This window comes from Vigna umbellata, chromosome 4, assembly GCF_029865625.1.
Source record: "Vigna umbellata cultivar VRB3 chromosome 4, Vumbellata_1.0, whole genome shotgun sequence".
In the NCBI taxonomy this organism is placed as follows: Eukaryota; Viridiplantae; Streptophyta; class Magnoliopsida; order Fabales; family Fabaceae; genus Vigna; species Vigna umbellata.
Genome location: NC_142168.1, coordinates 880552 through 952640, shown reverse-complemented (window position 1 = coordinate 952640; position 72089 = coordinate 880552). Strand labels below are relative to the sequence as shown.

Sequence of the window (72089 nt, the reverse complement as noted above, 5' to 3'; positions counted from 1 at the left end):
GAACTGCTGAATAAGCTCTCTATTTATTTGTTACTGCAACACATGAATGTCTTTTTCGGGCCTTCATCTGAAATACTAGATATCTGGACTGATTTTAATGTTTACCCCCCCCCTTATAATTGCTAATAATTTTAAATATTAAAAAGTACTGCTGAAAAATAATCTAAATTCTTCTTTTAATTTTAGTGATATTATTACATGTATTAGTTAATTATACTATCATATTTTAATATGAAAATATATATCCTTTTCTTTTCCAAAAGTCTTATTATTTGTGTTACAATTGCACGATTTTTTTATGTCATCCCTCTCCTGATAATGTAAGATAATGATTTGACAATCTTGATTATTTGATATTGTTTGTACTGTTGGTTATTAATGGTTCTGCATTTCAATTGTTTGCTTTGATGTTAAGTTTTTTGCATTAAATTTGGTGGAAGTTTTCAAGTGTATTCTGAAAGTTGTTGCCTGCTTCTACGAATAACAAGTACTTATGGTCTGAAATTTGGTGAGGGAAGGGGCAAGTGTTAACTTCTGTCGTGTATGCACCTAGGCAGGATATTTTCTTCTCTGGAAATAGAATTTCCTCCGATTAGTCCGTGTTGAGGCTCCTTTCATTTTTGGTATTTTCTTTAAAAAATTGCTGTCTAGATCTTCAAAATTGTGTTTGAGCCAACTTTTACTTTAAAGGAGAGGTAAAGTCCCCCAACACTTTGGCCAGTTGCTATCTCAGATTAATCCCATTGTTTGCATTATCTTGGAGGTCATGCCCCTCATGATCTAACAGTCCAAAAAGAATACGTGCCCATTATTGACATCGATTCATTGTGGGTAGATATATTAATACTTCTAGCTGCACTTTCTCGTTCTCCCAATATTATGGATCTGTTCTTGGTTGCTGGAGATTTTCTCAGAGGGCACATACTTATCCTTGATAGGTGTAACATTGATAATTGAAATGTGCTATAGATGCAATTAGTGTCATTGTGGAAAGCTTCAATTTTTAGTGATAGTTTACCTTGTTTTATTTTATACTGGCAATATAAGCTTGGGAGTGACATGTTATGATTTGCAGATACTCAGACAGCTGTCGTTGCCAAGGAAGCCTTGGAAGGCCATTGCATATATGATGGAGGTTTTTGCAAGCTTCACATATCATATTCACGACATACTGATCTTAGTATAAAGGTAAACAGCGAACACTATCTGTAGATTGAGAATATTATATTGATTGAAAACTGAGATGAAGATGCATCGTATCAATACAAGTGTTCAGTTCTTATACAAGCAGCTAATCACATTCTTATTCATGGATATATATGGTTGAATCTACTAAACTTGATAATCTTATATTGACGTTTAGTTTTTACTTTCTGAGAATGGATGATGTTAGTATTTTTTACCATCCACTGAAAATCCTTCTATTGAACCTAGACAAATTTTACTTGGATATCATTTTCTTCCATCACCCCTTTCTCTTTGAACCTTTGAAGCCCTAATTATAAAAATGTTATACAAGGATCCTGTGTCGAAATTTTAGATTTGCTGTGCAGCGTTGGTTTTATCTTTTCGTTAACTTGATGGGTGTACTTTAGTTAGTGGTACTGAATACCAATCTTACATATCTACTTTTAATTTTAATTCCATATATTATTTGTGTTAACAGGTGAATAATGATAGGAGCAGAGACTATACTATTCCTAATACGCCTAACGCCCAACCCTCAATTTTAGGGCAACAATCTGCTCCTATGGTGGGTCCGCCTGGCCAACCGTACAATGGGTCTCAGACTGGATGGGGTACAGGTCCACCAGCAGGGGTTCAGTCTATGCCAATGCAGATGCACAATAATGTTTATATGCCACCTGGAAGCATGCCGCAACAAATGGCCCCAGGAATGCAATTTCCAAATCACAACTCATCACAACCTACAACAACATTGCCCGCATATGGATCTGATCGTGCTCAATAGCATGCATCTCTTGCATCTAAAATAGATCTACATTCGTTAACAAAGTCAGCTGGCTTCTGCAAGAGTACGAGGACTGTCATTTACATTAGGGTTCCATCTGGTGACATTGGTCTCCACTTGTTGACCGAGTTATTCTGAACCTCAAATGGGCTACTTCCCCATCTTTTCCTTTTATTATTTTCCAGATGTTGAATATTGAATATCGAAAGTCTGTAAGCAATTGGTCAAACAACTTTTGAATCTTAGTTTGAAACAATGTTTCTGTTTTAATTGATCTGTGTTTGAAAATGATATTAGAAAAGCAATCCAGCATAATTTATTTTGTAGATTACGCTATATCCCATTATATTTTACAAGCATCTTAAGCTTTCCGTTATATCCGAACTAATATATCGACCTCAATACAAACAATCCATAGGAGTGAAATGAATTTATAAAACTAAATTAAATGAAAAGGTTCTGTAATTAAGTAGAAGGCGAAATTAGCATTAGTTTTGAGAGGCTTTGCTCAAGCATTTGGAGAAGATTTTTCAAAAACGTTTCCTTCCGTTGCATGTCTTGATATACATAAGTATAATGCTGCTTGCTTTGGCTGTGCACAAAGGTCTTACAATTTACCGCTTTGATGTAAATTATGCATGTTTAAATGATTATTTGTAAGAGTAATATTTGGAGACCAAACGGAATTTCAAATCAATTAAAAGAAGACAAGGTTTATAAGGTAAAGAGAGACTATATATGATCTAAAACATACTCCAAAGGCATGGTATGACAAAATAGGTGATTATCTTTAAAATTTTAGATTTATTAAAAGTTCGAGTAAAGTTATTATGTCTGAAAAAGATATGAGCAAGAAAAATGTGTGAAAAAGAAATGAGCAAGAAACATATGAGGTCCTTATAAGTTAAAAAAGTATGCAAAAAAATATATAGAAAAAGTTGTGCATGGATAATTCCTAAAGTTAGATTTAGAGTTTTAAAAAATAAATTAGGTATTTTGGAGAGGAGATTTGTTCGCACTCTATCTAAAATAATTATAACATATATATTTTTATTTAATTTGTTTCTATATTAAGTTGTTTGTTTTCATACTACGTAGTTGAAGATTTAAGCACTATTTATCAATATTTATGCCTAAAAAATACGAGATATCATGACAATACAATATATGTACTTAATCTCCACTTCTATTCAATAAAACATAAACCATTCTTTCTAATTAAAAAATAACAATAAATGTAGAGAAAAACCATTGTATGATGGGCAAACGTGTAAAGAAACAAAGATGAGGTTGTTAATGATTTAACTATATAATTATTAAACAAAAAGCTTAAATATAGGTTCTCAAATATTATTTTTATTATTGTCAGTGTATGCAAATCGAAAATTCTTGGGTAATCTTGTAATTAAAGTGTAATTTTACATATTGGTGAGAAGCAATTTCAGAGCTCAAAAGAGAAGAACCAAAACACCATAGAAAGTATACTAAGACACGATGATTGGGCATTATCTAAAATAAAAGCTTGATAATGTTTAAAATCTGAAGTCATTGTCGGATGGCGGCACCAATTCCAATCAACAACAGATAAGGTACTCTACGCCTTGCTCTCAACTTCACACATTCCATTCCTCTTCTCTCTCACATTTGTAAGAGGAGGAAGAAGAAGAAGAAACAAGGCGCACCTTACCCTTATATTCTTATTATGGCCACACTTCAAGCGTCGCTTCTTATTCTCTGCAGAACTTCCCTCCCATTTGCCTCACACAGTCAACACCATCATCCTCTTCTCTGCAAGTTCCCTCATTCTCTCACCTCCCTCTCTCCATGCAAACTCTCTCCGCCACAATTTCTCCCGCGCCTTCCCTTTTCCCTCTCACGCAAAGTCGGTTCCCAACTCAGTTCCTCCGCCGCCGATTCTATTTTTCTTCCAAACGAAACCACTCAGAATTCCACGAGTGTCGTCGACGGCGAGGAATCCGATCCTTCAATCGGAGCGGAAAAGAGCGGGACTGCGAAAGAGGATGAGAGGTCGCCGATTGCGGCACTCTTCGAGGGAGCGAGAGAGAGCTCCAAAAAGGCTTTCGCCCAGTTCATGAACTGGCTGCCGCTATGGCAACAGGAGCGGCGTTTGGCTAGGTTAATTATTGACGCCGAGGCGAATCCCAACGATGTCGCCAAACAAACGCTCTACTTGTTGAACTTAATAAGCACAGGTTTGGATTGAATCGCATTGCACAGTGATGAAGTTGAGAGGCTGTTCTGATCAAAATTTGTGTTTTAGTTTGTGTAAAATAGATTGGCCTTAGAAGTTATAATAAATTATATAGAATTATGTCAATGAATAATATCAACTCATCTAAACAACTGCATAAGTTTTGTCCTTTCAGAAAATATAGAAGAAAATTTAAAACAACACCAATTTGGTAAAAGAAAATTCAAAATAGGGCTACATAGAGCATGGCTGAATAATGTGGTTAGCAAGTGGAATATTTTTGTTTTCAGTTTGGATGATTTCAGTTTGCGTCAAAGTTTCTCTTTTATTTATGTTTTTTACCAGTCCCGAGTCTGTTATCAAGCACTTTGAAGGAAGGGAAGGTGCTGTAGACAGTAGAGGAGTTGTAGAGTATATTCGAGCTCTTGTGGCTACTAATGCTATTGCTGAATATCTTCCAAATGAGGAATATGGGAAACCTTCCAGACTTCCTACCCTGGTATTCACTTTGTCTAATTCATTTTATTTAATGCTATTTAGCCTGTGTTGATCCGATTTTCCTTTGAGAAAGGCATACTAGGCGTTTTGTGCCAATGTGCTAGAAAATTTTGTCATGAATTAATTATATGTTATTGTTCTCTGACTATTACTGTCGTACCGTGATCTGAAACTGACACCAGTGATTTTGGATAACTCTTAAATCTTACCTATATGCAAGAATTTTAAAGCACTTTATCTCCCATGTGTATTTCTGGCTAAATGATTTTATTTGCATTTTCTCGTCAATATGTAGAATTAATAAGCTTAAAAGCAGGTTCTTCTCCTCTGTTTCTTTTATACTCATTCTGCATGGTACACTAGTTTTCTTTTATCACGAATTCCATGTTCTGCGTCTATTCCTTTTGTCTTGATGAACTGCGTTTTCATCTTCATGTAGATTTTTTAACATCTTTTATTTCATAATTTACATCTATTGGATGTATCATGCTGTAATTTATACGATTTTTTTTTAGTTGCAAGAGTTGAAACAGCGAGCATCAGGTAAATCGGATGAGCCTATTCTTAGCCCTGGAACATCTGACAGGCAGCCATTACATGTTGTTGTGGTAACAATTATTTAAAAAAAAATGTTCTTTTTGATTCATGGTTTTTAGTCATTAGCATTTTAAGTCCAATTTCTTTGTGTTTGTTTGTTTTTTGAATCTCATGAATCTGTTTCCTTCTTTAGGTGGACCCCAAAGTATCACAAAAGTCACGCTTTGTACAAGATGTTTTGTCAACTATTTTGTTTATTGTTGTTATGGGACTGGTCTGGTATGAGCTTTGAGTTCTCACTCTCGTTCTCTTCTCTATATCATACCTGGAAGTTTCATTTATTGTCATATAACTGTGTCTTTCAGGGTTATGGGTATGGTTGCACTTCAAAAATTCATAGTAAGCCTGGGTGGGATTGGGACTTCAAGTGTTGGCTCAAGTACTTCATATGCCCCAAAGGAACTAAATAAGGAAGTGATGCCAGAAAAGGTTAACATTTTAATAGTTCCTTTTATATTTCTTGAAAATTTGATGAATGGGATATCATCGCTGAATTTTGGAGGAGGGGTATTAATGAAATTGGTTAATTGATTATGAATAATAAAATATATGTACAGTCTTTTTCTAATCCAAATAGAACAATCCTTTGTCTATAGATAATTCAAGAAATGTTATTTCATTGTGCTGAAGTACATCTGATCTGATTCTATGGATCAGGCAATTACAGAGTTTCTTTCCTGCACACTACAGGAGTCACCCCCTACTGATCTTGGCACTTTAATGTTTGTGAACTCCATGTTATTAGCTTCCTGAGGAGTCAGTCTGTCATTCCTCTTACTTTTCCTGTACACGGGTCTTTTCTTTTATTTTTGTTATTATTGTGGCTTATAAAGGATAACTTCTCAATTTAATATTAGCATTTTTCCTTACTCCCAAAGCCGTTCTGACTCCTGAGAGCTGTTTTTCTTGATAAGGATGTTATTATTATTCAGTTACTCTACATATCTGAATGTGTCTTTTTCTCAGTAACTGAATTAGTTCCCGGGATTAGGGGTAACAGTTTCTCTTGCAGATTATATATATATATATATATATATATATATATATATATATATATATATATATATATAGAGAGAGAGAGAGAGAGAGAGAGAGAGAGAGAGAGAGAGAGAGAATGCCAAGTTGGCAACAAATCAGAATTTGTGTCAAACAACCCTATATAAGATTTTTTTTCCTCCTGCAGAATTTCAAAACATTCAAAGATGTGAAAGGTTGTGACGATGCTAAACAAGAACTTGAAGAAGTTGTTGAGTACCTGAAAAATCCAGCTAAATTTACTCGCCTTGGAGGAAAGTTGCCGAAGGTCTGAAGTAGTTGCATATTTGTTGAAGTTTTGCTTGACTGCACTTGGTTATATTTCTGACCTCACTTTTAAATATAATTGGCTTCTCATTTCTTGTAGGACTAGGTTTCCTTCCCAATTTATGACATGATAACATGTTTATACTATTTCCAAATGCAGTTTTTTTTGGTTTACATTTTACAGTGACAAACATGCTAGCTTTTGGTCATCACAATGTTATGGATTTTTTTATTGGTTTTCATTGCATGATATACCGATAAAGCTACTTTATCCAACAATATGTGTTTTTCCTTTTTAGTGTGCATTGGAAATTATTTGTTTCTTTTTCATCAAGTAAGCTGAAAACACTTCTTTTCTCAGGGGATTCTCTTAACAGGACCTCCTGGAACTGGAAAAACTCTTCTAGCCAAGGTCAGCTTGTTTATCATCTGCATACCTTAAGATACTTCTTTTACAAAGTTTATGAAGTTTTTGCTTTTAGAACTTGAGTTGAGCCTATTGGCCTCTTGCATGCTTTATGAATTTCCACTTTTACGTTCCTACATGAAGCTTCTGGAAGTACATATCTACTATCTGGGCTTTGGTTCTCGTCTTTCAATTTGATAGCCTTGACATTGTTACTCCATTATCTCTTTGCAGAATTTGTTCTAAGCTGTAAGTGTAAAAAAAGTTTATTTTCTATGCCTAGGTGAATTGTTTGGGAGTGCAATCATTATTAATAACTGTTTTTGTTTTGTTTCTAATCTGTCCTGCATGCAGCTGTTTATTGTGTCTACCTGATTGGTTTTTGATTAAATTATCATCCAATTTTTTATTTTGCCTAAAGCAATTTTTGCTCCCATTTTCCTTCCCATACCTGTACAGTACCAAATTTATTAAAAAAACTCGTTATACAAGTTTCCATGCTTATTATGTCTTTTTCTTACACGATGGTATGTGTAGACCCGTTAATATATGCATTTCTCTTCTTTAAGTTTACACTCTGTTTTTCTTTTCGAAAGAACTCAGCCTCTTTTTTTTTCTGACTAAAGAATGCAGGCACCTGACAACTTCATTTTCTCTTTCATTTTTCAGAGTTCGTAAATACAATTGAAAAAGCGATACTACTTTGTTATCATCTACCTCTTGAATTAATCTATTGATATTGATAATGTATTGTGATCTGATAGTGTTTGCTTTACATGGGACCTTGAAGGCTATTGCTGGAGAAGCTGGTGTTCCGTTTTTCTATCGTGCAGGATCAGAATTTGAGGAAATGTAAGTCTTCTTTCTTTATGGCTTAAATTTGTGTCTTTGGAATGCATTATATTGTCTTAATTTTTGAAACGTGATATTGTGATCCATTTTGCTTGAATTTAATAGGGATACTTCATAAATTGGTTCCTACTAGTTCTTCTTTATTGTAGAAATAGAGAGAAGCACCCTAGGAAACTGTAATTGGAAATGGATACACTACAACATAAATTAGGTTTTCGGTAGCCAACTTTGATTAGATTGAGGACATTTATTTGGTTTGACGCTCTATCATGATAAATTAACCAAAACCCATCTAGTTGCCTTTTGGCCGGGGTGCATTAGTTTTTATAAAAACCCATTTAGTCTTGATATTGAACCACCTGCGGATGTCTTGTTTTGGGCATGATGGAATGCACGTAATGAGGTTTTGAGTTAGCTTTTGAAGTTGAATTTGACCCATTCATTGCTAATAGTTACATTAAGGTAAGTTATGCTGTGTTAGTTAGTTGTTAGGGATTCTCAAATTTTGTATCACCTTTCCACTTCAGGTATGTTGGAGTTGGTGCTCGACGCGTAAGATCCTTATTTCAAGCAGCAAAAAAGAAGGTTTGTTGGCTTTGGTTAATGGACTCTTAGCTTTCTGTTATTCTGGTTTGCTAAATTATTTCTTTACATGATTTCCTTATTTGTTTCTAATTTGGAACATTCTTTACGCTCCATCCTTAATGTAGGCTCCTTGTATCATTTTCATTGATGAAATAGATGCTGTTGGTTCAACTAGGAAACAATGGGAGGGTCATACAAAGAAGACATTGCATCAACTACTTGTTGAAATGGATGGCTTTGAGCAGAATGAAGTATATTTGAAGTTTTAAACATTTGTGAGTGTTTAATTAGTTTCTCTCTGTTTTTTTCTAATTTATTTAACATCTTTATCTTGTAGGGAATAATAGTAATTGCTGCAACAAACCTGCCTGATATTCTTGATCCTGCTTTAACGAGACCTGGTAGATTTGATCGACATGTAAGTCCTATTATTTTTTCCCCTTAATAAAGAATTTATAAAGAGAAAATGTGAATAAGAAAATTCTTCTAGAACAATAGAAAATAAGCTTACCTCAGAAAAGTTCTCCAGTCCATTTGTTAACCCATTGAAGAGAAGTATCAGCTAAATTATGGGAGAAATGCTTAAGGTAGCAAGAAAAATGCAGAAAAAAAAAGGGATTATCTACTAAAAACATTGACATTTGGCTCACATAACAAACCTGCAAAACAAGAACACTTCCGAAGGATCATAGACTTCGTTCTTTAACAAAAGAATGCTAATCTGCTGTATAGGGGTCGCGTGAACCTAATTTTCTCTGGTGATATATAGTATGTTTACTATTTGTTTGGTGCTATAATTCTATAGGATAATAATGTGTTGTTTTCTCGATTTGGATTAAATGGTCTTAACATCATATCTTCTAAATCTAGAATTTTTTGGTTTCATTTTATATAAAATTATCTCAGGCTTTTTGGGGGTTGGTACCTTGAAAGCAGACAAAAAATTAAAGCTCTACCTGACCCAGTGATCTGAGGATATTATATTCTTAGGCATCTGTATTTCGACTCACTATTACCTATTCTTTCATAAAAAAATGCATAAATCGACATGTGCCCAGACAATTAACAACATTTGTCCATGGACCTTGGTACCAGTCTTAAAGGTTGGTGTTTTTCGTTGTATAAATATAAAATTATTTAATTTTTGGATAAATGGTGTTTTTGGTTTATAAAATTGGTCTTGCTCCCTATTCTTAAAATCAAGAGTTTGAGTTATCCAATTTCTAAAATACAACGAGACTAATCCCTATTACTAACTACGTTAGGATGTTTCTCTAATGGCACATGGCCTACTCAACAAATGAGTGAACCCAAATCAAATGTCTACACTTCTAACGCATGCTCCTTGACACCCTTTAGTACCCAATGGAGATCTAAAGTCATGAAACTTTACCAATATCTAGAATTCAAGGGCAATGTTCACTGTTGCACATTGTTAATTACAACAAGGTAAATCTAGGTAGAGTTTTTTCTATTAGCTCATAGAGTTTTGGGGAAAAGCATCTCAAAAAGGTGTGTTATCCTTCGACATTGTGAAACAGTGAAGAATCTTAAACATAACTTGGATATCGAGTGTCTTCTCAAGGTTTCTTTGTTGTGTTTTGAAGGTTGAAGGAAAAACGGTCTAACCAGGAAATATGTCAATACCAAAGAAATATGAGGCCTTATCCCTAATATTAGCAAATTTTGTTGAGGTTTAGATGGAGTTCTAAGTAGTGGAATTTTGTTAGTTATTGAAACGTACCAAGAAGCAAGAAGCATGCATTAGGTTTTGACACTTCCATTTGTATTTGGGGTAGCTTATCTATCCTTAGAGCATGAAATGTGTTGTTAGAACGACCATCCCATTTAAGTTACCAATGTGACTGTTTTCACTGTATTTCAGAAATTGGACTCGATCCACTGGTGTTAAAATATAGGGACCAAAACCAATTTTACAAGGACTCAAAAATATTCTTAAAATAACACATGCAACACTTTCTACACGGCATCCATGTCATACAATTGCCATCTGGTCATCGATTAGGTGCTTCAGCATGTAGAGTGACTGTTCTTATTGTGTTTCAGAAACTGTGAACTCAAATTACTAGTTTTAAAATACAGGGACCAAAATCATCATTTATCCTTAATTTTTCAAAATTATTACATTGATCTCTACCTGGACTTAACTTAAAAATTGTATCTGACTAATGTTCTGAATGATATGTAATTTTGCTATAGAATATAGGAAAACTAACCAACCCAATTCCAGATTATTGTACCAAATCCAGATTTACGTGGTCGACAAGAAATATTGGAGCTTTACCTTCAAGATAAACCATTGGCTGACGATGTAGATACTAAATCAATTGCTCGTGGAACTCCAGGATTCAATGGGGCAGGTGAATAATTTTTAAACATATATGAAATGAACCTCCTTCTATTCTGTTTCAAATTTCATTTACATGATGTGATCCATAACTATTCCTTTGAACTAGATCTTGCAAACCTTGTAAACATTGCTGCCATTAAAGCTGCTGTTGAAGGTGCAGAGAAATTGGCAGCTTCACAGTTGGAGTTTGCCAAAGATAGAATAATTATGGGCACAGAACGGAAAACAATGTCCATATCCGAAGAGTCAAAAAAGGTAAGTGTACAGTGTCTGATTTATCTCTTAAAATTCTCTATTATGGCCTATGTGATTAATGTATAGTTGTAAGTCACTACAGTTGTTAACCTTAGTGTCTTCTAAACAATGTATGGTTTAGCACTCTGTTGCTTTATTTGGCAATACGTATCTGTCCCTCTATAAGTCATAATTATATTATAATATTGTTTGCGAAAATCTAACCACTACCTGAAAGTCTCTTTAAAATTGAAAATTTCCAAGAACTCATCTTTCAGCATTCCATTTGCAGTGCAGTGAAATTATCTACAAGCTGGTGAGTTGGATATATTGATAATTTTTTTCTAAAAGTGTCTTGAATCATATTTTGACGTACTGATGACTCAAAACCTATTCTTACATCATAGGTTATGAGCATCTTTCAGTCTATTGTCTATTGCTTATTCAGTAATATTAAAGTCACCTTGTGCTTGTTTTATGCGATGCCCTTCTCTCTGTAGGGATACCAATGTGGCATGATAGAAATACAAGACTGTATTTTTATCGTCAGATTTGTTGTTGTTTTGATTTGAACATGATGTTTTTAATGCCCAAACTCCAAAATCAGCCCATGAAGTAATGATTTGTAAATTTTTATAACCTCTTGTTTAAAATTTGATTAAATATTTAGTATTTAACCATTTGTAGGTGTACAGTTATCTATTTTAATATTGCTTGTGAAACTTTCAGCTTACTGCTTATCATGAGAGTGGCCATGCAATTGTTGCTATTAACACTGAGGGTGCTCAACCAATTCACAAGGCAACAATCATGCCTCGTGGATCTGCTTTAGGAATGGTCACTCAGCTTCCCTCTGGTGACGAAACATCAATCAGCAAGAAGCAGTTACTTGCTCGCCTTGATGTTTGTATGGGAGGAAGAGTTGCAGAAGAAATTATCTTTGGTCAGGATCAAATCACAACAGGGGCAAGTAGTGATCTTCACACGGCGACTGAGCTTGCCCAATATATGGTAATTTTTTGCTTCGCGATTAATGGTCAAATGCAGTTTCAGTATCTATGGAAATAGGGTTTATTTTTTACCACAGAAACTATATAAAATTTCTGTGATGGTATACTTCTTTCTCTATAATTACTTGGAATGGTCACAGGTCACAATAGAAGGACTCGGAACTTTCCTCGGACTGAAATTCTAAACTAGAACCTATCTTTTGATTTTAAAAGGAGGGATTAATTCTGTTGTCATTTTTGTTTCTCCACAAGGTATCAAGTTGTGGGATGAGTGATGCAATAGGGCCAATTCATATAAAGGAGAGACCAAGTTCCGAAATGCAGTCCCGTATTGATGCAGAGGCAAGTGGATAGAAGCTATATCCTTTGTCATTTTGAATCTTTTGATATTGGATAGATTGTCATATTTGGGTTATTTTTTTCTTTAAGGAATTAGTAATTTATAAAAAATAAAATCTGGTTAATGGTTGGAATTTCTTGTTCTGCAGGTTGTGAATCTTCTTAGGGAAGCATATGATCGAGTGAAAGCCCTTTTGAGGAAGGTTTGTCAACTCGTTTTGTTGGTGTTTAACCTGTCATTTCTATCACTTTCAAGATAATCTATTATGCTGTTTAAAATTATTCATTTTCTTTATATTAATATTCAATATAAATTTACAGGTTCTAATACCAGGAAAATGTTATTTATTTAATAAAATGAATAAAATAGTACTGTGTCCAAACTAAGTTTTCAATCAAGGAGAGTGATCCTTTAGAAACATAATAAGGCTGAAGTCTGAGCCAAAATATACTTTTGTTAGGTTTATAATAGGTGACAGTGGTAAAAACCATTTTATGCATTTGAAACACTGTATGCACGGATGAAGATTTATAAAGTAATAAATTCTTCTTTGTATGTGCGTGACTTTTTCTACGGTGTTGATTAATCAAAGGCCAAAATTATGCCATGCATGGAATTTATTATGATCTACCTAGCATCTGAATAAGTTCTGAACCCTGTAACTTCCGACGTTTCTGCAGCATGAGAAGGCATTGCATGCTCTAGCTAATGCATTATTAGAGTATGAGACACTTAGTGCAGAAGAAATCAGGAGGGTACTGCGACCATATCAGGACGGAAAAGTGCCTAAGAAACAGGAACAAGGGGCAGCAGAGGAGGAACTCGTGTTGGTCTAAACATTCTTTCCGTTTGGTGTCTGTTAACTAAACTGACTATAAGGGGACGCTTTGTACAGAATACCTAGTCACCCAATACTCCAACAGGTATATTTTTTGATCCACTTGTTGCAGATCCACTCCATTGTGCATGCTATTCTGGCCATTCGGATAGGAAGTGATACTCCTTTGAGTATGTCTGATCTGAACCAACCAGTCCTGCTCACAATGACGAAGGAAGGAATATTGCTCTTGCTGGGAGTGTGAGCAACATTTTATGGAGAAGTATTTATAATTTGTATAAAGACATTTTGAGAATTGTGCCTACGTTTAAACATTATCTGTTGCTTTAAAATTTTATTATTTATGGAGATCCAAGTATCTGTTCACGTGGTTAAGTTGTCAATTAATGTTTTTGTAGAGTAAATTTGGCAATTCTGTATAAGCATTATTGTTCCTGAAGCATATGATCGACGTTTGATGTCTAGTCTTTATTTTGAATGGATTGGAAGTGATGAATATAAGATATGATAAGTGATGATGACCAAGAAAGGTATATCTCCTATCAAACGAACAGTGAACTCTACCTCTTGAATTATATTTGATGACTTCGCAATCTTAGTGAAGTTTGCATATTAGACAAAAGTTCATTACGTGCCTAATTAACTGCTTTCTGTATACACAAAAAATCCATTTTGTCCGGAAAAGGTTTATTGACTTGGATTTGTTGTGTGCATTTACTACAGAACAATGGAAATGTCAAGGGTCTATGCATTTCTTCAAGTTTTATATGCTCTTGCTGTTGAAGTCAAAGTTCAACACATGTCCAAAAGGAATTAGGGTGCGGGCTATCAGTCAATTTGGAGTTTTCAACCCACCATTATCTTGAGGGCATTTCACCCTGCACTTTCAAACTTTCATCTTGCATTATCTATTATATCTGTGAAAAAGAAATACTGATAAAAACTTGTTGGATTTCAAAATTCAATAAAATCTTAATCAAATTTTAAAATTCAATAAAATTTAATAAAGGATTTCGACATTCGTTTATTGTTATTAATTTTATTTTAATCATTTTTATTTTTATAATATTATACTATAATAAAAAAAATATATTTTAATAATTATTAAAATATAAAATATATTAATAGAAATCTGATTAATAATTTTTTTAAAATTGTTCTTTAATTAAAATTTAATAAATATTTAATTTAATTTAATATTTTAATATAATTTAATATATTTAAATATAGGTTTAATCCTTTAGTATATCCCTATTTATGTACGAATGTCTCAATTGGGTCCTCGTTTTTTAAAGTGTATCAAAATAGTCCTTAATTTTGAAAATTCATATCAATTGAGTCCTTTCCGTTAAGTTGGCTGGACGGCGTTAAAAAAATTCATGAGTGGATGCTGAGATGACGAACGAACGCTCGTCCACCAGAGAACGAACGCTCGTCCACCAGAGAACGAACGCTCGTCCACCAGAAAACGAACGCTCGTCGACCTCTTACTGCTGGACGATCGTTCGTTCCACACTGGACGACCGTTCGTTCGGTGGTCGACGAGCGTTCGTTCGCTGATGGACGAGCGTTCGTCCGCTGGTGGACGAGCGTCCGTTCGTCATCTCAGCATCCACTCATCAATTTTTTTAACGCCGTCCACCCAACTTAACGGAAAGGACTCAATTGATATCAATTTTCAAAATTAAGGACCATTTTGATACACTTTAAAAAACGAGGACCCAATTGAGACATTCGTACATAAATAGGGATGTACTAAAGGATTAAACCTTAAATATATTAAATCATGTTTTATATTATTGCTTTTTTTATTTTTTTATTTTTATTATATTACTATTATAATAATAAAAATTATATTTTCACAATTATTAAAATATAAATATATATTAAATAATATCAAAATTTTAAATTACATAAAATTATTATTAAACTTAAAATTTTAAAAAGAAATTGTTAAACGAATTTCAAAATCTATTAACATATCTTAACGGATTTTGAATTTCGTTTAACAAAATTATTTAAAATTTTATTTTATTTAATATATATTTGTACTTTAATAATTATTAGAATATTATTTTTATTATTATAATAGTTATATTAAAAAATATAAAAGTAATTAAAATAAAAGTAATAATTATAATATAAAATTTGTTTCAATATATTTAAATATTTAAACTATTTAAAAATATTAAATTAAATTAAATAATTATTAATTTTTAAATTAAAAAAGTTTAAAAATTTATTAAATGAATTTCAAAATCTGTTATTATATATTAATGGATTTCGAAATCTAGCTGACACTTCATCTTATTTTAAATTTGATGAAGTATTGAATTTTGGAATCAGATAAAATTTCAGTTTAAAATCTGGCAGAGATTCAATTAAATTTTAAAATTTGTTTAAGTATTTTTTTTTAGTCGGATATAATAGATATTTTAAAAAACATTGGAGATATAGGTTGAAAGTCATCCCTACCTATCACACGTGGACTGAAAGTGAAACGGGACAAACTAATCTTTTAGCCCTTTTTTAAGAAGAAATTAAAAATTAGTTTAGAAAATTAATTTTTTAGCATTATATTATTTAATAATACAAATATATAATACTATTGTTATTTAAATTATTAGTATTTATAAATTAATTATTAACTATTAATTATAATAAAACAATTTAATATATAAAATAATAATTATTCTATTTCATTTTATTAGAGACATTCATTAATCAATTAAAACTTAATAAAATATTTATATTGTATTTAATATGTACATATATAAAAAAAGTAAAAATTAATGAAAATTACGACAGTCTGTTTTGTCATCTTTAAAAAAGATTAAAGAAATTACAAAACTTGAAATTAATAAAAATCCTTTTAAATGTGAACACACTAAACTGAAAATTCATCAACAATTTATACAATGACCGTCACTTCCACCAAAGGAGAATCATGATAAACCATTAATCAGTCTAAAAGTAAAAGCGGAGGTCCTCTTAGAATGAGTTCTAGGCAGTCGGAAATATCTATTCTCTTTAGGATGGGCAAACTCTTATAAACCTATTACAATTAACTATAAAATAATTCAAAAAAAATTGAATTAAACTAAAAAATAGTTCAAAAAAACTGAACTGAACTTTTTTTAGTTCAGTTAACTGCAATACAGTTCATTAAACTATTTTGTGAAAACAGTTCAGAATTAAAACTAAATGATACTGAAAACAATTTTCAATTACAGGTAATTACAGTTCTCAATTAAAGCTAAACATACGAGTTTTCATTTCCCATAAGAGTTGCTTCTTCCGATCTCCACACAATCTTTTCTGCTTTGTATGATCTCCCATCAGCAAAGTCTCCACCTCCATCTTCAAACACTTTATCTCTCTGTTATACTTGCTTGGGAAAAACCTACACACACAGATGAAAAAGGGTGGGGGATGGGGACAAACAAATGCTTTCAGATAAAACAATAAAGATGGAATAAGACCGACACAACCATAATGTTAACCATGGAATAACAAATATAAATGTGATTATTCACATGCTTCGGGATAAAAAAGCAAGGAATCCAATCCACATTTCTATCTCGTACAGAACCAAACACTGCATGTAGCATTAGAATAGCACAAAGTTAATCTATAATTGTTAATCTGATCGACCTTTACTATTCTCAGTTGACGATGAATCGATATAAGAAGGTAAATGATCCATTCTAGAAGTCACTACATTAATTAAGAGTTTCTACCGTTTCTGACATTCACGTCACTACATTAATTAAGAGTTCAATCAAACAAAAGGCAAATTTATCTAAATGATGATAATGATATAGGGTTTGAAAAAAAAATTCAGAAATCACATCACTACATTGATGAAAGTGTTGTGATAAACTCTGCAAACAAATTTAGAGTTTATAAATATTAAAATATATTACTACTTGATAGGTAGCCATCTCTGCAAAGTAAACCTGATTAACATATATACAGACTTAAAAAACGGCATTTCAAAATTAGTTCAAAAATAAAATCATGATACAATGCATTAATTGCAGTCTCAGATATGGAGTCATCATGTAGAGAAAATAATCATACATAGAAGAAACAACAGTACAAATTTGATGAAAAATAGACAATGAGGTATTACTAAAGCCACATTGGATTTTGATTTCAATTTCCCTCAAGTAGTCAAATCCAACTTCTCTCTTTGCTCTAACTGGTTGCCCTTTCTTCTCTCCAGATTATCTCTAATGAGAAGCACTTACCATGTAGAACAATTGTGTCATACAACCCAAATTAATCAAAATTAAAATGGTGAGAATGGAGAGAATATACTAACCTTCAGAAACAACAGGGCAAGTTATTGCACCATTATTATTGGTTTTCAAATTCTGGAGAATATGCCACAAATGCTTTCCAAAAGTTTCTCTCCCTGTAAACAAAGCAAAGACAGATAAAAAGAAATTCAGATTCAGAATACAAATTCAGAAACTAAATTCAATTTCAAGACACAGAACGGAGGACAAAAACTAATTCAGATTATCCCCATTTTAACAAAAATTGAATGTGATCTGCAATATGTTTTGATAAAAGGAAAATAATGAATAGAAGTTATAAGATTGTTCTTTATATTTCATAGGGTATCAAACTTTAGCGAGAACTTTGAACTTAGTAGTGTTGTTGACATTGACAATACAATTGGGATAAAATGCAAATACAGTAACATAATACTGTGGCACTGTTTTCCAACAAAAATTGGCCCTTTTCCAAGACACTAAGTTATATTGATGATGAATGTCATGAAAAGAAAATATGCTCAATTGGTTTCCTTCCAAATAACTTCCATTTGAGGTATCAGCTTGGTAGAAAAGCTACAAAGATGGTAGATAAAATCATAGAAGATGGACTTTGGGAAAAGTAATTTGACATAGTTTCGTATCAAGAATACTCATCCCATGATTATGCTATTTCAAACGGTGGTTATGTGAGCTTTGCATCTAGAACTAGAACATTGGAGATGATTATGAAAGCATTGGAAGACTCAACAATAGATATGATTGGAGTTTATGGGCGTTCTGGTATGGGTAAGACCTTTTTAGTTAAAGAAATTGCTAAGAAAGCTAAAGAAAAGTTGTTCAAGAGAGTGATCATAGCAAATATTACAGAAAATCCTGATTTCGAAAAAAATTCAAGGACAAATTGCTGGCATGCTAGATATGACATTGGAAGAGAAAAATGAGTTTACTAGAGCAAATCGTATTCGAAAGAAGTTAAAGAAAGAAAAAAAGAACATCCTTATTATCTCTCCACGTACAAGCAATCGTTAGAAGATGTCTAACAAAATGTTTGAACAACTAAGAATACAACAGGAAAAACATTTGTACCTTAGGGTTCCAGATTTGCTTCTCTTTTCCAGTTAAAGGAGAAGTGTTCTCAGAATCTTCGACGATGGTGGTAGAACCTTCGATAGCGGCGAGCCTTCGACGACGGCGAACCTTCGACAATGGTAACCTCGACGGCAGCGAACCTTCAACAACGGTAACCTCGGCGGCAACCTTCAACAGCGGCAACCTTCAACAGCAGCAGTGAGTGAGTGGGATGAACGAGATGTAAGGTAGAAAGCAAGCCGTGATTGGGAAAACAGATATAAACCTAAACTGCAGTTAACTGCACTCAATGTAAAATAGTTCAGTATTTTTAAACTGTATTATTAATTAGTTTTTAGTTAACTGTATTATTAGTTTTTTAAGTTTAAAAAAGTATAGATTAACTATAGTTTAAGTATTTTAAGTTAATTCTGCCCAGCCCTAATTCTCACCAGGGAAATCTTGGAAAGTTTTATAATCTGAAATTCACTTTTTCGAAGGACAAAATGATCATTTGAAAATTTGACAGGCGCATGAAGAAATTGTGGAGATGCACGAAGTAAATGCCTATTTTTGGTTTATTTCGTCCCAACAAGTTGCAATCCGCGGATCGATCCATAACCCTTTTTTGGAACTTTCTTTCGGCACCTCCATATTTTCTCCCTTATCTTCAAAATTTTCTAGATTCCTAAAATAATTCTAAACGGTAATTGGTGTATTTTTTGAAAGACCCGGTAAAAAATGTGGTCATATGAAAATAAGATAGGACCCTGACTTGTCTTATTGTTTGATAATTGATGTTTAATGTTTAGGTGTTTCTTAGAATCATAATTGTTATGTTAATTATTTGATGTTATTATTAATAAAGTGTAATACATGATTGACATGTTATTAATTTGGGTGATTGTGAATGTGTAATATTATCAATGAATGTGTTGGTTTGTTGGTAAAGGTTTTGATTAAGATGGAATGGGGCAACAGGGTCTTTTTACTTTCATTAAATGGTGCAGAAATTATTTTAGGGGATGTAGAAAGTAAAGGTATACAAAATAAAATAAAATTTGAAAATGTAAAAGTAGATTATGTGAATAATTATAAGATTTAGTAGTTGTTGATATTTTAAAATGTGGTTGAGAGAAAACAAGAAAGGAAATCTGGATGGTTTTTAGAGATTAAGTGAGAGATCTTATTTTAACCAAAAAGATAGAGATAGATGTTAAAAGACAAAATCGTTTGAGTCCAAAAGTTCTCGTGTTTTGAAGTTTAATTAAATAACATTAAAACGAGTTGATAATACGAAAATAACTTAGGATGAAAACACAAGACTTAGAGCCTAAACCCCAAACATACACAATCTAGAACAAGAATCCCCAAACATAGAAAAACATAGGAAAACACTTAGGTCTTAGGAAATAGAAAAACATCTAGATTAAAACATCTAGACGCATGGCTAAAAGTTGTTGTGCCTAAAACGTTTAAGAGAGATTGAGTTAAATGCTTAATTCTTATAATACCTAGAATAGGTATTTAGCTTCTCTTGAAAAAAAGTTAGGTTGAGACAATGTCTCTAACAAAACACATTAAAAGACATAATTGCTAAAATATAAGAGAAAGCTTAAGCAAGCTAAATATTATCTATCTAAAAAAAAGTTAAAGAAGCATTTATTTGACTAAACGATGCCATGTGCTTAACAAGTACCTCATCTTATGATGAAGTATATATCTATGATTGGTATCTTTAAAGAAAAGGAAATTAATTGTAAAATGCTATCTAACGATAGAAAATCAGAAGCACTTTGTTATTCTAAGCAAACATTAAATGACATTAAATTCTCAACGCTCAAAAACAACAAAAGTGATAAGAAAAGACATATCTATTGCATGCATAATTTACTCTAATCTTGCAGATAAGCTATTCTACACGCATGCACGGTGCTATAGATCAAATATCAAAAAGTAAACGTAAGAGACAAATGAGATATTCACAAAATGTTCCTCACTTGAAGCAATGTCTAAAAAGATCGTACAACCTACTTCAAGAAAATAATTGAAAAAACATTACTGCTCTAACAAGTTGACTTATCCAACAATTGTTATGCAAAAAAGCAAGAGAAATCACATGTATCAAGGTTACCAACTCAATCTAACAGACATATATCCATGAAGCCTATAAATAGAAAATCTCTCAAGAAAATCAAGAGGATAACTTAAGAGGATATCTTAAGAAAGAAAAGCTTAAAACGATATATCCATCCTTAAAAGAAGAAGAGAAAGAGCTCAAGAAAAAGAATACATCTGAGTTGAAGAAAAGAGAAAGATGTACTCTCAAGCTTCATTGTCATATTGCTTACTATTGTAAGAGATAAGAGAGAAATACCTGCGAGTGTTTAAACTACTTTGTATTGTAATCAAATCCTCTTAGTGAAAGAATTAGTCTGAATTACTTGTAAGCAATTGATTGCAATTCTGAAGAGAATTACAACACTTACAATTGAATTCAATTGAGTTGAGGAATCTTGGCAAGGTTGCTAAGTATTAAGAGTGGTTTGAATACTCAAAGGAAATCTTGGCAGGATTGCTAAGTACCAGGAGTGATGTAAATACTCAAAGGAAATCGCGGCGGGGTTGCTGAGTACTAGGAGTGGTGTTAATACTCAAAGGAAATCCCGACAAGGTAGTTGAGTACCAACAGTGGTGCTAATACTCATTTGTAATCATGTGAAGATTATAATGGAACCCTATGTGGAGTAGACTAGACGTAGCTCAGTTGGAGTGAACCAGTATAAAATATTTTGTTCAATTATCTCTTCTCTTACCTAAATGATCATCTTGTGAAAAGCTACAATTGCACTTTATTTTAAAACACAAGAATTTTTCAAGCTAAACAATTTATTTCATAAAGGAAGTTCTTAACAAAATGCTACAATATCTATATCTTGAATAACACGCTAAAAGATGTTATTGTAAAATCCTATTTAGTTGAGCCCACGATTATTTAAAAAATTATTTCAAGAGCTCGATAACGTGCTATATCAAAAGAGTTGTGAATTTTTTTCCATGAACATTAGTCACCCCCCTCCCCCATAGGAAAAGAGAGACATTTTCTAAGAGGGAAGAGGAAGAGTTGCAGAAAACCTTAGTGCAAGAGAAGATTGATGATGTTTTGGAATCTTAGATAAAGCCTTAAGATTGGCCAAAGTATGGGGAAACTTTCCTTTGTTTGTTGTATGTTATGCATTCTTGGTATTCTTGCATGGAAATCCTTGTTTTGGAACATGTTTATTTGTTTTGGTACATGTTTATATGATTATGATTATGATTATCTATTGTTAGGTAAATGTTTGTGTATGCATGAGGATAAGGTTATGTAATATTTGTATTGAGTTTTCCCTATGAAAGTATGTATGGTTTTGTTGGGTTATTCATAATATATATTGATGTTAAGGGGGAACAAAGTTATAATGCTTGGGGGATTTATCATGCAAATATATGTTATAAAGATGGTATGATAATCATATGTAGAATATTGGGTTGTAATCTGCATAATGATTGGTTTTAGATGATTCAAGTGATGTAATGTATGTATTAGGGTCTTTTCATAAAGGTATGTGTGGCTTGAATGCATGCATGATGTTTTAGGTATGATGTCGTATAGGGTTAATGTATGTGTGTTTTGAACACTTGAATTATGTCCAGGATGTGTTTGATTCGGCAATAATCGATTATCACTAGTTATAATCGATTATTTGTGCATTGGTTTGAGTTTTATTTTGAGAATAATCGGTTATCCTTTCATGTGTGACGAATATGGGAATTTGATGGGCTATGACCACTAAAATAATTGATTATCTTAAGTGATAATTGATTATCACTGTGTATTTTGTGTAAATGCGAATCTCTCAGGAATAATCAATTATCACTTATGATAATCGATTATCCCAATGCATTTTTGTTAAAGATGGCAAATTTGATGAAGAATGGATGTGGACCAAGCTTGAGGAGTTGCAAAACATGGTGATAATCAAAAAATAAGATTAATGGTTGTGTTCAGAGTCAGTTTTGACTTGTGTTTGAGATTGGAGCATGAGTGGGTGTTGGGATGCGTGAGTGTGTGATTGATGAACATAAGAATGATAGATAAGTCTACTTGCTATACCTAGTGTTTTTGCCTTGTTTCCAAAGGAAGGGTTGTTTTGGTATTGAACCTTCCTTGTGTGGGGGTGATGATGTTTTCCTTGTCCTTATGTAGTAGGAAAACATGTTCCTTAGCTGGATTGAGGGACTACTCGAGCATATTTGTAGGGAGACTACATATGGTCTATATAAGCGACTATAGGCGAGTGAGGTAGGGTATATGAGTGAGACTGATTCTTTCCACTATGATGTTTATGGTATTGTGGTGCTCATGGTGATGTTCATGATGGGGTTAATCATGATGGTGGTACATGTGTTAATGATCATAATCACGATGATGCTCTAAAGAATGTTTGTGTATAGTGATGGTATCATGTGGTGTAGTTAGCATATGTGTTGATGAATGGATAGATCGATGGTCTAGTCTTAGAGTCGAGGATCGAGGAAGGATGATCGTGGATCGAGGATCAAGTAATTTATTATGATTGAATTGTTATGCTAGAGGATTAGGAACCCTATAGTTATTACTATTGTGTATAGGGTGGTTGTTTATGGTTGATATAATTTGTATGCTAATATCTTGTTATTATGATTGTTTTATCGATAACTTACCTCATACATGTTTGTGCTTGTGTGTTTGTATATGAAATTATCGGCGATAATCATATATTGTGTTATACGTGAGCAGATGGTGTTGCAGATGTTGCTGAGGCATGATAAATTCGAGAGATGATGGAGGACAGACTTGAGATTTTTATTTAAAGTTATTTTTGTTCAAATTTAAGACAATGTAATTGGAGTTATTTTATTTCCTTCGTTAGTTTCATTATTTTAAATAATGTAATTGGATAAGTGTTGAGACTTTGGCAAGTATACCAAATTGTTTCAAGTAATAAAACCGGTAAGACCGGCAAGAGACTCGTGTCACCAAACAATCGTATAATTTCCAACTAACTCAGACTAAAGAATGCTTCATAATTTGGGTTTTAGTGGAACTAAAGTAAACATGCAACATAAATGATAAAAGTGATCTTTGATACTCAAACACTTGGAAATGGGAAGATTTGAAATGATATGGAATGGTATTGTTGGGGGTATGATTTCACCTACTTCACTCTTATGTAAAGAAATCATTTCCTCTTCATTAATATGTCAATGTCAATCTACTAAATTACTCAAACCCAAGAGAGAGCCTAGACTTCTTTATTAGGCTCCAATCCCTTGGAAGACCTAACAATTATTTCCGTCTTAAGAATTGAGATTTAAGACAACCAAAGGTTCTAGTTTTATCCCTAGATACTATTTCCTTTAGGTGTTTAATCCATGTCCAGATTTACCCAACATTTTCCAATATCAAGCAAACCCTAAAATCATGTCATGAGTAGCTACTTCACAACAAGCATTAAGAAAAGTAATTAAACACTCACAATCAATGATAGAGGCATAAATTCATTCAAAACAAAGTAGTTTACATAAGATTTCAGTGGCTACATCAATCCCCCAACAACAATGAAACTAGCTCTCCATGAATGGAGAGCTAGAGCTTACAACAATGATGGAAATGGAAGAAGGAAGAAGACCCAAGGAAGAAGATGGACTGTTTCCACACTCCTAGCTCACCTCCAAGTGCTCCAAATGAGAGAAAACGCGCCTGGGTGTCAAAAGATGTCAAGCTCATCGCGCCTCTGAGTTAAATAGGGCAAATTTGTCATGTCAGCAAAGTTGGCGCTCAAGCCCCCCAAAAGGAAGGGGGCTCAGGTGCACGAAAATCATGATGCATTGGCGCTCAAGCCCCCTATAGACCAGGGGCGCCCGAGCTAGCTTCAACAGAATTCTGGTTCTTCATTTTTGTTGTTTTTCTTGCTTTCCTTGGTTTCCAGTGCCTTCATTTGATGCATAGACTTCTTCCAACTACCTTAAGCACATAAAAGCAGGGATTAGTGATCAAAATATCTCATTAGAGCTTAAGGTGCAACCACTTAACAAACTAAAAGAAAACTAGGATTTACAAGGTAAAAAGTTAAGGAAGGGTTGGCATTTTCTCTTAATTCATTACTGAATTCATGGTAAAATATGTCATTATCAATAAGTCTTTTGGAACTCGTATGCTTTGAATAAATTATGTAAGCTTAAATGTAAAGGTTTAGAAAAATACATTTTCGTGCTATGATAGAAAGTTAAAATTTCCGGTATTTGAACAATCCGTAACACCCTGAATTTCGGAGCGTTACATTTTCTATCTCCGTGTATCTTTCCTTCCTCGCTTAACCAAAATGAGGCACTTTTACAAAATAGGTGTATTTTTATACCAAAATTACCATAATAGGTTTAAAAATTTTACAACTTCTAGATAAGTCGTGTATGGTAAGAACACTTCATCAAGAAAAGTCATGATTCATGATGTTTGGGTAAGAATCCAAAAGGTACTGAAGTAATGATCATTAGACATGATTTTCAATTTAACTTTTTTTGTTCAAAGGGTGCACAAATTTTGTAAATAATCAGTTGAACTAAAGTTATGTGCAGGGAGTATGATTTTAAATTTCTTTTTCGAGGAAATAGGTGAAGTTGTGCATCAACCTAATGACCTTTAATTAGTTTTTTCAAATCAGAATTCATGCAAGTACTAACGATTTCAATTAGCATAAAAAATGTTCCCACCTCAAAGCCATAAAACTAAGCCAAGGAAAATAACATATAGTGGGTCCACTCCCATAAAACATACATATAGACTGCAAGCCCATCAATAAAGTAAGGTATGGGCTTCATAGTTTACGAAACACGTTATATTTTAGTTTCTCATAAAGATTATATGATTTTTTTCCCATGTTGTTAGTGTAAGTCTATTTGCTTAAAAGTTAGAGATAGATTAAGTTTATTGGTATTGACATATAAAGGAAGTGACTCAAGAATTGATAGAGTGGTTTCCCTGTGTTTCATGGAAAAATGTGTTATTGTGACTTTCACATTTGTTAAGGGCCATTGGGATAAGGATAAATATGATATTCTGAAGATGCTGCTAGAAAAATGGTGCAAATGACGTAAAAATATTTTGAAAGAAAGCAATCGTCAAATTTACCTACGATTTTAGGGTAATGGGATATTTATTAAAGTAGTTTACCTTGTGTCCTTTATTTGTTGCATCCTTTGTTACACATTCTATTATCATTCTTTGTTCATTGGTTTTTTATTCAATTGCAACTAAACTTGGGTGTTTGATTATATTCATCTTGAGTTATCTTTCTTCTTTATTTCTTTAGTCTCAATTGCATCTTCTTTTCTTCAATGTCCTAATTTCTTAGTTAATCAATTGTTGTTTCTTGAGGTTCATTATCCTCTCCCTTCAACCCTTTCCTTAAGAGTGTTTAGTTTATTGGTTTCATGTGTCTCTTTTTATTAATGGAGTTAATTTTGGGTATGTCTGTCATAAATGTATTTGTTGTGGTCATGTATGTATTTTTGTATTTTGATATATGTTTTGTGAGTACCTAATAAGTAAAATGTAGGTTGGTTGGTTGGTTGTTGTGTTAGTGTATAAGAAGAAAAAAAAAACACCCATGAAGAGTAAAACTTAACCACATGCAAGATTACCATTTCAATTATTGGTTGTGAAGGGGTGTTCAATATTTATTAAGAGAACTAGGGGAATTACATGTTGCGAGGGAGACCCGTCATAACTTATTCATTTACTTGTTGATGACAACTTCATGTTTTTGTAGTGAAAATTGATGTATAATGAAGTGAAAGAGATTTTCGCTTACTATGAAAAATGACATCGGTGTACTAATATGATAATAAATCTCATATGGAATACATAATGAATATAAGATTTGATAAAGTTAACTTCACTTATATGTTCACCAATATTATATCTGAGTAAATAGTTAAAAATTGGAAAGAAGTTTGTATCACTCAAATTTAATGATATTAACAATTATAATGATTCGTTACTTTATACCTAAATGTTGATATAATAATTCTAAACAAAAAAGTTTACTTATCATAAGTTTGTATGCTTAAGTACAAATGTTGTTAAGTGGAATCTATTTTTTTTACTAAGGTAAAAGTATTTTTAGAATGACTTACCATACTTCTTACAAATAAGCACAATAAAAAATAAAGATGTGAAACACTTGTGTTAAACATGTAATGAAACACAATTTTTTTATGATAGTCTTTGCTTCTTTATCTTTATGCACAATTGTTTGATTTTGTGGTATAAATATTGTGTTAGTGTATTTGGGTTTGGAAATTATTAGTATTAAGGCTTGTCAATTGAATATTATTAAGTGTTGGAACGTTATAAATCCAACGTGGGGATTAAGATTTTATCGCTGTAACTTAGAGACAAAATTAAATTGGTCATCAGGTCACTCAAAATTAATTTCTCTAAGTACAGACCTCAAATTAAAACTCTAAGCGATCAAAATGGAGTAATATATCTCAGGAATCATATATAAAAATTTCAGCTTAATCTAACGATAAATGAACCGGTGATTAAGATCTTACTAAGATAACTCGAAAAATAAAAAATAAGGAAAATATAGTCAAGAAAAAACAAAACTCACAAGTGGATAGATAACTAACATTACTAAAACCCAACATACTCATATTTTATATAATCAGAATCATGAACCTAAAATATACATCTATCATGAAGCTCCTTATACCTCTTTTCTTGAATTCTTCTTTGGGTCGAAGATAGATGAAGCTCTACTCTGCAAACTAAAAACTAAAGTTCTCTTAACTTTGGTTTCTGCATAACACTTGTTGCCTATTTATAGGCCTACATTTCCCTTTTTCTAATAATTATTATTTTAATTACCACAATTCCTTATTTAACTTATCATTTTTCTTTTATATAAGCCCATTAATCACGCTTCTACCCATAAAAATTTATTACTAATAATAATAATAATAAGAGAAAATTATTACTATTTATTAAGGTTAATATTTTGATGGATCTTATAGTAGGAAATCAAGAATGTAAGCTCCCCTCACAAAGATTATACCCATCATAACACCCATGTAATGTGTTCATGATCACCATCATTCCAATAAACTAAAACAATGGATACACAAACCCAAAACAAGAACCCACAATAGAAAGAAACTCATGTTAATTCTTCCTACCTTTAATCTAGAAAAGAGTTCTAGATCTTCTAAACCCTCGTAACAGCTTGGCTCCTAAACTTCTCCCAGACAGAAAATAATGTTATGCTCTTAAACTTCTCTTATAACTATTATAGGATTTTTTTTGTCTCTTTTTCTTGATGGCTAGAGTTCCTATACTAACATGATACAAATAAAAAGTATATATATCTCTATTCAGTTTATTTTTTCAAATTTTTATAAAAACTCATTATCTTTAGAAAATAAACTTACTTTTATCTTAATTGGTTCAGTTAAGCCTTTAAATAATATATTCTATAAAATTCTAATTAACTCACTTTTTCAATTAAATTATCCAAAGCCTTCTAATTAAATTATCAAAACCACACATGCTAAATTTTATAACCATTATAGCAATTATATAACAAAATAATATAAAAACTACAATTCCATATATATATATATATATATTTATTTTGTAACATCCCAAAAATACAGTAATAAACCATATAATAGAAATAATTACATTTAATAATATATCAGTTCAGTCTTACACTAAACAACGTACGCTTACGGCCGATCGGCCTTACATAGAGCTACAAACTTAACTGCACAAGATAAGCAATATTTGACCGAACGGTTTACAAAAAACCAACATCGAACGGTCATACAAAACGAAAGAAAAAGGTGATCGAACGACCACCTTATAAAATAACTAAACTACTAACCAAACGTCCTACTGTTCAGTCTTAACTTCTACCTCTACCAAATTCTCTTCTTCCAGCGCCTCTTCCAGCAGCGTGTCTCCTTCTGCTCACATCCACACGGATGATCACTGCAACGACAAGATGAACGTACAAGATGAGACAACACAAGGAAAACACAGGGTAAGCTTATGTAATTTAATTCAGTTACAAATCATACAATTCATACCATCAACACACAGATAAAGTTAACAATACGTTTCAAGCAAGGCCTACTACTAGACCGACCGTCCGGACTGTATGAAATCTGTGTAGCTACGACGTTCGTGCACCCGGGTGATGTAGTAACTGGAATACTCTCATCAGCTGCCACCCGAGGTTAGTCCTATCTGTCCAAAGTACCCCTAAGGACTAGGACCTCCTACTATTTCCACACATGACCTACTCTCCTCTACGTGAGGACGAGTACTCACGGAACATCAGGATGAATCGACAGCTTAGCATTACCACAGTCATACTTTACAAATTTCAAATATTCACTCATGAGTCGTTCCTCCCTGGAACGCTCGTTCATATTCCACAACAGTTTATCCATCTCATATACTCTCCATCTCTTATTATCCATCATTTTAATTTCATCTTTAACACCAATTCGACTAACAACAAAAACCGAACGTTCAGTCCCCACTCAAAACGAGGACGAACACTAGGAACGAGACCGAGAAATCTCCCGTTCCAAAATAGAATAAGACCGAAAGGGTTACTTTTAGATTTAAGAATAAATCGAGTACATTTATAAAATATATGACGAACGTTACTTACAACATGAATCAGTTAAATGAACTGACTCTCTTGAACTACAACCAACACTCAAAGAATACATCAAATACGGGGACTCTAGGTCGGAGACAATGAATGTAGATGTGCCAAGACTTTAAAGAACCATACGTAGAATAATTCATATATATATAGAGACCAAATGCCAGTTAATGACCTAGCACGGTAAAGGAGATTCTACTGAAATTGGACGAACATTGTTTTATCAAGGTTGACCACTTAGAAACGAGTACAAACGCTCGGTATAATACCGAGCTCTTTACGAGAGCTTGGGGTGGGGCCTATCACTAATTAAACTTATAATAGAAACATTAATAATAATATAATAAGATACGATAGAGAAAGTGTTTAAGAAATAACTAAATATACAAATACAAGTTTACGAGATTTTCAGTTCATCACATAACACTCAACTGCATCTACGATTGGCCGAACGCTCAAACATAGCACTATTACAAGAAGGCGCTCGTCCTCAACTAGAATTCTTCCCAAATGAAAGAATTCAATTTCAAAGAAGTTTACTAGAAACACCGAACGGTCAAGGACCGTTCAATGCCAAACGTTCAATATCATAGGGGAATTTCATATTCAGAATTCATTTACATTCAAATTCATTTCTCAGCATATAACTTCATAATTTCATACATTCATATCCTAGCACATTTCATATTACTCATACATCAGCTCATAATCATTATCATATATCAAATAATCAAATATCACAAAGTCATGTTTCATACAACTCACAGCACGTCCATGCAGCACAGTAAAAACATACGAATTAAATTGAATAAGCTTCCCTTACCTCTAGTGTGAACGATCGTCCTAGAGGCAGAAGTATGGTTTGTCTGACTAAAATCTCTTCTACCCTTACGTTCCACAACTCTTAAACCAACCAACAGCCAAAAACCAAAAGTGGATCAGACAAGATATCAGCATGCAACCGAGACTTGGTTTGCATGTACTATAGAACGAACGACTAAGGACAAAAGACTTACCAGTTTCAGAACTCAGAACTGTTCGGTTCAGAATGAAGCTTATGACACCAGGAACGCTTCTACGGTCTCTGAATGATGATCGGAGAAGAGAAAGGGTGAGTTTTCTTAGAGAGAGGATAGAGTTTCTAGTGAGAAGGAGGAGAAAATGAAAAGTTCAGAGTTTGGGAAGGAGGGTGCATGCAGAAGAGAGTGGGACGCAAGTTTCAGAAACAATCATTTTCTTCCCACGTCCAAACGAGCGTCCGCTCTCCTGCCGACACCTGCTTTCCACTATCTGATTTCAGAATTCTAATTGTTTGACACCTGACGTCCGCGCAGAGAGGTTTTGAGTGCGTTTTAATGAGGTCTGACATACATACATACATACATACATATATATATATATATATATATATATATATATATATATATATATATATATATATATAAAGAAACTCACAATTAACTCAATTATTTTATAATTAAAATTATATTTAATTTGTATATTACTAGTCACAACATACTAACACATATAAAAAATGATATATATTGAAATAATTACAACGGAATAATCTCCTAATCATATATCTCTCTTTTTTTTATATATAAAAACTATGTATCTATTTAAACCATATTTAATATCAAATTTATAAATGTATTTCCATGCAATAATCTTTAAACACTACAATACCATTAAATGCAATTATTCATTTATATATTATAACTGGATATAAATGCAATTATAATTGGATATAAGTGTGAAATTATATTATAAATAATATTACTATAACCAACTTAATCCATTTTAAAATCGTAATTCCATGTTTTTAAATAAAAATAAATACATTTTAATATATCATGAACCAACAAAATAAAACTACTCCACAAAATATTATTTATATAAATACAAATATATATATATATATATATATATATATATATATATATATATAATACCTCATTTAAGATATATAATTAATTATTGTTGCTACTTTAATTAAAACATTAAATTCATTTCTTCAACTTTAATTAAATTTTATCAAACACATACACAACAATTATTATAACTATTAGGTTTAATACGTATTTTGGTCCCTCTTTTCGTAGGGTCTGTTCAAATTGGTCCTACTTTTTTTCAAAAGTTCACTGAGATCCCACTTTTCGCAAAAACGATGCACGTTAGTCCTTTTTTAGGTTTAATACGTATTTTGGTCCCTCTTTTCGTAGGGTCTGTTCAAATTGGTCCTACTTTTTTTCAAAAGTTCCCTATTTTGATCCCTATTTTGATCCCTCTTAGTGAACTTTTCGTATTTTGGTGAGCTGTACATTTTGATCCCTCAAAAGTTCACCTCAACGAAAAATGTACAGCTCACCAAAATACGAAAAGTTCACTAAGAGGGATCAAAATAGGGATCAAAATAGGGAACTTTTGAAAAAAAGTAGGACCAATTTGAACAGACCCTACGAAAAGAGGGACCAAAATACGTATTAAACCTAAAAAAGGACTAACGTGCATCGTTTTTGCGAAAAGTGGGATCTTAGTGAACTTTTGAAAAAAAGCAGGACCAATTTGAACAGACCCTAGGAAAAGAGGGACCAAAATACGTATTAAACCTAACTATTAATACACACCACACTTGCACATAAAACAAATAATAAAATAATAAAAATTCATTACATGACCACTAATCCATAACAATGAACTCTAACCAAGTGTGTTACTTCAATGATACTTATCTTCTATTATTTTAAATTCATGATATCTCATCCACCACCTTTTTAGATAATTATTTTTTCTTGAATCTTACAATAGTAGTCCGATAACAAATAATATGATAAGCCCAACAAACAACAAATATTCTTAAGATAAGTTTCAACTCTAATACCATCATAAAATATGAACTTTAAACTTGAATTAACCTTACAAAATTGACTTGTAAAATGAGATTTACACCTATTTATATACTATAAATTCATTTTATCTTTACTCGACGTAGGATCTTCAATATCTTTATACATTAATTGTTTATAATAATATGTTAATTACTGTTTGAATATTTGTTAAATACATGAAAAAATTAGACTTTATAAATATTCATAGACTTTATAGATAAAAAAACATTAGTTATTGCGATAATATGTTATGAGAAACTTTAAATAAATCGTAAAATAGTTAAGATTGAGTTATATTCAATTTGAGTTAGTTTCATTTATTTTATTCTTATTTCATGTATTATTTATGAATATGAAAAACATCAAACACTATTCAATGACAAGTTTACTTACTCTAGAAATATATTAATAGACATTAAAAAGGTACATTAATGAGAGAGAATAAAGTAATAAATTTATAAATTATATGATGTCATAAAAAAAGAGATAAAAAAACAAATATATAATAAATTCAGACAAAACTAAAATGTATATATATTATTGCTCAAAACTATAACATGATCTCAGCATGTTTGCTAGATAAAATGATTGGTTATATTAAATTCTCTGTAGAACTTGAAAGTGAACATCCATCAATTTTTTTGTTCATACTTCATTAATATTAAACTCTTTTCTTATTATTATTCATACTTACAATTAGAGCTATCAAAATGGGTCACAACTCGCGAGCCAATTCGGCCCACCACGGGTTTGAGTCGGGTTGGATTAGAAAAAATTGTATTTTTTTATGCGGGTCAGATTTCAATCCGGCTCATTTAAACCCGGTTTATGCGGGTTGAATCCGTGGTAGGTTGGGTTGGTCCACCAACCCACCTACCTAATTTTATTTTATTAAAAATTAATTTTAATTTTATAAAAAATATTTATTATTTTGTTTTTGCTTGAAAAAATTATTTAAGTTTCTTATTTTCAAAATTAATTGAACACGGAAGTGAAATTTGGGAGTGAAATTTGTATTATAGAAAGTTTGTAATTTTTTTTATTTTAAAAAAAAATTGTAATTAAGTGAGCCAATGAGCCAACCCGTTTACCCACCAACCCATGGTGGGTCGAACCGAGTTCGAATTTTTCTGGCTCGCTAATAAATGAACCGGGTTGGGTTGACTCACTAAGTGACCAACCTGTGGTGGACCAGATCGGGTCGGGCCGGGTGACCCGTTTTGACAGCTCTACTTATAATGTTTTGATGATTTTATTTTTATTAACAACTCATAACGAATACATTAATTCAGTTTCCAAAAACATAAATTAATTTAATCAAAAAGATTGAATAAAAAATATATGACGAGAGACATAAATAAAGAGAATGAAAATGTTAAAAATACGAGTATTGTAATGAAAAGTGAAAAATAAGAATATTACAAAATAAGTTGATAGCATAATTTTTTTTTTTAAATGTTTGGAATACATGTTTAATATACTTTCACGCGCTCTCAATTATCAAAACATTTTTTTAAAATCTCCCTCTTTTATTTAATGATCTTACTTTTAATAGATTTTAATATATATATATTAAATAATATATCGTGAATACTAATAAAATTATAAAAAATGGTGGTGAGATTTTTAATACTTTCTTTTTAATCTTTACTGTAAGTTAAGTTTATTAAAAAAAAATATTCATGGGTTTTCCCTTTTACAGTTCTGATTTAGAATGAATTGAAGTCAGTATAGAAAGAGTGTGGGAAACAATTTGTACATTCAGAATGATTGATAAAATACCTAATGAAGCCAACTGGTATGTCTAGAATCGTTTTTGCAAGGGCCTAATGTGAATATGCACAAAAGGTCAACTGGTAACGGAACAAAAAATTAAATTCATCACTGAAAAAATAAATTAAAAGGATGAAGTAACTCTTGTTTTCCTTTTATAAAATATTACTTTTAAAGAAAGAATAGAGATGTATTCAATACAAGTTCCTTGTGCTATGCACATTCCTACTCTCATAATCACACTTTAAAAGCTCTTTTGTCACATATTCCCTTCACTCCTCACTCCAATTCTCATCCATCTCTCTTCCTTTCTCCTTTCTCCTTTCTCCTTTGTGTATGTGTCACGTTTTCTCTTCGTTTCATGGTTTTCAGTTTTTAATTTAATTTTTGTTCCTGACTAGGTTTGTGTTGGATTGTGACAGGAATTGAAAATGTTGTGTCTACATCAATTGAAATTTCTGGAGTTGTTTTAGCAGTATAAAACTTTGTGATCAGAAACCAAAAGGTGAAACAGGATCCAGAGGTGGACCTCATTTGTCAGGTGAGCTCCACTGGATTATGTGCTTTCTTTTATTTTATTGTTCTTTTTCAATCTGTTTAATTATTTTGTTTTCATGAAAAAAAAAGGCACTTTGTGGTAAGAGTGGAAAAAAGGGGTTCAGTTTAGGCACTTTTTCAATCTGTTTAATTCATTTTAGGCACTTTGTTGGCCCTAAAATGGAGATCCATGAATAATAAAAGACTCATAAATTTTGGGCAAAAAATAATTTTACACATTTGCACATTCATCTCGTGTATTATTTTTCACTACCATATTAAAAAAAAAAAAAAAAATATTAAGTTGGTTTCTCCTGTTGCAGAATGGGTTGGTGTTCTACCTACCTTTATTTTAATTTTCTTTTAAAATTTATTATATATAATAAAAAATATTTAATTAAAATAATTATTTTATATATTAAATCACTTTTTTTTATCTATATTTATCTATAAAAAGTATTGTTTTTTGTAATTGACTGTTTTTGATGTAGACATTTTAATATCAATTTTATCTTTATTAATATAAATTATTTTACCATTCAAATTTTGTATTCACTTTTTTATAATTATTTTTAAGAATATATTTTTCAAATTTTAATAATATTTTTATTTTATTAATAACTAATTTTTTATTATCATAATATAAAAGGAGAATGATATAAAAGTAGACGTACGTGTTTTTATTAATAATTAATAATTAAATTTATTTTATAAGTATTTATGATTTAAATTATAATATTATTTCAATTGATATAATAATTAATTTTTTAAATTATTTTAATTTTAATTTTTAGTAAAAAGTATAGGTTATCATGTCGGACAAGACTAACAAAATCGAGTGAATGGATTAAAACTATACTAACCTAATCTGTTTTAATGGGTTAACAAGCTGGTGTACTCACTTTACAATCTATTTTTATTAATTTGATCAGGTTTGTTTAGGTATGTGTTTCTTCTTTTGTTATTACTTTTTTTAAAGACTTTATTATATATGTTGATATAACTTTTAGATATACACAAGTACATATACCTCACATTTTTTCACTAGTTTTAATCTTTCATTTTGATTCAGATACATATTTCCATAAAATGGAAAGAACAATTCTGCTTAATTTTGTAATTTTGTCATTATGGTGAATTGAACATGAGAAATTATATTTTATTTTGTTTGTCTAGAAACAGAGAGTGTGAAGGGATGAATAGAGGGAGTAACTTTGTTCCAAATGGTATGGTGTCTAGTGAGACACCATTTGTTGCAAAAGTGCTTGATCCGAAGAGATGGTCAAAAGCCGAAGGTAGAACTAGAGACCTGCTTACACATATTCAGCCCAACCATATATCAGAAACATGTCGAAATGCTGTAGTATCTTACCTACGATCCCTCATCATGAACTCTGTCCCTTGCCAGGTAACAACCAACTCTTAATTCTTTCACTTTCACTGTCACATTTTTTCCCTCTGCTTATAATTCATATCAATTAATTAATCACACTTTAACCTTTTTACGTTGCTCTAATCTTCCCTGTTTCTAATTATGTTTTCATATTCACCTTATAGATTCTTATGTTAAATGTAAATTATTGATTCAAATACCGTTTTTGTTGTATTAACATCATCTAAATTTCTCCTTAACGTGGCTTGTTAGAAACAGAAAATAATTTATTGAAATATTTGAGTGTGCTTAAATTTAAAAAAAAAAATCTAAATGTTTTACAAAACTTTGATGGTACTAAATACTTAGTCATATAAGTGAAAAAGACTTAATTGTTTAGCTGTTTCTAGAAAAGAGTAGATTTGAAACATATTTTCATTGCATAATTGATAAACAAACCATTGTATTCTTTTTATGAAGGATTCTCTCTCACTAAATTCAGAATTAAGAGTTACTTGAATTCATGTATTTTAATGTTTGTGACTCATTAAAAATAAAAGTTATTTATTAATATACTTTTGTTATTTTATTGATGATTATTCCACCAAATTATAGGTCTACATCACAAAGAAAAGTCTAAGTACATAAAATATTTAAAAAAAATTCATGCTTTGGTAATATAACAACAAACTTAAATGAATTCTTACATATAATGGTGAGTATTGTGGATGTTTATTGCAAATAGTAAGATATCATATATGAAAAGTATGTCTATATAAAACTCTTTAATTGAAGTGTCTAGCGTAGATAACTAAGATGACTATGATTGAAAGAGTTATGTGTATGTTTTGGGAACTAAAGTTGCTAAAAAAAGGAAAAGATATAAGAGAACTAAGATAGGAAAAGAAAAGTGGAAGGTATTTGTAAGGAGGTTGAATATGTTGGGTACAAACAAAGTCCGGATAAAATATGAAATACACATAGGTTTATATATACATAAGATACATTCCTCACTAAGAGACTTTTTGGAGTGGTACCAAAAGCAAATCCGTGAGTGATTCAGATCTATAGTGAGAGGAGAAAAATACAAAAATCTTATGTGTATATAAACCTAATATCATTTCTTATTTTATCCTATGTTGTACTTTGTTTGTACCTATGGTGGGTGAAGTGAGAACATTCCTACTCATAAAGAAATCTTATGTGCTTTTAAGGTTGTCTGTGCCTAATGCTCGCGTAAAATGTTTTTCCTCTGGTACCGCTGCCACAGGTATTTCCATTTGGTTCCGTACCCTTGAAGACCTATATACCTGATGGGGACATTGATCTAACAGCGTTCTGTGATAATCACCATTCAGAAGACCGTCTGATCCAAGATATACAGCGTATTTTAGAGAGAGAAGAGAAGAATCAGGACGCGCAATTTCAAGTCAAAGAGGTTAAGTATATCGGGGCCAAGGTACGTGCTTCTTCATTTTTACGTATATTATCTCCATGCTAAATTCATGCACATCAATGCAATACTACAAGAGAAAAGGTACCGTCTAATAATTCTTTTATCAGCGTTCTTAGCTTCTGTATTTCTTATTGTTGTTTAATGGCAGGTGAAGATTATCAAGTGTTTAGTCGAAAACTTTGTAGTTGACATATCTTTCAACCAGATTGGTGGTTTGGGAACACTTTGTTTTATTGAGGAGGTGATTCGTTCTGACCGAAGTTCTCATCATTATTATTTTACTTTCAAACTTTTTGCAGAGATCTCTGACAAGTAAGTTTGTGTTCCAGGTAGACAATTTAATAAATCAGAATCACTTACTGAAGCGGAGTATTATATTGATAAAATCTTGGTGTTTCTATGAGAGCCGCATCCTGGGATCTTACCATGGACTTCTTTCAACCTATGCATTGGAAACTTTAGTCATATATGTATTTCATGTTTACAATAGTACATTTGCTGGACCACTTGAGGTGACAAACTTGTTTGCTTTGGGTAATTTCTATTTTGGTTGTCATAAAAAGAAAAAAAAAATTATGCTATTGGATTATGTATCGTTGTAGGTACTCTATCGATTTTTGGATTTCTTCAGCAAATTTGACTGGAGTAAGTATTGTCTCAGCTTGCGAGGTCCGGTGCCTATAAGTTCACTCCCTAATATGAAAGGTAAGTGAAAAAAAAAAATTCTTCTCTGTAATATTTGTGTTAATGTTGTATGCATTATGGCTGATTACCCAACATGTCCTATTTTAAAATTATGATAGCTGAACCACCACGTAAGGATTGCCAAAGGTTGTTGCTGAACCACCAATTTCTTGATGCTTGTGAATCCATGTACGGCATTCTGTGTAGCAGCAAAGAATTAAAAGAGAAACCATTTGTTTCTAAATACATTAGTATTGTAGATCCTTTGCTTCCTAACAACAACATAGGAGGAAGCATTAGAAAAGGTAATTGTACTTCTTAACCCTGTCTCAGACATTGTTTTTTTCTCAAGATATGTTTCTAGTGCAGTTGAAATATAGAATGTGCATCTAGAAAGGGTAAAGAAAAATGAATGTTTGTGTACCTTAAATATAGAAGGTGAATGATTTTTATGTGTATAATATATTCTTGAAATAATGTTCTCCTTCTAAATGTGGTATTTTGGCTGATAAATATATGGTTTCTCATAAATGAGACTTTGATAAGAGGAAATACATATCTATCTTAGCACATACTTTTAGATTATGATGCACAACATTTCACTGCATCGAAGTTATGGAAATTTTCAGATGCCCTTTTTAATGTTACAACTAAGAGTATTTTGAATGATTTTCTTTTTCATTTGCCTTTCTTCTATTTAAACAAGTCTCTTATATGATTGTTTGGCTATCTATAATATACTTTGCAGGAAACTTCTCTAGGATAAAAAGTGCAATTGCTTTAGGTGCAAAGCGAATCCAGAGGTTACTGGCTTGCCCAGAAGACAATGTAATAGCAGAATTTGATTTGTTTTTTAAGAATACATGGGAGAGAAACGGTAAAGGTTACTGGATCGATGCACTCACTTATAACCGTTACATAAGGAACGGACATGTTACAACTACTGGTGAACATTATGGTATTTACAAAAATCTTTCTAATCTTTCAGAAGAATCGAAGCAAATGCTAGGACCCTCTGATGAACTTGCTGCTTCTCAAACTTTGAGATCAAAGCATGGCGGCGTTTTCACTGGTACACTGGCCTTTGATATGAAGCATACAAATACCATCAAGAATGCACTTGCTAATAGAGACAAAAGTGCTATATGTTCATCATATGAAGTTCGTGACACGCCTTACTTTCCCGGGTTTTATTCTAGTTCAGAATTTGGTCCTTTGTATAGTGAAGCTTCAACTCATCATTGCAACAGGGCCAGAGTTTCATCTGAAAATTATCAACCTTTTGGGCAGATTTCGTACGATTGGAGAAATGAATATGAAGATGACCCAGAATATTCTTCAAGTGGTTATTATTGCAAATTTGGGTTGGACGTCAATGATGAAACTGTCTGTCCGGTTGATGGGGCAATGCTGATGCAACAGGAAAAGTTTGGTTTTCCTTATTTCAATGAATACCTGCAAGCACCAGTGAATGTGAATCCGTGTGTACCTTTCCCACTACCCCACGTTTTAGCTTCTGGATACATGCATGAAAACTCATTTGGGATGTTTCGAGAAGATGCCTCTTCTTCTGAGTACTTTCCAGGCTACAATATGCCTCATTATCACAACACAGCTCCGTTTCCATTTGCAAGACCATTCTATGAGGGAGAGTTTACTGAACCATTTGATTATAGCCCACCAGTACCTCATCCAGATCATCAAAGACAAATGGATATTAACAAAGGTTCCAGCTCTGGTAATTCATCTTGGCAGACATGCGCTTCAAGCTACACGCCAAAAGTTTATGAGAACACTAGTACTGAAGCTATCAATTCAGATTTTAAAGCTCTTCAATTAGGTAAGAAACTGCTAAAGACTGCGCCTAACTCATCAATTCCTAATCTTGTTGGCCCTTCTAGTCCGAGTCAGAGAACCGTTGATGACCAACGTTTTCAACCGGTTGCAGATGGTTCCTCTGGACCATCATTTCAAGTTCCTTCCATGTTCCCATTCTACAATCTTCCTACCGGGACTGAAACTACTTTTGCAGCCAGAAACAATGTGGGGATGATGCATGCTGGTTTAGGCAATCTTTATCCGCCAGAGTCGAATGCCAGTCATGATACAGCAGCTACTTCAGGGTACTTTGTGAATGAAGGTTATGATATACTGGATAGTGATTTTTTAAGCTATTGGTGGAATCTGCAATATGGAAGGTTTTGCAAGAATCAAATATCAAAGGTACCTTTTCCTCCCTTTGCTACAGTGCCAATGCATTTAAGGGCACAATTTGCGGGGCACATGAAACCTCAGCGAGGTATCATGAACATGGAGCATCTTCAAACCCCGGTTCCTGTGATTCCATATGGAGATGTTTCTCCCTTATATGGGAATATTAATGAACGTGTTGGTTTTTGGCTTCCAAGAACTAGTGATGGGACTGGGACTTACTTTCCAAAGACAAATTTTTCAAGTTATTACGAGGTTAATATACTCACTACCCTTTCTGTTCTCAATGTACTATAGGTTGTGTTGTGTCTTGATGATAGCGGGAAATGTTGCTTGTTAGTTTTTCTATTAAAATATTTTATAGAGCATAATATGGTTTTCATGTTTGAAGTCTCAGCCAAGGTTTTGCAAGAAAAATCGTCTTCCGTTAAGTCCATACATCCAAAATCCCAAATATGAAAAGAAGGATAACCGTAGTGAAAGGGATAAGAATTTGCATTTGAATTCAAAGGAAAGGTTTCCCAGCTATGGTCAGTTGCATGGAAAATTTGAGAAGCCAGGTAGGTGATTCTTTCATCCATCACCGATGTCTGGTACATTTTGCTGTTACCACCTTTTCCTCATCAACATTTTCTATATTATTGATACGATAAAAAATATAGGTAATGATTAATATAGGTAGCTTGTGTTTGGTTGTCTTGGACCATTTCACAGGTTCAAGTGAATCATCCCATCGAGGTGAAAGCTCAGAAAGAGGTTCTAGTGAGGCAGAAAAACCCGGAACAGATTCTAAAAGCACTTCTAGACATGAGCCCTCATCATCAAATCGCCTCTGGTAATGCTTTTATTGCTTTACTTTATGTGCTTATATGTTTGAGACCCCCTTTGCTAAATGGTAGATAAAATGGAATTAAATTTTAGTCTTGAATGGCAATAGAAGATATACTATATGGATTTTCATTGATGTCATTTTGTTTCCTTTCATAGGCATTACTATATAGAAAACGGTTGGCTACTAAATTCAAACTTGTATAACTAACTAATCCCCAGTAACTCAGTTGGATATGTGCTTGATCAGCTCAATCAAATAAATAATTTTGCCTCATTTTTAGGCAGTTATCTTAAGTTTGAAGCTTTGCCAATCTGTATACGTATCTTGCATTCCATGTCCATTCACTTAATATAGTGACATGTTAGTTGCTGATAAGATGTAACATGTCCCAACAGTAATAATGTCTAACAAGCTTTTGAAATGATTTACATTATATATACACACAAGGGAGGATGGAACAAAATAATATACCATATGAGCATAGGTTATAGCCAGCAAATGTTGGTTAGGATCACGAGAATGTGGATTCTGATAGATTCATCAATTATAGATGTAGATGTTTTATCTTACCATCTTATCAGAATTTTTTGTGTGATCAATTCAACAGGTTTCGACAAGAGGGAAAACCGATCAATAAACGGAGATGATGTTCTCTTTACAGGTGTGTGCGGAATCAAGTTGCTGAGAAGAAAGTGATTTATCACATATTACCATCTTCTTTGTCTGGGAGTCTTTTTTAGTACTACTAAAATTGCTATATATACATTTTATTCCTTGTGAGATGGTTATGAAAATTACTAAATAGACAATTTAGTCCTGCCTTGAAAATGTTATCATGAATGACTTGTTGTATAAAGACTAGTAGTTATTACTTATTGAAACGTTTTTATAAGCTAGTAATATACATTAGTAGTTATTTTACAAACCAACTACTTAAAAAGAAAACAACAGTCATCCCACTTCTCCAAAACCATCGTGGGAAGTAACTATGTGCACGGCAAAATTACCCCTTTGATGATCATCTATGCCTTAACCAAAATTTAAAGGCCTTATTTAGTAAGCGGTTTTCCTCCATTTTGCCAAACGTGACAAAAAGATTAGTACTTCCGACGGGTCACGCAAAGAGTACAAAGCCTTAGTTTCTCTTGGAACTGAAGACACTATGATTGGATAACCTTGCTCTCTACTCTGTATGACCTGCACAAATTTCACAAGAAATCTGTAACTTTCAACTCTGCATATTGTGCAAGAAAAATATTCTGCTAGAGGTAATAGTTCCTTTTAATCACTTCAACATGACACGAATCATTTCCTTGACATTAGTCCTGCTATGGCAAATATAAATTTCTCTTATCTGTTACGTTGTAATGCATCTGATTGTACTAAGTAAAGCTCAAGAGTGTTGCAGAAAAAGACAGTGAAGTAGAGTAAGCCATACCTTAAAAGCATCTTCATCAGTTCTGTCATCGCCAATATACACAGGAAGGATATCATTGCAACTGCTTAATCCTAATGTGTCAAGAAAATATTCTACAGCATTTCCTTTGTTCCACTTTATAGAAGGCCTTATTTCCATAACCTACAAATAAACAGTATTCAGTGCGGAAGAGAAAACCAGTAGAATTGAATGATTCGTAAAGAGTTAGAGTTAAAAATGCATATATAATCTGAATACCTTTTTACCCTCTGTCAAGCAAAATTGTGGATGCTTTTCAAGCACAGACTTCACTTTCTCTTCCAACAGACCATAATCCTGGATTTAAACATATTTAGCAAAAAACAAAAATATTGTTAATCATTGAGGAAGAGAGAAATGTTAAGAAAAAAATATTAGAAATTAAAGGTTACCTTTTCTTGGACCTGCCGGAAGTGTACAGAGACGCAGAATCCGTTGTCCTCAACCATTGCTCCTTTTATTTCCTCTACTTCATCTCTTAGTATTCTTAATATCTGTTAGCACAAACAATCAAAATCAAACATTTAGTTTTGTAGTCTAAGGGTTCGATTTGATTCTTCAACTTGCATAACATTTTCCAGAAACCTGGGCAAAACCATGAAATAGTCCTATATGATTTTGTAATTGTACTGACCTCTCGAATTGCTGGCAAATACTTCTTGGCAGGTTGAAAAGGAACTTCAGTGCACTACAAAATGAAAATACTTACGTTAACTAACTATTTAAGAGAGACATTATGTAAGAAAACACAAAGTATTGGTACTGTAACATATTTTTAAGTTTTTTGTTAACAGAAAATGATATAACATTTCACAAATGTTTAATTCTGAAAAGACTCAAAATCTATGAGGACAGAGTTGCTCACGCTCTTGTTAATGGCAATTTCAATATGTTCCCCTGCAGAGGATGTAATTGGCATTGATGGTGCCATTATGTCCATCCCATGGCTTCCAGCATAATACAAATTATTCAACTTCACGAAATCTTGTACCTAAACCATAAAATAAGGAAAATTAAGACCTATAATTAGAACTGGGGCATCAAATTGAATAATTGATCAACTAACCTTATCTCTACTTCTTCCACTAATTATTGCTGTTGGAAAATAAGAAGCAACTTCATGTACTGTAGCACGCATCTGTCATTTACATTATACACCTCATTCAATCAATTAAAATTTCTACAATTGGGTTTAATACATGAAATGGTTATATAATGTGGTTAATTACCTCTTCAGACATGAAAGCTCGATCTGGATCATTTACAATTGGGGATAAGGTACCGTCGTAATCCAGAAAAAGGATGATCCTTTTCCCTGTGGCATTTTTCATCAACCTTTCAAATGAGTTCAATGCTGAAGGGTGTCTTACCTAGTCAAACAAACAACTACCATAAGCAATGCATCAATAGACACAAACATCTCCATCAACTTTAGTACTCTAGTGTACATGCATATGTTGTTTTGTTCTGTTTGTCCTGAGAATTTCTTGTACATGTTTCTGTGTAAATGGTGTGTTGGGAGGGAACAAGAAAATAAGATCTTAAGAAAATAATTTTCATTTTTTAATTATAAAAATATTCTTATTTTAATGTTAAAAGGGAAGTAACTAAAGTCATTTCATGCTTTACTGGGTTCGTACTTACCATCCATGAATCATAGCCAGACAAAATGTAGTTGGAATTGGCTTGGGAATGATCAATCAAATTCAGTGTGGTCCTTTGAATTAATGAATTTTCATGAACATCAATTGGGACGTCCTTTGCTTTGAAAATTGGTTGTGGTATCCATTTAGTACTATGTGATTGTGATGTTTGAAATCCCATAATCTCTTTTAACTGCATCAACTTCCTCTTGATAATCTAATATATACCACAAAATAAAATAAGAAATAACTGGTTAGATTTCTTCCTAAACAACATAGTGTCAACAAAAGAAAAACTATGAAGGCATGTCTTAGATTTACCTTGAAAGTGACAAGGAGAAGAAATATATAATTCATATTTAGTTGAGATCAACACTAATTATTACTTCCAACTCTTACACAAGCTAATTTCCTGAAAAAAAAAAATAGCAAAGATATAAATTCAAATCATAACATTAATTTTATCAATCATTAAACAAACAGATGAATAAACAACATAAATACTTCAATATAATATGTCAATGATCAAGCATAAACATAAATAAATATTTTAATCATATTTTTTTTCCCACTTGTGGTCCTTTATTAATCTTAGAACAACAAAAATCTAAATAATCTATATTTGCTTATGGGCTCCAAGCCCAACTAATAATTCCTGCTGGCAAGGAAAAAGTTGGTAAAAATAAAGCTTAACTATCTGTGGGTCCCACTGTGAGAGGGAAATGATGATTGTGATCTACATGTAACAACAAACCATAACTATTAGTCTATTTCTTTCAACATTGTCCTAAATTTTATCCTAAATTTTTTAAAAGGTGGTGGTTGGTAGTAAAATAACAAAAGAAAGAAAAAAATATTTTTTTTATAATTAAAATATTATACTTAACAGATATCTTTTTGTTGGGCGAATAGGAAAGCAGATTTTTTTCATATATATTTGATTTGCATTTATTGTTACACTTGTTATTTGAAAATACATATTTTTGTTGCACTAAAAATGAATTTTTAGTATTTTAAAAAGCTATGGATATTTTATTTTCAAACAGTATCTAAAACTACCAAAAATTTTAATAAGTATTTAATATCTTATATCTTAGTTGATGAGAAATCAAACTTCAGTTAATAATTTATAAATATATAGAACAGCTTTTGCAATGTTCTCCCAGAAGAGAAAAAATAAATATGTTTAAATTTCTACACTTTTAACCAAACCAAAATTAAATAAATGACAGGTTCTAAGCAACGCACAAAAATACACACTTCTATTCTTTAATCTTTACAGTGTGTGCCTTTTTTAAAAGTTACTATATCTATAATCAATTACATATAAAATAATCACACAGATTTAATTTATAAAATAATCACACAGATTTAATTTAATAAACTCGTAATAATTTATAAAATTATTTTTCATTTATCATGTCAAATTACTGTTCACAGTGTTTTGATCAAGATTAAAATAATTTGATTTATAAAAAAAAGATTCTGAACACATCTAAGCATATTCAATTTTGACTAAAAGTCCATATACTTGAAATATAACTTGTAAAAGAAAAAACATAACAAAGGTATAATAATTATGCTCTAGTAAAATGGTTCACATTCTTCATGGAATCAACTAACATGATTGTCCAACAAAATCATGACATGCACTGGTCTCATAGACAAGATTAGTTATTGTATTTGGTTGCTAATATTTCTATCCTGTCAGAAAAAACTTCAAACTAAAACATAGATTTTATATAATCAAGTAGGTTGAGCCAGTGGACACAAGAAATTGAAGAAGAATTGATCAAAGTCATGGATTACTAATTATTTCAAGAAGTGCTTAAAATAGTTTTGATCTAGAAAGTCATTTTCAGCAATCAAGTTCCACAGCAACTTCAATAAGCAAAAAAGTATTGTGTCCATTTTCAATCATTCTGGAGAAACCATCAGCTAACAAATGCTTTCAGTGGGCCAAGCAACTAAAGAATAAAGTAGTTGCACAACATGGAGGTCATTTTCTGTATGTAAATTTTTTTATCTCTGGTTTAGACAGAAATGCATGAAAACAACACAAAAAAAACAAAAGGGCAATACATTATTGAAATACAAGATTTGACAAGTTGTCTTCATACAAAGACAAAGTTTGAAAGACTTCCATGGGTAGGGTAGGATATTAGTCTATTCTGACTCAGATGACAGTGACACAAGCTAAAAAAAGTTAGGAATTTAGGCCTACATCATCGGAGTAACTGATCTATGTGTTGGTTAATGTTTTGGTTCCACTCAACTACCCTTATCTCCTTCTAACTGAACCACTTCCTTTATTCCTACCTTCACTAATCCAATCAAGCTCTAATATAACACACACATACAACAATTTATATCAATAATCTCTCAGACACTGTCACATGACAAACCAGTAGCTAGGCACATCATCTATTGCTAGTGGTTTCATAACGAGAGATTAACAGTAAGAAGATAAACTCTATGAGAGGGACTTGTTAAACAACTTCAATAAAATATAATATGCAAGAGAATACATAAGGCAATGCTTGCTGGGGGGAGTGAAATTACAACAAGTATATGTTTGTTCTTCAAGTGCACTAAATAAGGTGAAATAAATTCTTGAACAAAAATGCTCCTTCAGATCATTGCAGATCATATAGGAGTGTAAAATGGTTTCCATTGAAAGAATATATAAGCTTTACCTGCCATTGAATGAACAAATCTTTAGCTTCATTGGGAATTGACAAATAGTTTAGACAAAAATTGGAAAATGACTTTTACTTTCCTTAGAAATAATTAAAACAATAAATTTTATCTATAGCTATATGGTTAAATCAGATAGAGTGTTTGATATTGAATTAAATGTCCATTCATAGAGTGTCTTTTGACAACATTTCATACCCACAGATTATTTTGTTTGTGATATATATATTTCTTTTCTATCAGACATGACTTTGTCCCTCAAATCTCAGAATAAACAAAAACATATTGGTTATCAAAACAGTTTGAACTCTGTTTTATCCTCTATCGAAAAGTGACAAACAAGGTTGGTGAATCTCTTATTAAATGACATTAACCACATATTTCTGAACAGTCTTTTCTACCAATGAAAAGGAAATATAAGAAGCCAACATAACACTAAGAAAGAAAAGTGTAAACAAGTGTGATATACATCAACATTACACGTGTAACAACAAGAAAACACATACTTTTTTTATCTCTTAAAAAAAGAATAAAAGGATACTCTGAGAAAAATGACTCTTGACTTTTAAGGCTCAGAGTGTGAATCCAAATAAGAACTACCAAGAAGTTAATTTAATCATATACCGACAAAGAGATTTCACGTGTCGGTTAACACAACACAGAGGTTCAGAAACCAGGAAGTGTAAGTGTACCAGACATCCAAGTACGACAATCTGGTCAAATCTAAAGAAAACTATTGGTACCTAATGCTGAACACCATTACTTCTTCTCCAATAAACAAGTTTATAATCAATTAATTTAACAAATATAGTAACAAAAAAGGGACAAAATTTTAAACAGTTGGGTCAAACATATGAATTATGACAATTGTACACTTGTACCATATGTACTAGTTAATTATGCAGAAGTATATACTTTTAAGAATAAAAGAAGAATGAACTTATCTTTGACCTACAAGCTAGCTAATCAGTAAATAAATACCTTTGTGCAGTATCACAGAGGCACATCAATGAAAATTCCAAATTATAGCTATAGATGTTGTACATATAACATACAAATGTTTTTTGTACCGTGTCACTAGAAATCATATTATTCCAATAAATGCAGCAAAAGGTTGATTTTAATTCAATTGGTTTCAGCAAAAGCTTCCAACTTATATGTTTAAGGAAACATAAAAATAACTGAAGCAAAAACTCCATACTATTAATTCAAAGAGGAAATACCAATCTTTTGTACTGTAAAACTGTAAAAATAATTCATTTATTACACATCTAACTGTTGTATGGTTTCTCGATATATAAAAACATGAAAGAAGATCATTATATACAGTCCAGTATTTTTGCAATTTACATAAAACAATATATATATATATATATATATATATATATATATATATATTCAGCAATACATTACAACTGTTATCCTTTAATTAAAAGGCAAAATACAACTCAGGCATCAAAGATCTGTAGACTATTTAGTAGATTCAATGCACTTCTCCTGTTCTACAGAGGACAAAATCTAGCTCTTAAACATTTGAAGATTTTGTACAGAAATCTTGTTTTACTTTCTGTTTTCTGCTAACATGTTGATTTCACATACCCACAGACTCACACATATATTATATATTATTTATACATTGAAACAAGTTTTTCTCTTTCTTAAAATAAATGTAGTTGTCCTGGGTTAGTTGAGTGTTAAAGACTCTGACGCTTGTTGTAGCAGCTACATGCAATCGGTAATTCTACTTGTTTCTCATTTCATAGTGGAAAATGCTAGAAAAAGACTAAAATATAAAAAGAAAATTAGAAAAAAAAATACATAGAAGGATAATATTATACAGAAAAAAATAAAGAAGAAAGTAAAAAGCAGAGGAAACCATGATAAGTTGACACGACAAATAAAACTGCATGAAGGGAGAGGTTTTTGTGAGCAAATTAAAGAAGTGTCCAAAACCAGACACAGAGACAAAACATTTTCTATGGACTACTGACTTTTAACCGTTATCAAGGCACATGTCCTTTCATCCAATCTCTAGCTTACTACTCAGTTGGACCCTTTCTACTACAAAACTGAATTGCGTCGGACCGTGGGCCTAACTCAGTGCCACATGTACGGTACACAAATTGAGGCGGAAGAAAGCCCAAGAGCGCGTGGCAGCAACCTTCATGGACCCGGATGGGTTGTTTGGAGAAATACGAAAAGAGATAAGGAAAAGTCCAAAAAACTGAATTCCAACCGCTTTTTTCGTTTCTCGTGCATAAATCCCTTTTTTCTTCTTCTACTTTTTCCCATGAAACCAAAAAACCATGATTATTATTAAATGTAGTGGAAAAAAAGAAAACAATAATGAGATGGGAGCCGTGGCTAAAAGGGAATCGAAATAGAGCAAAAAAATTAACATCCGATGAAGATGAAGAATATGAGAAAAAGATACAAAGGTGAAGAATATAATCTCACCGACAGTTATTATTATTATTTTACAGAAACGACAGAGAATGGAATAGAATGGAAGCTTGGTTGAGGATACCACATAAGAAGGACATGCAATGAAGAAAATGGAAGATATTGGATGAGTAATGATATATGGAGAGGGGGACCAAGAGTAATAATGACATTATGTTGTAATCGAAGCAAAAGCAATGGTTAAAGCAATAAATATGGCGATTCACAGACAGAATGGAAAATTGCAGAGAAACATGGATGATGATGAGATGATGATGATGATATATAAATTACTTAGTGAGAAGATAGAGTCTTACCAAGATTATGCAGTGGTTACTGTGATGCAAATAGTTGCTTTGTTGTGATCTCTGAGAAGAAGATAGCTAGAAAGAAGACTTAGAATGAAGGGTGTGAAGGGGAGAGAGGAAGAGGAGAAGGAGAAGGAGAAGGTATATAAGAAGAGAGGTATTTATAGGAGGGGGTTTTGAGGACTATAGGGTTTGGTGAATGCCAAGTGCAAAGGGTGGGCCATGCAAAGGAGAGATTCCATTAACTGCTATTTTGAACTTGCATGATTTAGGGGTTCAAACATTAAACAATATGTTATGACTAATATAGTTCTAAATGGGTTGTTTTGACAAATTTAGTATTTTCTAAAACAGTCCTCTCTCAACACTTTTTTTTTTCTTAATTATGTCATACTTGTGTCTTCTAAATTTCTATTTTCCCTTTAATGTAAACAAAATCTATTTTTTTCTCTTGTTTTTTCTTTATTATTATATTTTTTTCCTTTTTTTTTACTTGCAAGCATGAAATTTAGGTGAAAATCTATTTATAAAGATAATTCAGGATTTGATTTCCCATTTGGATTTACATGCTACCAAAGATACTAGTATAACTTCAAAATAGACCTATTTGGGAGGAGTGAGATTTGTTAAGGGCTAAATAAAAACATCAAACACCTTGTTACTTAAAAATAGATCTATTTGGTCTATCATTAACTATTTATTAAAAATGTGAAATTTTAGGCTTTTAAAAAGGAAAACACTGCACAATTAGATCTAATGAAGCAAGCAAAGTTGTCTACAAACATATACAACCTAATATTATATGATATAGAAATGTTATTTTTCACAGGTGTAATAATTTGCATACACTATACTATATTATATGTCTAAGTGACACTGGACAGACATCATTGGAGTATCATAAACAGCACAAACAGAATAAAAAGATAAAGTTGGAAATATTTAGACATTATCACATGCTTTCTGATATATCACACTAATTATTGATGTGTGTGATGTTTTTCTCTTAATACAACAATAATCTTTAAACTTTTGGAGTGACTTTGGACATTTTGACATTTGAACATGTAATATGAAAATATAATAAACTTGTATAGTAAGTTTAACATATTTATGCTTATTAAACTATAAGTAAATTTGTATTATAGTCTTCATCATAAGATTATGTATTTTATATATTAATAATAAAAAATTAAGTTGAAATTAGGAATATAATATAACAGTAAAAAAATTATAATATTTTTTATTCATTCTCTAAATATATCATATTAATTTCTAATTTAAAATTAATTAGTTTTCTAGTGAAACCTGACAATATTGAGAGAAATAAATACTAATTTATAAATATATATATTCTATTTAAGATAATTTTATTGCAGTTATGCCCACATTTTTATAAATTTATATAACAAAACTGTTATATATGATTTTGTATATGTCATTAAATTTGAGGTTTTACATTTTAAGTAAGACTTTATAGGTTATAAAAATAAAAATATATTTTTTCTTAAAATTATTATGACTAAATAAAATATTAATTAATGTATGAAATTTACAAAGGTTTTTATTTGATTAAAAGATTCAAAAATATTTTAGAAATAATGTTATACAATAAAATATTAAAACTTTAAATTAAGACATTGTATAATAATTATTTCAATAAATATGGTCTTATTTTCATGTTGACGTTTGAAAATATATGAAAAGAAAAAAGTAAAACATTTACATATTCTTTTATTGTAGAAGTGAACTTGCTTTAATTAATATAGTTGAAATTTATATCAAAGTGTTATAATATAGGTTTGATGTCTCGGTAGGTCCCTATTTTGGTCCGAAATTTTAAATATTGAGTCTTTGTTTTTGTAAAATTTAAGCAATTAGAGGTCTGTCACCATCAAATTGGACAAACGGTCGTTTAAGTTTGGGTTACGTGGCATGGTCAGTGTATACATTACATTAATCAGACATGACATTAAAAACGAGTTTTGTATTAAAAATTTTGAATGCACAGAGGTGAACTCAGCTTTAGGAAAGGGCAAAGTAGAAAAAATTTAAAAATTTAAGTGCAACCCTCTTTAATTTAGAAATGCAAATGAGATGGGGAAAAAAATTGGGGATCCGTATTATTAGGGTTCGTGTGAAAAAATAGCGTTCTTTCGTTCAAAATTTTCATACAAAAACTGAATTTATATGTGACAGTAGCTCATCCTCTTCAATTATAAAAATAAAATAGACTATATTCTTATTACAGAGCAAGAGAGGAGGAGAAGATCTAAGGGTTTTTATATCTTGGCATGCATTTGGCTATGAGCTCTAGATTTAACTGATAACATAGTCCATGTAATTTAATTTGGACAATGAATGGAAAGTGACAATGTCTTCCAGATATCCATCCATGCAGAAAGGAAGGGATTTAAATTACAATGGAAAAAGAGAAGAAGAAAATGAAGAAGAACGTGAGGGACTGGGACTAATTAATATATTAAATATTTTACATCTAACTCTATTAATGTATACACTTCTTCTGAACTCTATCTGAGATGAACAGTCAAAGAGGGTGTTGAAGGAGAGAGCTCCAAATGCAATCCACATCCTCCGCTTCATGCTCTACCATATCACTCTCAAATGGTTGTCATGCAATGTGCTCCAATTTCTTTTCTGGACTCCCAAACAAACCATATGCCTTCAACAAATCAACACTAGAATTACCTTTCCAGGACGCGTCTTTTTCTTCCATCAACGATGAGAAATTGTCTTCAAAATCCAAAAAGTACTCCTCTGATTTACACCTCACACCATCTTTCAGCCATGGAAAATCAAACACCCCAAGTCCCAACTCAGATTCCCATGCATCTGAACAATAATCCTTCTCCCTAATAAAGAACGAAGAAAGAAAGAACGCGATTTTTTCCCTCACACGAACCCTAATTTTTCCCCAATCTTATTTGCATTTCTGAATTAAAGGGGGTTGCACTTAAATTTTTAAATTTTTCCCACTTTGTCCTTCCCTAAAGCTGATTTCACCTCTATGCATTCAAAAATTTTAATATAAAATTCGTTTTTAATGCCACGTGTGATTAATGTATACATTGATCATGCCACGTAACCCAAATTTAACGGTTGTTTGTCTAATTTGACAGCAGGTCTCTAATTGTTACAATTTTACAAAAACAATGACCCAATTTAGACACCAAAAAGAAATGAGACCTATTTGAGATTCCAGACCAAAAAAGGACCTACCGAGATATTAAATCTTTAGTTTTTTAATATTTAAATGCTAGAACCTAGCAAATATTTTTTATTTTTAATGTTTAAATTTTTTATTATTATGGCTTCAACGTTATTTTATTTTCATATTATTTATTTGTATATACTACTATTTTATAATTAAATTATTAAATTGTAAATCAATATCTTAACTAATTCGTGACTAATTTAAGTTTAAATGTAAATGCATCAATATTAAACTAAAAAAAGTAATTTACTTTAGTTTTTCTTTTTGTAGAATTAATAACAAAAGGTTTTATTATCAAACATCAAGATTTGGTGGTAATAGTTTATGTTGTGTGATACTTTTCATTATTAAAATACCTCAATTTTGAATTTAAGTAATTAATTAATTCTTTGTAAATGATGATGACCATTCATTCTTTCGTATACAATTCTTAGAACTTTTATCTTTACATTGACTTATATGACATTATATAAGATGACAAAACGGATTAACTTGATCCGTTTAAATTCAGTATGACATTTAAAAATAGGTTAGGTTAGTCTTGTTCTGTTTTTGGGCTATTAGATTATCAGGTTTGCATACTTTTTCTTTATCATTGAAAGTCTAATATCACATGAAAATAAATAAAAAATGATTATTTTTTATATGAAAACAGACTAATGACAAATTGCTCGGCTGTTTTCGAGCTAAAAGGGTTGTCGCTTGCACTGTTTTAGACTTTGGCTAAGTTGTATCAAACCTCAACAGAATTGTATTAGATCCTTGTCTAGTTGTATCAAACTTCGATCTAATTGTCCTAGTGTGTTAATTAATATGAACTGTCGGGTTACAAGTTTCAATTTTCTTTAATGAAGTCGGGTTAACGAGATGGCCTAACTGACCTGCTGGGCTGACCTATTGGACTGTTGAGCTTAGTGAGCTAGGTTGGTTCGAACTCCCGAATTGAAAATGTTATCTTGCTCCATTTTCTTAAGTTGAACTGGTGGGCTGGTTCGTTAGACTTAGCCATTTTTGTCATCCTTAATACTAGATTATGTACAAATAACTGGTGATGTTAATACAATAAAACAACTTCATTGAAAATAATCACAAAAACAAATTTTAAACTATTTTACAAGAATTCAATTAATCATATAATTTGTTCAATCAATTAATTACATAAAAGATACAAAATGTACATCAATAAAAAAAAATATATATATATATATATATATAATTAACAAATTCTACTTATAGTCTTGACTATCTATTAATAAAATAATTAAGAGTCATCTTTTAAAATCAAACACTCATTATCATAGAAATAAATTATTACGTCAATTAATTTATGTCTAACTAACTAAGATCAAACGTGAAAAATGTTTGTGATATTTTTGTAAATAATTTGTCAATTTTTATGTCTAATTTTTTCTCAATCAAACATAAATTTTTGTTTTTACATCTACCTTAGATGAGATATAAATTTATTTCAGACATACACATATATAAACCGTCAAAAGCATTAAACGCAACATTTTTTTTCTTTTATATTAGTAATCACTAGTACACTAAGAGGATACTGCACCGGTTACTTTTGCTTTTAGACACCGGTTCTACAACCGAGGCATATACCGGCGAGGTAAAAAGATTAAACTTTATGCCTCGGTTATAGACCGGGATAAAATGAGACAAGAATATGCCTCGGTTCTTAGATAACCGAGGCAGTAGAGTGTATTTTTTTTTTATTTTTTCGTACTGACTCTCATTCACGCATTCACGGTTCATTCATTTCTCAGTTCATTCATTTCTCAGTCATTCTCTCATGCCAAACAAATCCAAATCCAAGAATTCTCGCAAAATTTCTTCCAATTTCAGCTCCCAAAATTTCTTCCAATTTCAGCTCAAAAATTTAAAACAAAGAAGAAAACTGTAACAGGAATCAATCAGTCCATACTCAGAAGAAAACTGTAAAACAAAGAAGAAAACCCAAATCAATGTCCAAAGCCTTCTTCCCTTCCCTTTCCTTTCTCAGTTCTAATCAATCTCTTTCCCTCTCCTCTCTCAGATCCCACTCGCAGTCCAACAATCACCCCTGTCGAATTTACAAAAATAAAATTGAATGATGAGTTTTGAAACTGAAGGCAGAGAACCCAAAAACGCAGAGAACCCAAAAACGCAAAACGCAGAGAACCTAAAAACGCAAAACACAGAGAACCCAAAAACGCAGAAGCCATCGCTGCCAAAAACGAAACCCTCGCCGCGCCACCATCGCCGCACCATCAGCTCGCCCTTGTCGGTCCATCGTCGCGCCTTTGGTTTTCCATCACCTCGCCCTTCGGTTCATCCCCTACGAAGGCAAGATCCACCGCCAGCCGCCGGCCGCCACCAACGAAGCCTGAGTCGTGCCTCCAAAAGTGTCGCCAAGCCCCAAATCGAAACCCTAAATCGAAGCCGCGGACAGGGACCGTCACGCCGCGGACAGGGACCGTCACACCGCGAACAGGGACCGTCACGCCGCGGACAACCTCCCACCTCCACGAACACGGACCGTCACACCGCGGAGATCAAATCGCGTCTAAACCTGAAAAGAAACAAGGGAAGAAGAGATCTCGCCGCCACCTTGCTCTGACCTCGCCACGACCTCACCATGCCTCGCCGCCACCTCGCCATGCCTCGCCGCCACCTCACCATGCCTCGCCGCCACCTCGCAATGCCTCGCCGCCAACGTTAAGTTGCTTCTGGGTTTCGCATGGATGGATAAGTAAGGGGAAAGCGAACTTGGATGCGTGCTCTGGATGTTGGATGTTGCAAGTGAAAGGTTTATGTTGGATGCGTGCTTCTGGGTATTGCATTTCGAAAGGTTTATGCCTCGGGTCAGAGGACCGAGGTAATTGAAACGTTTATGCCTCGGTTGGGTTAGAGGACCGAGGTAGTAAAAAATTAACCAGTTTTAGGTGCGACGTGGCAGAACATCAGGTCTCGATTTTATTTTTAACCGAGTTAATTTGGTGTTTATGCTTCGGTTTTTTTACAACCGAGGCATATAAATTTGTCGAAATTGCGAAAATGCCACCGCTTCTACATATGCTTCGGTTTTCTAAAAACTGAGGCGTATTACCCGTGTTCTTATCCCTATTTTGTACTAGTGAATTATTCCTGAACTATTTTTAGGTTGTTACAAATTTCATTTCACTTCTAATTCATAAAAAAGAAATTACATAAATTCTCTTTAATCACACAAAAAATATCTAACAAAGATATATGACAAAATAAACTATTAATACCTCTATAAATAATCGTATTAAATATTAACATTTTATCCTATATAAAACTTAGATAAATAATGAACTTATTAATCAAGATAAAGATGAGTTAATTACAATCAAAATGACATATATACTAATGTCATGGTATGCAAGGGTTCCTTCTTAATTTTTCACAACTTCATAACTTTATTATACCATAGGTTCCTTACTTAACACACAAATTTAATAAAAGTTTAGAAATCGTTTGAAACTTGAGACCTCTAGTTTTTATATATGTATATCATTTGAAGAAATTATATTTAAATCATTACAATATTATTGATAACATTGAAATAAATTAATCCATGAAATATCAATCATATAAATCCATTAAACCAATAATATTCAACATCATCGTCACATCATATATCATATTTTATTATTTAATTATATTGCTTCAAATTCAAAAATAATTCACACAACAAAAATCATTTGTGTGTATAAAAAAATGGAGGACAAAAAACTTCAGACTTAGATATTTTTAGATAAAATATGTGATGGATGCTAAATCAATATCCTTAATGAATATTCGTAGATAATGAGTACGAGTATTTAATTACTCGTTTGTTAATGGATTGAATATTGGTATTTCACCTCTGGATATCCTTTTACCTGTTCATATTTTTTTTATATATTTTTTCTTAGATCATAATTATTAGTGAGTTATATTTTAGTATTTTTTAAAATAAAGTGATCAAAATAAAGTTAACAGTGAAAGAAATATTAATTGTTTAAAATTTCATTTCATATATTTTTATTTGTTATTTAGGTATAGAAAATTGAAGTTATTTTAAAAAAGATTAATCTTTTAAAATTTATATTTTGATGTCATTCAAATTGCATTGCATTAATATTTACGTGAATGATTTTATTTTAATTGTACTTTAAAATCAATTTTTTATTTAACTTTTTATTTTCAGATTTTTTATATTTTTATTAAAATCAATTTATATATAAAAATATCCATAATACTCGCAAATATAAATAAAATTATAAATATTTTTTCACCAATACTCGATGAATAACGAGACAACTCGTACTCGTTAACATCTCTAACCAAGTTATTCTAAGTTTCACTCATTTAATGATATTCAAATGTAATCCACAATAAATACAATCAATAAGTTTTAACTTTTATGAAATCCTCAAGTTCTAAACGAATAATTTACTTAACAAAATTTAAAAATTATAACAACTTCAACTAAAACTATCAGCTTAACTTTTTCTTACTAAAACTATCAAAACTATATTCTACAACTCCTCTTTTTAAGTATTTCAAAGTCATTGAAAAACTAACATCCAATATTACAATTTTCATGAAGACTATTACAAAATCTAATTAAAAAATAATCTAACTGCTTAACACCTACCCAAACCATTGAGAGAATTCAACAAAAGCTATTCTCTCCACTTGCTTTTGGTTTTGCATCGGCTAAGCAAATTTATAATATTTCGCTAAGCGAATTACAATCCGTTGAGCAAATTAAAATTAGTTAATGAGTATATTAAAGTCTGAAGTATTGTTGGCTTTCTGGATGAAATTCTTTCAATGGAAATTTCTTCCATTGAGCTACTAAGTTAGGGAAAATTGGTCATTCTACATAATTTCCAATTAAAATCCAAACTTCAACCAATTGTTTTGTTTATCCAAAATATATTTATAACAAGTTTCAAATATTTAATCAAAAGAAGCATTGTTTTCACGTTCACATTAATCCAACCAATTTTGATCATACAAAATCAATTGCTCAATCTAATCAAACCTATGAGTAGAATGAAATTGAAAAATTTATTATTCATCCTTAACCATTTATGGTTTCTTCAACCAAGTTAAATTATCTATTTCAAGTAATTAACAATATAAACTTACAAGTCAAAAACAATTTAAGACTACTAAAAAAATCTATTACACATTACTTATTATTAAATATACAAGCATGGATCAACTCAAAATCTAAAGCTACTTAACATTTCGTCTAGTTCAATATTCAATAACTACTCATGTATACCATATTTCTTTATTTCTTCAATCTTAACCTCAATCTTAACTTCAATCTGTACGTACCATAATCAAATCTAGAAAAATTAGTTTCTTTGTCTAAAAATCTAGTTTACTCCAACCAAACTTTAACAATCTAGCTTTCCATGAATGATCTTCTCCTTTCAAAGGCCCACTTATTTACCAACTCAAGATCCCGTATAAAGTCATCATTGATGACTCAAATCTAGAGAAACTGAATCAGTATAAGCTAACAAGGTCGACGCGAGAGCCACACAAAACACAGCCGAGGAACCTGTTAGAATTATTGGTTAGTGTGTGTGTGAGTTGTGTGTATAAGTTGTATTCAATGTATTCCAACTAAGAGTGAGTTGGAAAGGAGTATGGTTAGTTAGAGTTATTTTCCTATAAATGTAAGCTTAAGGTTAGAGAGGAATTAAGTTCTCAATTAATAAACTCTTCTTCCCTCAAATCTCAACATGGTATCAGAGCAAGTTCTCTGATCCTCTACTGGTGGTCTCTACTGTCTGTCGGCCGCCGGCCGCCATGGCCGCCGACAGCCCCTCAAATTTCAGTGGGCATTTATCTTCTTCTTAAATTTGTGCCATAGTCAGCACCAGTCCAGACCCAGTGTGCCACTGCTGTCGCCGCCACTTTCCGCCGTCGTTGCTGCTATCACCGTCGTCGGCCATCGCCGGCCACCACCGGCCACCGTCACAGTTTCGACGGGTGACCTGCGGATCTGGACCGTCTCCTTGAGCGACAGCCAACCCTGCCGGACACAGGACCAGAATCCTCCGAACGCACCGCCACGAGCGCCAAATAAGTCCGCCGTCGACCACCGTCTGTCGCCGGCCACCGTCGCAGATTCGACCGGTGACCAGCGGATTTGGATCGCCTCTTCGAGCGCGACCTAACCTTGGTGGTCGCCGTCTCTGTATCCTCCGCACCAGTTGTCACGCGCCGCTTCTTCTCGGGCAGTCTCGGCCGCATGTTCTGCACGCACCGCCTTCCCGGTGTCGGAGTTTCACCACGACACCTCCATAGTCGTCGCCGGAGCTTCCTCTCTCTGTTCTGACCCTCAATAACTTCCATCTTCTTTGGTCTTCACAGAATCTCCATCTCCTCTTTCTGATCAAGGCCATGAGCTTCTTTCTTGTTGTTGGCAGTGTTGGACGAAGCTCCTAAAGAGGAAGAAGATTCCTCCAAGAAAATAAGTGTGCCCCTCTCATTGAGCGTGCTGGTGCCTCCCACTAATTGGCAAAGTACTCTTCTTTAATTTCCATGTCCTATGTGGCAGCTGGACTTTTCTAAGGACCTGCTGGACATTACCATTTTGACCGTGAAGTGTTGGACCTCCCTCTCTTTGTTCAGACCTTCCAGAGCAGTCATTGCTGCCATCTTCGTCTGTTTACGTCTCCGCCGTTGATGGTCCAGGCACTGTTTTCCGCTGTACAGGCACTGTTTGCTGCTGTCCAGCCACAGTTTGCTGCTGTCCGACGCCGTTTGTCGCTGTCCAGGCGCCGTTTGCCGCTACTGGCATCGTTTTGCCATTGTTCGACACCGTTTTGCCTTGTTGTAACAGCTCATGTGGAGTTGTTCTTTGAGACCGCCCGCTGAATTGAATCTTTCAAAGTTATGGGTTTCAGATTTGTCCAAACCCTCGTACGGATCGGTTCTCACCCGTTCTTCCACCTTCACGTTCATGTTGTTCAGTTGTGAGGGGGAGAAAGTTTAAAGCCGCTGCAGGGTAGTTGTTGCTGTTCGCCACTGCAGACCTTCATCCATTCTTGTAGTTCGTTGTTGTTTGCTGCTTTGATTATGCCTCGTCCCACAATGATTATGTCACTGCCCCTATCATGAACCACAGAGTATGGAGTGTTGTTTTCTGCCCATTGTGTCGACTTCATTTATCTGTGTTTACCTAAAGCAAGTGTGATGCTTCCAATTTCAGTCAACAATTTCACTGTTTCCATCGTTCACAGTGAGGGGGAGTATGTTTCCAAGACACTGTAAGCTAAGTATGGCAGTTCAAGCCATATAAGTATGGTAGTCCCTGTAGATTTGTAGCTTTCAGCCACTACAGGCCCCATCACCCATCAGTCTCAGAGATGGCAGTCCCTGCAGTTTTGTAGCATTTAGCCACTGCAGGCCCCATCCTTACTTGATGAGGGATTTCGTCCTTGCAGTTTGTCATTGTCCACCGCTACTCTCCACCACTGCTCTCCGTCATCCACCTTTGAAGTTGAAGTTTTACAAGCTACTGATAGTTGTTCGTTGACATGTGATAACACACTGCCTCACACTCTTGAAGAAAAATTGTCTAGTTCAAAAACTGAGTTCATCTATTCCAAGCTTGGTTCATACAATTTGTATGCTCCAGCTTGAAGGGAAGTGTTAGAATTATTGGTTAGTGTGTGTGAGTTGTGTGTATGAGTTGTATTCAATGTATTCCAACTAAGAGTGAGTTGGAAAGGAGTGTGGTTAGTTAGAGTTATTTTCCTATAAATGTAAGCTTAAGGTTAGAGAGGAATTAAGTCCTCAATTAATAAACTCTTCTTCCCTCAAATCTCAACAGAACCCAATCCTAAACTGAGAGGAAGTTCAGAAGTGACAACCACAATAGCAGGCTTAAATCTACACAAAGAGCGGAACACAATCAAACCTACACAAATAAAACAAAAACACATTCATAAACCTGCAATATCTCTAAGCATTTTATATATACTCATTTTTTACACCCATCATTTCACTTCCCTAAGAAAACTAATAATTTAAAATAGAATATGCACATCTTTCACCCATAAAGAAATTGATTCATTGTACCTGTTGTTGCTGCCGTTGCTAAAAGAATCCTATTGTCGACGGAAGAATCTTGTCGCCGAAAAAATGTTGTTGCTACTAGTTTTCTAAGGGATGAGCAAGTGAAAGTGAAAATATGAATCCATTTGGATTGGATTAGGTTAAAAGACATTTTTAAGCCTCTTACAAAAGATACTATGTAAAAATATTAAATTAAGTCTGTTAAAAAAATAAGAGATGTAAAAATATCACTTTTATTTACAAAACTACCATCGTACAATTTTTAAGTCTAATCAGACTTAAATTCACAAACTTAATAAGTCTATTTTGCACTAGTGAATCTATCTATAAAGAATGTTGATAGTTGAAATTTCATTATAATCTTAAATCAATAGGAATTCATCTTTACCTATTAGATTATACACATGCAAGCACATAAGTATGAAACTACTCTTCATGCAACCATACAAAAAAAACATACACAAAGAGGAACTAAATTTAATTAAAATCTAATTAATAGTTCTTGTTATCTTTTTTGCTAGGTTCACTGTATTGGAAGAATGTATGAATAATTAAATAGAAGAGAAAGAAAAATTATTTTAAAGATATATTAATTCTTATAAACTAAAAGTTAAATAATTAACTTTTATTTATAACTTCGACTCATTTTAATTAATTTTACCATTAGACAAAATATCGCCCATTTACTTCCGTAAAAATAATTTTTCATTACATAATTTTAAATTTTAGTTTTTTAAAATTTAATATTTTTAACTTGTGGGAAAGGAATTAATGCTTTCATTTTTTCTATAACTTTTGAAATGTGTAACTTGATTTATTCCCATATTTATTCCCAACTGAACACATCTATTCCCATAATTAAAAACTACAATCCTTACTTATGGTTTTATCGAACATTAAAAAACAAAAGCCATATTAATTATAATATACGACCTTAGTCTTCTTAATATATTTAACAGGCTACTTTATTTTTAAAATTTTCCAATATGTAAGATTTAGGAAACAAATTAGATGTATTAAAAACAATATTTACATGGAGTGCCCTAAATATTTTTGCCTTATTTTTCAATTAAATTGAAAGTTTCATTCAATAATATGTGTAAATAATTTCATTAAATAATGCAATTATATATATATATATATGTAGTATTTTGCCAAGTTGAGTGAGTTATGAATGTATATATGTAGACTTTTTGGTGGGAATGGTAGAGAATAACTTGTTTTTGGGTTGAATCAATTATCAACACTCATTCAGTCTCCTGTTTAGGAGTTTGATATGACAAATGACTAATGTAATTTACAAAACATGAGGACTTTATATAAATACCTCATAATGTGGTTGTAGCTTTTACTGTCATATTTTTGTGACACTGAATCCATCCACTTATATCACATAAAATCAGACTCTGCTTCAACTAATTTGGAGGTGCCTTAAATTTTTTACATTTTATTAAAAAATATTTTTTTAAAAAAAGTTTTTATTATTATTTTAAATTAAAATTTTCATATATGGAACTCCTGATTTATTATTTTTTAATTTAAAATAAAATTTATGGGTTTACATGTCAAAATTAAAATTTATAAATATAATGTTTTTATTATTTTATTATGGAACTACAAAATGTCTAAACCGATAAAAGGAAATACAAACAATATATATTTTAATATAATCTTTTATAATACACTCTTTAGGAGAAGTTTATTGAAAAATATTAGGGATATCAGTTTTTATAAGGTAATTTTGTAGTTTTAAATGGGAGTAATTGAAAAGACATGGTTAAAATATTTCAATTAGAAACCGACAGCTTTTTTAATTTATTTTGAATATGATACATGGTAATTCATTTCGTAGTTGAAATATGTGCCGTGCAAGTCATATTATAAGCAGCAAAAATCTACACGAAAGTCACTCTGTCAAATATCAGCCATTCTTAATATAAAAAGAAGCTAATTGATACTTAATTTTTCTTATTAGTATGAATATTTTTATCAGTAATTGGCACATATTATTGAAACGAAAAAAAGAAAGTGGTAGGAATTTGGAAAAGAAAGTATGATATATTATAATGAAATGACCAATTTAACCAAAAAAAAGAACATTACAAGAAAATTGAAACACTCAAGTGTTTATGTTGTTGGTAAGTGAAATTGAGGAATTGACTCTACGAAGGTCTGGAACATAAAGGAAAAGGTGAAAAGAGGAAAGAGAAGGAAAGTGAATATGATACTAAAAAAATGCATTTGCTTTAAGGTTCGGTGGAAATTTTGGCAGATTCTCTGACGTTGCGTAAACCATGGTACACTACAACAACAGATTGTTAGAAATGTGAGGTCAAAGAGGAAAAGCAGAATGGTCTTAGAATCATGCAGAACAATGCAGAGTCGGTGAACATAGTCAATAAAGAGACAGACTGAATTCTCTATTATATTTGTTTGCTAGAGAGACTCAATTCTCCATTCAAATTGTTGCTAATATCAAAAATTGAAAAATTATGATGAAATCAGTATGTTTCAATTTTGTATGTAATCTATCAAATGGAAGATTTTGATCAAATTAAAAATAAAAATTGATGAATAAAAAAAAGTTAAATTTAAGATATAGACAAAGTTCAAGAAAGACTTTGATTTACAATTGATATTCCCTTGAATAATTCAATTCAATTTTCTCCTGGCCTAAATTTTTGTCTTCTCTTTATTTAGTAAATCTTTTTCTTAAATTTTATAACTAATAAATATAGTTCTTTTTATAGATTTTGTATAACACTCTACCACTCTTACAGTCAATAACTCAATTAGACCACAAAATTCAAAGAGAATTATTTATACTTTTATCAAATAGTTGGTGTTAAACAAGAAATTTAATACAAATTATTTACAATTATTAAGACTAAAGTATATTTATTTCATACACATTTACAAACATCTCAATTTCATAAATAAAATTAATTCATCAACATACTCAAATGATATTCTTAAAGTCTATAAATCATATTTTTAAAGTCTTTGAGTCAACATACTCAAATAATATTCTTAAAATCTACAAATCATATTTTTAAAGTCTTTAAGTCTATCATTACTCATCAAATCCGTAATTCTTAAGAACTGAAATCATACATTAATTTCAAGAGCGTAAAATTATTAATCAACAAAGTTTTATTCATAAATAAAAGTATGGGTGTTGCTCCCTCCACCTCCACAGGCTTCTCCCTCCACCTCCCCAATTATCTTTAATTCCAATTATATCTTTAAAGTTAAAATTTTTTATTTTTATTATTTTATTATTTTAATATTTTAATATTTAAATATAAACTAATATAAATATACATTATTAAAATACATTAAAAAGATATTAAAAAATAATAAATCAAAATATTAAAATATCTAATAAAATAATAACAGAAACATAAAATTAAAACAAAGCTTAAACGGATGACATCCTTCAACGGATGTCAACATCCGTTTAAGGCGAAACGGATGTCGACATCCGTTTTGCCTTAAACGGATGTTGACATCCGTTGAAGGATGTCATCCGTTTAGGCTTCGTTTTCATTTTACGTTTTAGGGTTAAAGGATTATTGGAAAGATTATTGGAAGGATTATTGGAAGGGTTTAGGGTTTAGGATTATTGGAAGGATTATGACTACGTATCTGGAGAGGAACCACGACAAGCACATTACACCACAAACGCACTGCACCACGTACTGCACCGAAAGCAAGAGGAAGATTGCTTGATAATTCTTTTCACGATCACTGAGCTTTGCAGAAAAATATTTTACTCATACAAGGAACTACGTAGGTTATCAGTGAAATATGTTATAAATGAGTAAAATTAAAAAACAATAATTCTAAAAATAAAATTTTACTGAGGGACAAAATAGTAAAGGGGAGGTGGAGGGAGAAGGCTGTGGTGGTGGAGGGAGCAACACCCTAAAAGTATCTATTAGATATTTAATTTTAAGTTTAGATTCTAAAAATATTTTCTAACACATTAACTATCACATATCAAACATAATAAAAATTCACATTACATTAAACATGTAAATTAAATATTAATTTGAATTGAGAAAAAAAGTACATACATTAACAACACAATTTTACACAAAAACTAATTTAGTATTTACATTTAATCTCAAACAAATAGAATTAAACTCTTTACAATAAAGACTTAGAGTTTATGAATTTATCTTATAGTCTAGCCAAGCACAACCTTATTAAACACAAATGCATATGCATATTGGTTTTGCGTATGAGATTATTAGACCAAGCAACTTCATCTGACAAGGTTGCTTATAATACATTACTAGAAAAAAAAAAGTAAACGTAAAATATTATGTAATATTAAATATGACTGTTGAAACAATAAGGATCTAGAATAACCTTTTAATGTTTTTTATTTCAGTATATTTGTTTTGAAATTTTTCATTAATTGAGTCTCTCAAAATTATTTTCAAACTAAAGTAATTAAATATTCTTTTAGCATATTTATTTTCACTTCACAATGTAGCTACATCTGATCTGATGACATCGAATTTAAAATGAATTCAAATTTCAAGCACCTCCGATTTAGTTTTTAAATATTACATAATTAATAAAACATGTATAAAGTTCAATATTGGAAAAATACCACAATAAATAGTAAAAGATTATAATAATATCTATATTTTAAAAAATAATTATAGATATATCTTTTTAAAATATTTATGGCACCGAACTCACCTTACGTATATGCAGGCGTTGATAGTTACGTGGAAAGTAAAGAAAATTAAAACAGTGAAGCGATTATGTCTTTGTTTGTTCTAAGTCAATCTGAGGTCTTGACTCGTACTAGTCTCAGAAAAAAAAAAAGTAAAAAGAGGAAAATGAATGAAACTCAATTAAAAAATAGAAAATATTTCTTAACAACTTTTTTACAGACAGTCTTCTAATTAATCCGTTTTAAATATATTAATTAATAAAATAATAACACATAATTTATTAATAATTTATTATTAAAAAATTATTACAAAAATTATTCACTTATCATATTTCTTAAAAAAAAATGCATTTGCTTTTAAGTTTTGTAAGGAAATTTTGGGCTATAACAAGAAATTGTTAGGAATCTGAGAAGAAATAGCAGGATGGTCTAAGAATCATGCAGAACAATCAGTCTTATTAGCATTGATGGATCCTTTCATATTTTAATAATATGAAGAAAATAAATATCCCCTCAGTAATATATAAGAATGCGCTCAGAAAGTCAAATATTAGTATTTCCAAAATACATATTTAATTTTAACTCAAAAAATACATTAACATTTAATTCGAAATAAAATAAATCAATCCAGATTAATAATCACTTTAAGTACAAGATATTATCAAGCATTTACTTTTTTTTTCCTAAAATATTATAGACAAATAGATATTTTTCTTCATAATGAAATACAAGTCCAATTCATATAAAAAATTAACATTACTTTTAACTTAAAATTTAAAATAATGAATTTATAAATTTTATTTATTATAAGCATTTATTTTTTTTTCTTTTGTATTCATATAAAATCTAGACTCATGTTTAGATATCTTAACACATATCAATTGCTGAATTCTTTAAGTGAACATATAAAAAATGTTCATAGATAATCCGGCAGATTTTGATAATGCTATTTAATGTCATCTTTTATTTAAAATCATAAGAGAATAATTGTAAATTTCTTTTCTCATATTAATATATTTTTCGTCTTTAAATTATTATAAAAAAATATTTTATCTATAAAGTAGTTCGCCATTACACTTTATTAAAATCATATAAAACATTCTTTCTAACAAACAATATATAAAGAATTAAATACTTTATAATTTATTTAAAAAAGTAAAACAAAAAATTTTATTATTTAAAAAAATATTTAACCTTTTTCTTTTATATATAACGTATCTCACTCATTTTCACTCAAAATGAAACTCCCAACCCCACACTTCAATTCTTTAAGAAAATATATTAAAAAAACTTGTAAAATTAAAAGAAACATTTTATATATAAATCAATTAAAAAAAAACATCTTTAAACATTGGAGATTTACCCAAACGCCCCTATGGGACTAGGTCTCTCATAAGGGAACCAAAAGTTTATAAAATATGGTAGTGAAATAAAAAGCAATCTTTTGTTATTATGAGCAATCTAGTAAACAAGGAGAAGATTTGGCTTTGTGATAAAAATAAAACCAACCTTTCTTCAAATGCCTTGAATTTGAAGCATAAAGAATTTTCCATGAACCTTCCTTCACCATTTTATTACTTCCCCATTCAATCACTTCATACCCTTTTCAATTAAATAAAATCACCATTCAAATTTCCTGCGTGATTCTCTGTCTCTTGCAGATCACATTTGCAAAAATGTCGACAGCATTAATTCAATTTAAAGGAACAGTTCTCTTCACAAAACAGCACAGTTTCTTCCACAGTTTTTATGAGATTCAAAAGATGACGTAGGATGTAAGACTTTGTTACCTGACAATTATGCAAAACAATTGTTCATTTAATTGGGCTGTTAAGTAAATTCATAGGAAAATTATACATTTAAAATTTAGTTATTATACGTGTTTTTTTTCTCATACACCTACAAGTTTTATATTACAATAATTGAAATTAATAAACAATTTAAATATTTCATTATTTAACATGAAATATTATTTAAGAACAAAATCATAACATGAGGTGTAAACTTGAACAATATCTTAAATGTGTTAATTGATTCAAACAATGTGTAATTAATGGATTTAAATGTGTAAGAGAAAAACTAATTACAGTTGAAGTTAACATAAAAGAAATGTGATTATATAAGAAAATTTTCAAGATTTTGAGAGGTATTGGCTTGAAAAAGGAAGGTGTTGGGTTGGAAGAACATGAAAATTGGGATGAAAATTTTCATGATTGAGAGGAGTTAACTAAAATAGTGAAAAGATATTTCCATGTTCAGAAATTATTCAATACAAAACTTGCATTCAACCTCGTTGAGTTTGAAGTTCAATGAAAACATTATCTCATTTTTTCGTAATAGTTCTCATTTTTTCGTATTAGTTCTTGTGGAAATATTTTGTATAATAAAAATATAGAAATAGTAAAATTTGCATTAAAAATAGAGAGATAAAAAAAATTAACAATTGAATATAAGTCTACGGTCCATATTAATCATATAAATATAATTATTGTATGGTAAGATATCTGAGTCAATCGACTGGCAATCCAGACGACCACTAAAGATAAATAAGCACACAATAGCGAGTTGTCTTATGACCATTCCCGAACGATCGTCCACCCATTAGGTAGAATGATCGTTCAGGAATATCATATGCTTGCCATCGCCGCTCTTGGTATCAATCATTCAGCGATCATCTCCTAGCGATCGTCTGTTGATTGAACTAAACGGATCCAGTCAAAAGCCAGAGGGGTGATGTTCGGTCAATTGTAGTCAAAATTGACATATTAATCCTAATAAACTAAAGAACAAGCGGTTAGAAATATCTGGCCATAATGTCGCAAATCACGAAATCAACTGACCCAGTATCAAGCCCGACATAACGGTTGTGTTTTCCAGATGGTCAAGTTCTCCAACCAACCAGATTTTTAGGTAAACGGTTTATTTTATTGTTAGGTTAAATATGAAAAATCAGAAGGAAAAAAGGTACGTTTTTCTGAATAGAGAGAGGGAGAGGAGAAAAAATATATTATTTCTTCCATCATTGAACTGAAAGGGTTCTATAGTTCCCCTTTTCTGACTTGAGCGTCGGAGTGCCTTCGCAGGTACCCAACCCATTTTTCTCCAAAGAGTTCTGCTGAGGAGGAAGACATGAAGATAATTACACTGCTAGAGGGAGAAGAAGTGACTCATCAGGTTGACATCTTGGCCTCAACTATTACACAGAAACAATTATTATTTCTCAAATAATACTCACTTCATAATTACTCATTCATATTCACTATATTCAAATAAATTCTAAATTCTTAAGTGTCAAAAAAAATATTTTGCATTAGAATCTCTATCTTTAAACTACAAATAATTTCATTCCAAGTGTTCTTAAAGTCACGACTCACTTATCCGCAAATCTATATTCAAAATCTCGATAATGTCACTTATGATTTACCATAGCAATGTTATTTCAATATAACTTACGTCTTGAACATATAATATACGTTCTCCTTTTGTTTCTGTTAAAAATAAACAAAACAGAAGTGTATTCTGTTACTGTGTGTGCTTTGTGTATAAATAGACTTTGTATCATTCATTTAAAGGATAATAAAATTTTGAAGAGTTATACAGTTTACCTGAGAGCATTTGCAACCTTTTGATCGGTCTGATTCTGAGTGTGGTGGTCCTCCGCCGTGTGTAGTGGTGGCAGACTGTTGAAGAGGGCCGAAACCCTAGCATAGCTTCGAGTGCTCCATTCTCTCTCTGTTTCTCGACTTCTCTTTCTGAGTTTTGGTTTCTCTCACCAACACGTGCACACATTACATTTAAGGGAATTAATATCTGAGAGTGGGTTTTTACTTCTCTACCCTTTATTCTAATATGGTATCAGAGCTTAGGTTGTTGTCCTGAGGTGTGTGGAAAGTGAGTACTGGATTCTGGAGGTGTGTGTATCCAGAAGTGCAGAAAAGGTGGTTTCTTTGACTGGGTATAGATAAAAGATTCAGAAAGAGTGTATCAAGAAAGGATAGCTGGAATAGGTGGAATTCAGGGGTCACTACCCGTGTTTGATGGCAAGCATTTTGCAGATTGGCGGATCAAGATGTGGGTTGTGTTTGGCTTTCAGGATGTGTTGGAAATCATTGAAGATGGAGTGCTTGTGTTGAGTGAAAAGGCAACCCAAGAACAGAAGAAAGAACACAAGATGCTGGAGAAACTAGACAGCAAGGCCAGGTTCTTAATGTATCAATGTGTAAGTCAGAAAATTTTCAACAAAATCTCTAATGCAACCACTGCAAAGGAGATTTGGGGAATGCTGATGAAAACCTACGGTGATGGAGACAAAAATTCAAAGGTTAAACTGCAAGCTTTAAGGAGGAAATTTGAAACTCTGATCATGGAGGAAAGTGAAACCGTGGCTGAGTATTTTGATAAAGTGCAGGAGTTAGTGAATAAAATGAGAGCTTGTGGTGAAAAGGTAACAGATGAGTACATTGTAGATAAAGTTCTGAGAACCCTAACTCCCAGATTTGACTCTGTTGTTACTGCCATTGAAGAAACTTGGAGAAGAGAGGATATTGACAGTGAGGAGCTGTTGCATTCACTGGAGGCTCATGAGTTATGTCTCAATGAACACAGGCAATGTCAGGAGCAGGCCCTGCAGGCCAGATCACAACGGAGAGGTAAAAAGGGTTTCAAGAAAGGCGAAAAAGGAGGTAAGAAAGGAAAAGATTCTCTGGACCAGCAAGGAGAAGAGTTCATTGAATCTGGAAAAGAAAAGAAAACCAAGAATGTTGATGGAGAATGGAAGTTTGATAAGAAAAAGGTGAAATGCTATAACTACCAGAAGCTGGGTCACTATGCAAAGGAGTGCTGGAAAGGTGAAGGGGCCAAGAATAAACCTAAAAGGGTTAATCTGGTCCAAGAAGAATCAGATTCAGAGGCAGTGATTTTGATGGCCTATGATGATGAGAAACAACCAGAAAGCATTGTGTGGTACCTTGACTCTGGCTGTTCAACTCACATGACTGGGAGAAAAAACTGGTTTGTGAGAGTGCAGAGAGTGAAGAATGGAAAGATCAAATTTGCTGATAACAGCAGTTTGGAAGCAGAATGCTCTGGCAGAATAACTTTGAGGGGTGAAGATGGTAGAGAAGTGATTATTGAAGAGGTACTGTATGTACCTGGGTTAAAGACTAATTTACTTAGTCTTGGACAACTACTTCAAAAGGGCTATGTGATGAAGATGGAGAACAATGGCCTGAGCATCTTCAATCAAGAGGGAAAAAAGGTTATACAGGCTGAACTATCCCAAAACAGAACATTTAAATTGGTGATGGAGGCAGTAAACCATCACTGTTTTACTGCAGCAGAAGAGGAAAATGAGTGGCTGTGGCATCTAAGATTTGGACATTTGAATTTCAAAGATCTATCAATGCTAAGTCAGAAGAATTTGGTGACTGGCTTATCAAAGGTAGATATTCCAAGAACTGTGTGCAGGGAATGTGTCCAATGCAAGCAAACCCGTGGCAGTTTTCAAAGGTTTTTACCCCAGAAGTCTGCAGAGAAAATAGGGGTAGTGTAATCGGATGTTTGTGGCCCTATGCAAGTAGAGACACCTGGTGGCAGCAGGTACTTTCTACTATTTTTAGATGACTGGACCAGAAAATGTTGGGTTTATCTCTTAAAGAGAAAAGGGGAAGTGTTGCAACATTTTCAGCAGTTCAAGAATATGGTTGAAAGGCAGAGTGGGAGTAAATTGAAAACACTGAGAACAGATGGAGGAGGAGAATATATCTCCACTGATTTCAGAGATTATTGTGGAAAAGAAGGAATTGTTCATGAGGTTACTCCTTCCTACACGCCTCAACACAATGGGGCAGCGAGAGGAAAAATAGAACAATTTTAAACATGGTAAGGTGCATGTTGAAAAGTAAGGGGCTACCTAGTTTCTTATGGGGTGAGGCTGTGTTGACAGCCACTTATGTATTAAATTTGTCTCCAACAAAGAGACTTAATGATGTCACACCAGAGGAAGCTTGGTCAGGAGTGAAGCCAGATGTGAAGCATCTGAAAGTGTTTGGGTCCCTATGCTACAAACATGTTCCAGAACAGTTGAGAAAAAAACTGGATGATAGAGGAATTCCATTAGTGATGATTGGGTATCATGTTACAGGAGGATACAAATTGTATGATCCTGCAACAGGTACTGCTTCAGTCAGCAGGGATGTGAAAGTTGATGAAACAGGAGAGTGGCAGTGGAAAGTTACAGAAAAAGAAAACCCAACCATTGAGTTGGAAAGTGAACCTGCAGTAGAACCAGAGGCTTGCAGGAGGAAGGAGAGTGTTAGGAGGTCTTCTCGGGTTACTCAATTACCAACCCATTTGAGAGCCTATGACCTATCATATGATGCAACAATCTCATCATAAGGTAACTTTGTTCACTTTGC

General features: G+C 32.1%; 4 protein-coding genes and 1 pseudogene across 8 annotated transcripts in view; 3 read left to right on the top strand and 2 right to left on the bottom strand.

Moving 5' to 3' along the window:
• LOC148198889 (polypyrimidine tract-binding protein homolog 2-like) overlaps positions 1 to 2298 on the top strand; it is a 6332-nt gene extending 4034 nt beyond the window's left edge. For all 5 annotated transcript variants that reach the window (XM_088111803.1, XM_088111805.1, XM_088111804.1 and 2 more), the window contains 2 exons: positions 1076 to 1188; positions 1667 to 2298. In XM_088111803.1, the coding sequence (XP_087967929.1) occupies positions 1076 to 1188; positions 1667 to 1972 (419 nt within the window). In that variant the 3' untranslated portion in view covers positions 1973 to 2298. The remainder of the gene's footprint in view (positions 1 to 1075; positions 1189 to 1666) is intronic.
• Positions 2299 to 4529: 2231 nt separating this feature from the next.
• Positions 4530 to 13583, top strand: LOC148198888 (ATP-dependent zinc metalloprotease FTSH 11, chloroplastic/mitochondrial-like). Its single transcript, XM_088112219.1, has 16 exons — positions 4530 to 4683; positions 5198 to 5290; positions 5413 to 5498; positions 5585 to 5708; positions 6463 to 6582; positions 6943 to 6993; positions 7778 to 7839; positions 8367 to 8424; positions 8550 to 8675; positions 8762 to 8842; positions 10676 to 10805; positions 10902 to 11050; positions 11759 to 12040; positions 12292 to 12381; positions 12528 to 12581; positions 13060 to 13583. Exons 3-16 carry the CDS (start codon positions 5485 to 5487, stop codon positions 13213 to 13215), a joined length of 1497 nt encoding a protein of 498 aa, XP_087968345.1. The 5' UTR covers positions 4530 to 4683; positions 5198 to 5290; positions 5413 to 5484; the 3' UTR covers positions 13216 to 13583.
• Positions 13584 to 35733: 22150 nt separating this feature from the next.
• LOC148198887 (uncharacterized) lies at positions 35734 to 41821 on the top strand. The gene is made up of 10 exons (XM_088111706.1): positions 35734 to 35946; positions 37181 to 37369; positions 37515 to 37607; positions 37696 to 37878; positions 37969 to 38071; positions 38170 to 38355; positions 38799 to 40516; positions 40653 to 40821; positions 40976 to 41096; positions 41701 to 41821. Exons 1-10 carry the CDS (start codon positions 35734 to 35736, stop codon positions 41738 to 41740), a joined length of 3015 nt encoding a protein of 1004 aa, XP_087967832.1. The 3' UTR covers positions 41741 to 41821.
• A 137-nt stretch (positions 41822 to 41958) lies between these two features.
• On the bottom strand, positions 41959 to 49781 carry LOC148198886 (putative trehalose-phosphate phosphatase C). The gene is made up of 11 exons (XM_088113491.1): positions 49649 to 49781; positions 44514 to 44604; positions 44194 to 44409; positions 43779 to 43919; positions 43616 to 43687; positions 43415 to 43540; positions 43184 to 43237; positions 42942 to 43043; positions 42769 to 42846; positions 42532 to 42672; positions 41959 to 42290 (listed from the first exon to the last, which is right to left on the bottom strand). Exons 2-11 carry the CDS (start codon positions 44547 to 44549, stop codon positions 42147 to 42149), a joined length of 1110 nt encoding a protein of 369 aa, XP_087969617.1. The 5' UTR covers positions 44550 to 44604; positions 49649 to 49781; the 3' UTR covers positions 41959 to 42146.
• Positions 49782 to 52187: 2406 nt separating this feature from the next.
• Positions 52188 to 53470, bottom strand: LOC148198885 (uncharacterized; annotated as a pseudogene).
• Positions 53471 to 72089: the final 18619 nt, after the last annotated feature.

Excerpts from the sequence above, each read along its gene's own strand:
- LOC148198888 (XM_088112219.1), top strand. Across the intron at positions 6,994-7,777 it reads GAAAAACTCTTCTAGCCAAG|GCTATTGCTGGAGAAGCTGG; the intron begins GTCAGCTTGTTT and ends GGGACCTTGAAG. Across the intron at positions 10,806-10,901 it reads TCCAGGATTCAATGGGGCAG|ATCTTGCAAACCTTGTAAAC; the intron begins GTGAATAATTTT and ends CCTTTGAACTAG.
- LOC148198887 (XM_088111706.1), top strand. The coding sequence starts at position 35,734 with ATGAATAGAGGGAGTAACTTTGTTCCAAATGGTATGGTGTCTAGTGAG. Across the intron at positions 37,879-37,968 it reads CATTTGCTGGACCACTTGAG|GTACTCTATCGATTTTTGGA; the intron begins GTGACAAACTTG and ends GTATCGTTGTAG. Across the intron at positions 40,517-40,652 it reads ATTTTTCAAGTTATTACGAG|TCTCAGCCAAGGTTTTGCAA; the intron begins GTTAATATACTC and ends TCATGTTTGAAG.
- LOC148198886 (XM_088113491.1), bottom strand. The coding sequence starts at position 44,549 with ATGAATTATATATTTCTTCTCCTTGTCACTTTCAAG. Across the intron at positions 43,920-44,193 it reads CTGGCTATGATTCATGGATG|GTAAGACACCCTTCAGCATT; the intron begins GTAAGTACGAAC and ends TTGTTTGACTAG. Across the intron at positions 42,673-42,768 it reads GCTTGACAGAGGGTAAAAAG|GTTATGGAAATAAGGCCTTC; the intron begins GTATTCAGATTA and ends GTTTATTTGTAG.